The sequence below is a fragment of the Phodopus roborovskii genome, unplaced genomic scaffold (assembly GCF_943737965.1).
Source record: "Phodopus roborovskii unplaced genomic scaffold, PHOROB, whole genome shotgun sequence".
NCBI classification, from domain to species: domain Eukaryota; kingdom Metazoa; phylum Chordata; class Mammalia; order Rodentia; family Cricetidae; genus Phodopus; species Phodopus roborovskii.
Genome location: NW_026126511.1, coordinates 9,788,046 through 9,860,134, shown reverse-complemented (window position 1 = coordinate 9,860,134; position 72,089 = coordinate 9,788,046).

Here is a 72,089-nt window from a genome sequence, read left to right as displayed (position 1 = left end):
TGTTTTCACAGTTTCATATATTTGAGTTAGATATCAAACACCACAAATGAGATATTAATCAACATATATTCTCAAAATTCAATTTCTATTGTGTGGAAATTAGTCCATAAGCCATTTGAAAGACTAGAACATAAAACTAGGATAAATTCAAAAACTAGGGGAATACCAAGATGCATACCAGCTTATGTAATATGCAATATTTGGTGTTTTTGTGGTTGAGAACAACTCAAAGCAGTAACAAAAGTCACCTGGCTACAGATGATAAAGTTAGGGCAGAACACATGAAGTCCTTTCTTCCAAAAATAGAAGGACATAAGTAAAGTTAGGTATGAGGAAATTACAAAAGATAATCTCTATTATGTTCCCAGTTATATTTGTTGTTAGATATTGCAACAATCTGTATTTGGAACTGTCTGCATAACACGAACAGAGGAATAAAGTCAACCTTTGTAGAGTTCAGAATGGACAGAGATGAACAGATAAGAGAGCATAAATATATTGGAAGTGAAAGTATGGCTTTCTCAAAAGTCATGCAAACAGAAAACAAAAGCCATTGTGAGCTTTGGGGAAACAGATGATATGGTTTATTGTTTACAGTCCTATGCTCATTACTTAACCTTTATGATTTCCTCCATTATGCTTTATTCAATTACTTATATAAATACTACAGACAAGCTGAAGTATTTTGTGTTATCTCTGCAGTGCATATAGATATAAAATTTTGATGTATCAGAACTTTATGTGTGCTTTATAAGAATATGAGTACAAAGTCTGAGTTATAGGCACTGGTTAGAACAGATAACTTCGAGTATACATGGGATCCTATCATAAAAGTGAATCAACAACTGTATCGGTATTGCATGCTGATGAACTTGCAGAAAATCATGAAGACAAAAGCGAAGAAAACAAACTCCATTTCTGCCTACAGAACAGAGCCTCTGGATACCACTGCAAATGTAATCTGGGAAGAAAGAGATACAATTAATTAGATGGGGTTACATGTAGTAAAGAGCTCCTGACAGATAATGTTGGAGGAATTGGGGGAATGCTGAAGTGGATTGGTTGTGAACAAGTGGCAACGTAGTACCTGTCCTTTTCAACCCAACACACATATTCATACATCCTGCACTATAGGGCTGCATTTCAAAGCCACACTCTATGAGATATGTAGCTTCTCCACAGTGAACTGAATTTTCTTTATGTTGTTTTGATGTCACTGGCTTGGAACAAGGGACCAAGTCCAAGGGGTAAATTATATTCATAAATTATTCATCTAGAATTTGTTTTTTAATGATGAAATTCAATTACTTGAACAGGGCAAAACTAAATTAACAAATATTCTATGGTAGCCCAGGTACTAAATTAAAGTGTAAGATGCTTTGAATTTGGACTTACGTGTCAGACTTTAGAAGAGGAGAGCACTGACTGCTATATTAATTTGTAGGGTGAGATGAGTTATACTGGATTCAATTGATATCTCAAGAGACTTAAAGTCACAGAGTCAGCTTCTTCACGTTCAGAATTCTTAATATGCCCACTCTTTACCAAACACTCATCTGTGTGTTGCCAAATGCCCTTTACAATTTTAAGCCAACACATAATACAAAGGAGAAAACAACTTAAATAATCTGCTTATTCTGAAATATCCTAAACAGCCCCTGCTTATTTTACATGTTTACTTTTTTTTTTACAATATATGAATATGTTTTATCAAAATGTACTTTAATGGGATGTCATTTGTTATTCTTCAAAGAATGCATAATTATTAAGAATGACAGATGGGTACAAGGATGGTTCACTTGAGGATTTTGAACTCTTGGCAGTGTAATGGAGTTGCATAATATTGTTCACGGTCATGAGATTTTCCAGTATTCAACAGTACCTATGTACCTATAACAGTACACCCAACTATAGTGAAGTGAAATATACCAAAAAATCCACTGACTAACCATTTCATGTATGAAACTCTCATATCTGTTTAGGCTACAATCTCAAGCAGGATATAACCACTTTGTATTTCAAATTGCACTCAGTTATCTTCTCTGAATATCTCCATTTTAGTCAGATAGTTTCTATATCTATATTCTACTCTTTGATTTCACACTAACGCATGAAGCGTATAAAGTGCTTTGCTAATCATATAAATTATGAGTCATTTGCTGCCATTTCTTGGCCCTACTGCCAGTTGAATAATGCATGGCTACCTTTTCTATACATCATTCTATTATTGAGCATAACACAGAAGGAACCTTGTGATTATTAGCTATACATACAGCACATAAGACCTGGAGTCTATAAAAGAGATATTTGTGATTCAGTTTGGATGTGCATACATCACATACTATGATAAATAGAGGTGGCTACATAGATGGCAGAATGTGTTTTGATAGAAAGGAATGTATGGAAATGTCCCAGCACAGTTCCTGTTATTAAATGAGTAAACAGAGCAGATTGTAGGTCATGGAAGTTTTGATATGATAGATCCGTTATAGTTGATATTGATATGGAATAATTTCAATTACCCAACTCTATGAGCAAGAAACTGGTTAGACTTTTTTCCATTCAGATTTTATATTTTCTACTCATATTTGAAATGTATGATTTGAAACATAATACTTACCATTAGTGACACATTGTTTTCATGTTTTTGTTTTTCCATTTTATTTTACAATGGGTGCATTCTACCTCCATACATTTGCTCATAAGAAGTTGAAATTAATATACAATATACTTGCTAGCAGAAGTAACTCGATATTAAACATAAAGTGATTTTATTAATTTATTTATTTTGGTCATTTCCTTTTGAATATGTTCAGTCTTTCCTATATGAACACATGTATGGACACAACACACACACACACACACACACACACACACACACTCGTGTACTTCTAAGGCTAAGCATTCCATGGATAACCATCTAGGTGACTCAGTCCTGGAGAATATGAATTCAACCTCTCAGCAGTTGGTAATTGTCTGTTTCTCTTCTGATAGGAGTGAAATTTTGGTTGTTAAATTGAGATGCCAACTTTCATTGGAATTTTGCAGGTCTTGTTAAGGCAACTGTATTGTTAACATTTTACAGTTGTATCTTTCTTGTGATAGATAGAGGACTTTCTTGCAGGACGCTTTCTGGTCCTTGAATCTTTCCAACCCTTCTTCCATTTGTTTTCTGGCCTCAGGTCTAGGAGGTGTATTATACTTTTTTTTTTTTTTTTTTTTTAATCCACTGAGTCTTGCCACACCATGGTCAGTTCTCTGCATTTTTTACTAGATTTTGGTTTTCTGTAATGGTTTCTTCCTGTGACAAAAAAATTATACTGGTTTATTAAAGTGGAAGAAATAGCTTTCGTTTAAGATCTAGTACCTTACTAGACACATACAGAAGGCTATGTTTACAGTTAAACACACCTGGACAGTTGTTGTTTCCTGCCAAGACATGAGGGCCACAATTGTCCCTTTAGGGAGAACTGGCCATGCTGGTAATAACTGTGATTCATACTCATGGTTGTTAGGTAGGAGTATTGGTTGATTTTCTACCTTAGCAACTTGCACAGTGTCTTCTAGCACTATGACAGCTAATTCTCAGGGAGAAAGATTTTGGGTCTAGCATAAATCATCTGAATGCATGGTATCTTCAGCAATAGAGACTTATCTTCAACTTCTGGGAAGCAATCAAGGCAATAACAACATTCTGTCTCGCTTCAAGAGTAACTTGTATTTCACTGGCCAAGAGCGTAAGAGGAGGTTTCTCATATAAATTACTGAGTTTTTTATTAGATAGATTATTGCCAATGGAGAGGTTATTATCACCTCTAATGGTACAACATTCTTTCTAATGTAATTTTATCTAAATAGAAAATAGCAGTTCCATCTCTTTTCTCAAGCATTCTTAAAGATTTATATTCTTCATCCCCCCATTTTCCTGTATTGTCCTGTCTAATCTTGTCACCAACTTACATTCTCTTACAGATTTTCCCTTCATATTACCTGCATCCTGCTTCTTCTGTTTCAAGAACTGCCCCCCTCTAACACACATGATTTTTTTTTAATGTTCATTGTCTACCACATTCAAAATTTTTATTTAACTTAAACTATTTTATTCCTTCTTGGAAATTTTTCTATTGGTACACAATATATATTTACCATACCCTTCTGTTAACCTTCTTCTGGCTCACCACAGAATAGTCTATCATATGTCTTTCCTAACTGCATGTTTTCCTTTGAAGACATCTATTTACTCATTTTCAACTGACAGAGTTCACTTGTTGCAATGGGTAGTAGTTAATACAGAAACCCATGGCTAGTCATAGTACTGAGAAACAAGAGACTGAATCCTTAGCCATAGATGGATTATCTGTGGCAACCTTCTACATCTTAGTGGCTCAGATAGAATCACACACACACACACACACACACACACACACACACACACACACACAAAGGTAGAAATCATTCAAGAGTCAGAGGATGGGAGCGGGCAGTTGTGAAGTGCTGATTTTTGTTCAAGATACATTATCTCACAGTGCTTTTGAGTGACTGTAGAAAACCTGCTCCTGGTAAAGCTAGTCAAAATTCCAGCATGGTTAGCAGAGGGCCCTCCCCAGATCGGAGGATCTCTTGGCACTGGTTGGGTGTGAAGGAAGAGGAGTCATTTTTCTTCTTTGGCATTGTGACTGGTATGTATCCAATCTCCAGTGTATGGCCTCATCGCTATTCATGCATGTTCAACACTAACTGGACTCAAAGGGCTACTTATGATAATAATCACAGAAAGAAGGGACATCATGTCAAGAATGAGTAGTGATGATGATTTCAGTGGGAAACTGCAAAGAAGTAGTAAGGTAGAGGCAAGATTAAAATGCTTTGTATGTGTGTGTATAGAAATTTACAAAATTATAGTATTATTATTATTTTAAGTTTCTCTTCAGTTACAATCTCAAACAATTACTTTAATTGAGCATGAAAAGGGGAGGGAGCAGGAACTGGGGTTGGAATGCAAAATAAGAAAAAAGATTGTGTTAAAATAAAATAAATTAAAAAATTCACCAATAAAAAATTAAAAACCAACCAATGATGAGTTGAATACCACCCAGTCTTATAGTTGTAAAGAAAGCTTGAAAATTTAAAATAACATTCATTTATTTAGTTATTGTAGGCACACATGTGTATATACATGTAGATAAAGCCTTTACATGAAGACATTTACTCATTTCTTCTAATACATGTGTCTGATGTGTAGGTCATCAAGTTTGGTAGCAAATATGCTTATGGACTATATACAATACCCTATATAATTCTATTTTATGCCACAATTCTTTATTGATTCTTTGGAAATTTAATATCATGCACCCTAATCCTGGTTATTACCATTTTGGCCCCTCACCCCTATTGCAGTAAATAAGTATCAGGATAAACAAATAGGCCGAATAGATGTTTATTCAGGGAGAAATAACTTACAACCTAGACAGATGAACACCAGGAAATTCAACCCGATCCTCTCCTGTCCGAGTCACGCCAGAAAGAGAGCACCTTCCTGGCCCCCTCTGACCTCCTTCCACAGGTCACTTCTCCCCATGGCTCCACCCCCCAATGGGCGTGGTCAGTGCTACAGAAGGACTATCTCACTACACACCCCTCCAGTGTCCTCCCAAAGAACCATTCCAAAAATTAAAAACAAAACAAACTAAAATGTCACCTCATTGCTCTGTCTTTCCACCTCTCTAAAAGCTCTTCATTTGTCCTGATAACATTGGGGGCTGTGTCAAGCAGTATATCCTGGTGTCCAATCATACCTACCTGAAAATGTTCATTGCAAGAGTCATTGGCCTGGTTTAGGGCCTGTGGTACATCACCTTCATTGGACCCTCAATGTAACTTCTGTTGGATATCCGACCATTTCCCCTAGTCATGGAAATCCTCCAACTATAATTCCATAAGACCCAGTCCTATCACAGCTCTAGCAGGTCATAGATTGGGTAGATTTTAGGGTGGGCCAACCCAAATCTCAGAATGTGGGGCTGGGTAGTATCTGAGTTTGTCAGGCTGGGATGCTGAGATCACGCCCCTTAGGTGAGGAAGGTGAGGAGTCCAGCCAGCTCTCATATGCCTGTGGTGAGAGGTGAGTTTGGCAAGGAGAAGAATGAAGGGCAGAGCCAATCATTATGCTGCAATGTTTAGCAAAGGGCAGGGCCAGCTATCCCAAGGCTAAACAAAGGCAGGGCCTACTTAGCATAGCCATCCTTTTCAACAGGTGTGGTTTTCATGGTCTCATGAAACAAGGACAGAGAACATTAACACAAACCCCAACTTCATGAGGACCAAAGAGCCAGCTTTGGTCCTTGCCAGCAGACCATGTCCAGGTGTTCCATGGTACCATTGACAGCTAAGGCTACCTAAATCAGTGTGGCACAGGCTGCGTTATTGCCCTTGAATATCAACATTGTCTCAGGTGGCTGAGCAGACCCTGGACATCCTCAAAGCCCTAGGGTATAAAGAGAGTCACTGTTATCACCTCAGACCCTGGGGCCATGGCCCCAGGTTACAGTACAGGCCACTCAGACATAATGAACAAGGACACCCGTGCATTATAAATCCTGAGCATCCTTCAGACTTTTGGTGGCAACACGGGTCATAGATGACAGCACATATCCTGAGTTATAGTAGGACCATGGATCCAGACAAGGCACTTTGCAGCAGCCTGGTCCTGACATCATCCTGGCACCAGATGATAAGCAGGCTACCAGAAGCAGCCAGCTCCTCACGACCTTCACTTCTTCAGTTCTGCTTCTTTCCACAGCATATGGACCCTCCCATATATATACTCACCAGAATGGCACCTATCAGTCCCACACAGGGGAGTGCTGGTGTGGGGATATGATGTCTTCAGCTAGCTCAGACAGTGAGGATGCAGGCTAGCCACTGGGTATCTTTTATCAGGCTTGGTAAAGTCACCCTATATAATTCTGTTACTGTCTTGAGGTCATTACTTTAGTGTGATTCATATTTGTTAATAATTATTAACCACTTCATATTTTATTACTGAATCAGTACTTATTTGTACTCAATACCTACCTGTATGTACCACTTCTGGAAGCCAAATTGTTGTAAATAAATTTGAAAAAACTATTAAAAAGTTATGTCTGATCTTTTATTGTTATGTGACATACTGAATGTAAGTTCATGTCCAATTATTAGAATTATTTTTTGCTAACCTCAAACATAACTTATTTATAACATTTATGGTAGTTGCAAATAATTATTTTTATTGTTACTTCTGAATACAGTGAAGCTCATATAATTTTGTTGTTGTTGCAGTTGTTGTTTGTTTTTCAGCTTGGGTTTCTCAGTGTAGCCCTGGCTGTTCTGGAACTCACTCTGTTGTAGACCAGGATGGCGTTGGAGTCAGAGATCTCCCTGTGTCTGCCTCCCATGTGCTGGGATAAGGTGTGTGCCACCACCTCATTGCTCATATAATGTTTTAATTGAACAAAATGAGAAAGGAATTTGTGTAGGTATGTGGAAATATTTGAAAGTGAAGAAGTTTTGTTAAGAGATGTGTTTGCACAAATGTCTTGAGGGTGGAAATAAAAATGGGGAAGAATATAGAGAGATTTAGCTCCAAGAATTCCAGTAATCATGACAGCAGGGCAGCAAGTGAAGATAAAGGTAAAGAAATGAAGAGGCTGTTTTCCATGATGTCGCTGGTTAAAAAGCTAGTCCTATATATATATCCCCACATAGATGTTGTTGTAGATTAATCTGGGTAGTTGCTACTCTGAGACCTTTATAATATATGTGAATAAATTTTCTGACATTGATGCACATTGAAAAGACAAAAAATAAATGGTTAATCAACACTGAAAATAAATACACTAGTTTTTTAAATGTATTCAATATTTGTGTTATAAATAACTATGCTATTGAAGTTTTTTAAAAAAGGAAACAAATTTTATGGACATACTGAGATGTTCTCACTGGCAAAAGCTGAGGACATAGCTTTCATCCCTGCAGCTACAATGTAGGAGAGAAGACTGACTCCTGCAAGTTGATCTCTGATGGACACATGCCAAATTTCATGCCATGGGAATCTTGCTCCACCTATATGTAGGAGAAATTGAAGAAATATTTTAAAACGGAAAGAAAAACAGTGTAATTCAATATAAACAAGAGTTTTGGTGGAATAATCGCATTTTATAGATGTTTTCATGAGAGGTTGTTGAAAGTTAAAATCCCCTCTCATCTCATGGCATGTGAACTGGAATTAAATCTTATTAATGTTGGAAGTAAGTAGCTCTTCCTTATAATGTAGAAAGCCAGTTCATCCTTTAATCAATATAATCAACACTGACTTCATTAAAATATGATTTATTAAATAATCTGCCTTAGAAACAAAATGAACAATATATATCTGCATTAATCTGTCGCTTAATCATGGTCTTTTGTGCAGAAAATAAAGTCTATAATCAAATGAGCAAACTAGAGATGAATGGTTTGTAACTGCAAACGGGTTTGTAGTGTAGCATCAATAATTAGTTGATGGTATAAGTAAGGTTATATGACTTCAACCACTTGTTTCTTCGACAGAATTTATTTGCGTTTAAGGATAACATTTTAGAAGGTATGGATGAAGTTTTCCATGAAGACATCAGGTCTCCTCTCTACATTCAATGGCAATAGGGTCCTGCTGACAATTTTCAGAGAGCTACCCTTTGTCCAAGCATTAGCCTGGGCTGTTTAGGTATCCTGAAAGGAAACCCTTGGCCAACAACTCTAAATGTAACCCAGTTCCTCCACAGCAAGGTTTGCCTGACTATAGAACATGCCAATTCAGACTCTTTAGTCTCAGTTATCAGCCCTCACTAGGGCCACTCTCATAGATTCCTGGAATATTCCTTTGCACTAGGTTTCCACAGAGCCCCTCAAGTTCCTCTGAATTTCAGTTGTCTCTCCATGCACTCTCTCCCGCCATCCCTTCCCCACCACTGGATCCCTCCTGCTCCCAACCAGATCCATCACAGCTAGGTCCACGTCATCCCCTAGAGCCCTCCTCTTTGCCAAATGAATCCCTCTGGTCTGTGGACTGCAGCTTGGTTATCACTTACTTAACAGATAATATCCACTTGCAAATAAATGCATACCATATTTGTCCTTCTGGGTATGGGTTATCTCACTCAGGATGATTTTTTTTTCTAGTTGCATACATTTGTATATAGATTTCATGATGTCATTTTTTTTAACAGCTGAATAATGTTCAATTGCATAAATGTATCCTATTTTCTTTGTCCATTATTCAGTCTAGGGATATCTCTTTGAGGAGAGAATGTACTCTGCAGGCCATGGAAAGAGGAACATGGGTATCAACCCAGTGACACAATCTTCCACTTACAATCAGTCTTACCTGGTAGATGCTCTAAGGCAATGGTGGCATAGAACTTATGGCAGTAGCCATACAGTGTTTGTTTTAACTTGAGGCCCACACCAGCAAAGGGAGCCTATGCCCTTCATTCCCTGGATGGCAAAACCAGTGTCTCCGTGTGAGTTAATGAATTGTTTATTTAATTAAATATTTTTATTTAATACTACAGCCTACATGGGTCTGTACCATGTTCTTTGCATGTTCATTAGGGATGCTAACTTGGCATTTTGTGGGATTTCTTTCTTTGAGAGTGAGCTGTCTCTGACTCTTTTGTCTGCTCTTGAGACTCCTTTTACTGGGTGACCTTTTACTGGGTCACCTTGTTCAGCCTTGCTATGAGGGCTTTTCCTTTGCAATTTTGTACCGTGTTATATCCTGTTTGGCTCTTGCTCTTCCAGGCCTGCTCTTTTCTGAGGGGAAATGTATCTGGAGTGTATCTAGATAAGAGTGGAGTTGGGGAATAAAGGGGAGGAGTGAAGGCAGGGGAAACTATGGATCGAATACATTTTATGAAAAAAGAATCTATTTTCAATTAAAAATCCAAAACTACAACAAAAAATAAATTGTGTATATTACATTAAATAGTTTCATAAATATTTGTAATTTACCATTATCTTTGAAAATCCCAAATAATATTGGGTATGGAAGTCAATATATATTTTAATTATCATTAATAAATTTTTAACACAATTTATTCAGCTTAGTAAAGGATGCAATCAGTTTCAGTATTAATTGTAATTTTTTTAAGTAATCATGAATGGAAAATAATAATTTTTTATAATTATAAAATTCTTAATAAACTTTTATTTGAACAAGTGTTTCACTCATTTAGCTATACTGAGTTTGCTTTCTTGTCTTGTGTTTCTGATTTCTATCTTGAAAAAAAAAGTTACAAATTCAAATTGAACTAGTTTGGCAATGTTCATGGAGACAAAGAAAAAGAATGCAAAAAAAATCCTGCTTGCAGAGAAAGCTAGAAAGCCTATTGGCAAACCATGATATAGACTCATGAGACAGTTTAGAGAAACATGTTCTGTTGATTGGCAGATGCTGACAACTGATGAAATAGCTGAGGTACAGTTTATCCATCAGAGTTCTTGAAGACAAGAAAAGAATGATAAAGAATTACAAGTATCATTTAACTGATTATCTGAAATTATCTGAAATTCTGATTGTAGTTATTCCTCCTTCTCAAAAGTCTAGAAGACATACTTTGCTTAGTTACAGTAAATCCAGGACCACTTCCCATCTAGATTCCTGTGCAAATTACTTCTTTCTTGTTTACTTCAGACTCTTCATGTCTACGAGGGAGTTTAAGTTGAAATTAATTGATTGGCGAAAGTAAATCATTCATGTAAGGCTTGGTCATAGTAAGCACTGTGGACACACATTAATGTGTCGGCTTTTATTAGTGATATCTCAAGCATCCCAGAGATTCATTACCTATGCAAAAGCCTGATGATAAGTTAGAAGAAATTGATACATTTATGAGGCATTTTTACAAAAAGAGAAAATCACTAAAGAAAATTTATATTACTTTTGATTATATAAATACAAGGTGGGAAAATATTATTTTGATAAGAAAATGGGCAAATGAACTCTCCAGTGTAAAATTAAGAATAAAGTTTACTCTGGTTTTGTGTTGTAAACTCACATTGTTGCCATCCTGGATTAAACGACAGAAGCTTAAAGAATACATAATGAAGATAGGATATTATCATCTGTGCAGACCTTCTGTGTTAAAGAGCTGCATTTTTGACCTTCAGCACTGCAAGAGGTGTATAAATGTCTCCAGTGAGGTATACAGACATGCTAGCTTCTAAAGATTTACTACACTTAGAACAGGATGAAGGAGGCAATGACAATACATTTGAAATGAATAAATAAATAAACAACAGCTGTGAAAGTGGGGAATTTGATGCTATTGATGAAGAACACAGTAGGATGTTTTAATGTCTTCGCAATTAATTACAATAGGTTCCAATGTGGAGAAGTATTGAACTTTCACCTGCAACTCTCATACTCTTGAGGAGAGTGGATTTTATTTAAAGGAATTAAAAAAAAAATCCCAGATGATTTATTTTTATTATTAATTCTTATTTTACATATCAAACCCAATTTTCTCTCCCTCTCTCGCTCCTATACTCCCTGACCACCCTCCCATCCCATTCCATCCCCCACTCCACAGGGAGGGTGATGCCTTCCAGGAGGGATTAAAAAAATCTGTCCAGTCATTTGGAATAGGGTCTAGGCCCTCCCTCCTGCCTCTAGGTTAAGGGTGTATCCCTCCATGGGGAATGTGCTCCCAAAGTCCTTTTGTGCATGAGGAATAAATCCTGGTTTCATTGTCAGAAGGTCAGAGACTGCTCAGGCCTTCTATCTGAGACACATGTTCAGGGCGTCTGAGACAGTCCAATGCTGGTTTCCCAGCTATCAATCTGGGCATCCGTGAACTCCCCCTTGTTCACGTCAGCTGTCTCTGTGGGTTTCTGTAGCCTGGTCTTACCCACATTTTCTTATCACTCTTCCCTCTCTGCATCTGGATTCCAGGAGTTCTATTCAGTGTTTAGTGGTGGGCATCTGCTTCTGTTTCCAGTAGCTACTAGATGAGGGCTCTATGATGGCAGATAAGTTAGTCACCAATCTAATTATTAGGGAAGGGCATTTAAGGTAGCTTTTCCACTGTTGCTCATATTGTTAGTTGGGATCATACTTGTAGGTCTCTGGACATTAATCTAGAGTCAGTTTTCTGGGCTGGAGAGATGGCTCACCATTAAAGTATAGGCTCACATCCCCAGATGATTTTTAAACAGTTGGGGACATTTGTACGAAATAGACACATGTGCATACATGAATATATCAGGTACAAATTTTGTTACATAATATGGCTCAAAAATCATTATTAGATTGTATTTGGTAGACACTGGCCTGCATTTAATTTGATCATAAATCTATGCTTGCCTCAACCTATGGTATGATTCATGACCTCATTCACCTTGTTCTCAAAACTTAATCAAGAATTTAGTTTTAAGGGAAAACGATATTTTGAAACTTCCTTATCTGTGATATCAAAGGAAATGCCATTGCTGTAGGCAATAGTGAGTCTTGAAGTTCAAAAGATGTCATCTGTTTTCTGCTTCTTTCCTGTTCACTTTGATCCATTTTATATCTTCTTAAAACTTAATTCTCCAGCAGGGTTTCTTCATGTGCCCGCCTTAATATATTAAAAACCCAAGGATCACCTGTTTTTCACTGACAACTCAAAAGTCTTACATTTCTCTCTAGAATAAACTCTAATACTTCAAAAATAGTATATTTATATAACCATTAATCTGATTATCTGTATCAAAGTGAAATGGAACGGATTGAATTTGGGCTTTTTAAAAAATATTGTGTATGAGTAATTATACTACTAAGCATTAATTTGACAAGAACTATGGTACCATCTTATCTTCTTTAATCTTTGTGGTTAGATTCAAAGGAGCCAAGTTTAATTTGTCATCTTCATAGATGGATAAATTTACACTGTAGAAAACAATGTAAATAGAAGATTATGATTGTCTTAAGCATTAATTTGTAGATGGGCATCTAAGCTAATAATATTTCCTGAATATTGTGAACAGAGCACCTTTAAACTTAGATTGACAAACACATCTGTAGTTGGACAGAGTTGTTGAATGCTCAGGTGGGTTTTGGCTTAAGATACCTCTTTTTAAGAAATCTCCACAATAATTTCCAGGTTCTTTCTGTGAGAGATTTCCAGCTAATTATTATTTTAATTGTCATAATTATTAATGATGATGTGTCTGTTCTTGCAACTATTTACAAATAATAAGTATTATATTATAGGTTGATTACTAATAAATATCACAATGGTTAGAGTTTCCTGCTTGTCTTTAAAAGACAGCTGTTCACAAAGATCTCATGCAGCATGATTAGACAAAGTCCCTAATCTGTAAATGGGACTAATGCCAAGTTTGTGAACATGCACAAATGCAAAGTTCCTCTAGATTGATTTTTTTTTAAGAAGGAAACTGTAATATATACAGACATTTGTGAAATATTAAATCCACTAAAATTTATAGTCACTTATTATGTCTATTATTGTTTCTTTCATATGACAATATATAATACATTTCACTGATTTAATATCTGACATTACTTAAAGAAAGCAAATGAATAAATCTTTGGCTTCTAAATTTGCAGTGTTTGTCATTTTTGTTTCTATTTTTCCAATAATATTTACAATCTAAAACAAAGAAGAGAAAGGGAACACACTGTTTAGCCTTGTTTAAAAATCTATAACTATCAAAGGTCAAGGAAATGCTTGACATTTTTAGAGAAATGTTTCATTTATCATTCAAAACTAAGACCCTTTGTCTTTCTACACTGTAGTACCAAGTTTAGCTACAATGATCCAAGTGCTGTCCCGTGTAACCTAAGTATGATTCCTATAATCTTGGAAATGTCTAGAACTTCCTACCCTAAGACATTTATTAAAAAGTGTTTCCAACTGTAGAAACATTGTTTTCACATTTTCTTTTATACATCATATAGATGATCACAAAAAGCAAAAAATCTTTACAAAGTCAATCCGTAGTGGTCCATAGATCTTATGAACTTAAGCCCTAGGTATTTTATTTTCATGCTCATTCATTCTGATATGTCACAATTGGAGGAGATATTTTTGAAAGGTTATGATATTCAAGGCTTGTTCCTATGATTCATGTCCACTTAAAGTTTATTCCATTGAGTGTTTTAAATGGAGAATAAGGCAGGGAGGGAAATGCTCTACCCAGAATGTGAAATATGAGGCAATCTTTGAGGAAATTGACCTAGAGACAGTACAGTTTTACTTATGAGACATAGGAGAACCTCCAAAAATTATAATATCAGCTGTGAATTAATCACAAGAATCTTTAAAACTGAGGCAAAAAATAGCTACAAAAATTGTTAAATATTTTAAATCTCATTACACAGGCACTATTACAACTGTGGACAGAGATTCTTTGATTTATGTGACAAAGCAAAAGAAAAGTTTACATCACTAATTCCCCTTCCTAGCTTCTCTTTCCTTTCTACATACCAGTTACCTCAGTTTAGTATTTTTTGTTTTGTGAAAAATACCATTCACATTATTCATGAACTAATCTGCCACAGTTACTGAAGGAAAATGCTTCATTTTTTCCAGAGGTAGATGATGTTCAGATACGTGTATATTAAGGAAATGTCTTCAGTGTTCATACTCTTAAAATTTATGGTGAGGATAGGAAAATATTCTACCTTGTACACTGGTCACATACTTTATGTAGAATGGCCTTACCTCTAGTCTTCCTTTGTCAGGAGCGTTTATCAAGACATGGTATTAATCAAAAAGGGAAAGGTCAGAAGTAGGTCAGAAGCTGAATGCTTCTTTATATTATATTTTAAAATGGTACAAAAGAAACAAATGATGATAAGAAAATATGTCTGTTCATGTTTTTCTAAAACTTTTTATCTTTTTCTCAATAGGTATTCTAAAAAAACCAGGTTAACTCATGAAAAATAATCTTTTATTTAGTAAAGGAAAAGCATAACTCAAGTGTTTTTTCACTTTCTGCAGTAACATTGTTCTGTTCAGAAAATCTTCCCCAGTGACAACATATTCAATGCTACTTCTAATTTTCTCTTCTATCATGTTTACTGTATCTGGTTTCATGTTGAAGTTCTTGATCTATTTGGAGTTGAGTTCTGTGTATTGTGATAAGTATGGATCTATTTTCATTGTTCTACATGGAGCCATCCATTTTGATCAACATCATTTGCTGCAGATGTTTCCCTTTTCCCAGTGCTTATTTTGTGACCTCTTTCTCAAAATATCAGGTTTCTCTAGGTATTTATGGATTTATGACTGGGTTTTCAATTTGATTCCATTGATCAATGTTTCTGTTTGAACAGGGAATTCTCAATAGAAGAAACTCCAGTGGCTGAGAAACACTTAAAGAAATGTTCAACATCCTTAGCAATTAGGGAAATGCAAATCAGAGTTACTTTAAAATTCTATCTTACAACTGTCAAATGTCTAAGATTAATTACACAGTGATGGCTCAACCTGGTGGGGATGTAGAATAAGAGGAATGCTCATCTACGGCTGGTGGGAGTATAAACATGTACAGCCACATGAAAATCAAGAATCAGAGATTAGATAGCCTAGACACTTTGTGTATAACCCAATACTAATGGTCATGAAAAATAAAATGACCCCAAATAATATTCTGTTATTTTCATAGGTAAGTGCCTTATAGCCCATCATCAGAGAAACTTCCTCCTGTAGCAAATCTGAACAAATACAGAGACCCACAGCTAAACATTACCCAGAGATAAAGACCTTTTTACATATTTCTCTAAATGGGATACCTCTGTCAAATCCTTTACTTCAGAGCTCAGGGACTCTTGTGGAAGAGGTGTTAGAAAAAAAGTTTAAAAATCAGACAGAACGGAACACTCCAGAAAAACAAGGTCCTCTGGATCAACTGAGCAAGGCTCATATGAACTCACAGAGCCTGAAGAAGTAAAACAGGGCCTACATGACTCTGAAAAAGCCCCCCCCCCATATATATTTGTATGTATGTAGTGGGATATTCACTTTGTCTCTGTGGCACTGACCACGTCCATTGGGAGTGGAGCCAGCAGCAGAAGTGACTGGTAGAACTAGGTCTGAGGAGGAGGCAGGGAATGCTCTCTTGCTGGCGGATGAGGAGAGGAGAGCATCTGGTGGAACCTGCTGGTGTTCATCTGTCTAGGTTGTAAGTTATTTCTCCCTGAATAAACATCTATTCAGCCTATCTGTTTATCCTATTCCTTATTAAACTGCAATATATGTATGTATGTATATGTTATGCTGTATGATGAGCATATAGAACAGCTTTCATTTTACTATTTTTAGGGTACTCCAGAGCATGTGGTTGAATTGGACTCTCATAGTAGTGCTTTCTCCTAATGTTTCTTTAATTCTGTTGGGTTGCCTTGTCCAACTTGATGTGATGAATTTTGTTTTAACTTATTTTTATTTTATCAGGTTTGGTTGTTATCTTTTAGAAGCCTAGTCTTTTCATATTAAGAGGCAGAATGGGATGGATCCAGAAGGGAAGGGAGGTGGGGAGGAGCTGGGAAGAGTAGGAGTGGAAACAGTCATCAATATATTGTATGATGAAAGAATCTATTTTCAATAAAAGGGGAAATGAATAAATAAAAGCATGTCTTCTTTTTTGAAATAGAAAATCTGAAGTGTAATGTATGCTATTGCAATTAGTGGACTTGTAAATATTCCAGTGGAAAAAGTATAAAGAATTAACTTACAACTACCTGAATAATTCGGAGAGAAGCAGATCACATCATCTTTTATCAACTTCAAAGCTTATTTCAAATCCCAGTTTATTAATTGTATTTAACACGTCAACCCTAAAGATGCTGAAGCAGGAAAGTGAGTTTCACAACAATTTCGGCTATCCTATGAAATTGTTTCAAAAAACTAAAAAACAACAAATACAGTCTACCTTGAAATGTAATTGCCATGCAACCATAGATGCATTTGAGAACTGTGAGCACTGATCAGTCCTAATGTCCCCTCTCCCCTTTATGGCTGGGACAGAGGTCATCCTTTAAAAGGATATTTATGTCCTGCTTGCCACCTTCCTACAGCACTTGGCTTCTAGCCTTCCACTCCTCTGAGGTTTGCAATGTTAGCATCTCCAAAGGAAAGGATGACCTCAACATAGAGCAAAACCACCAACATACTTACCTTAAATGACGTGGTCTCCAGGGAGGAAAGCTGACAGATTTACTTGGTTTATTGCCAATTTGTCATATTTTTTCCAATAAAGATTCACTGGGAACCGAAAGTGCTCCTAAGAGTGAAGTGTGAGATGCTCCAGTTGGGTTCTGTTACAGCAGTCTGTTATGAACTGAAGCACAGAGCAGATCAGAAACGTCAGATTCCTTACCTGGAAGAGAACAGGATTTAGACCTAAATCTCAGAACGTCTCCCTTGTCATGAAGTGATCAGGTTCTTAGAACTCTTTGCTTAATTGCACTTCAGATTTTGCATTTGGCTGGTCAGTTCCTGAAATTCTAAGGCAATTTTAAATAAAGATAATAAATCAATGAGAATATTAAAGACCCAAAGAAGCTGAGTAACAAGAGTAGAGTTATTTGTTTTTCCTTTTAACAGTAATTTGTTAATCTTACTAAGGAGAATGAAATGTCCCTGAAAGTGACAAAAGTCTGTAGAGAAAGCAGATGCTTGGAAGAGAAAAGTTGGCTGGGTACCACTTTGCTTGTGCCAGGAACTGTGCACTGTGAAGTTTTAGTCACACAGCTTTGAAAACTTGAATGCATATTTCCTTCAGTGTTGATACCTGGATGCTCACAGCCTCACACCGAAGCTATTTTCTTTGCTTACCAATAATATTGAATATATACAGAAGAGTGTCTTTTGTGATGCCTTGATTTATCAGGTGTCACTACTCTGTTATCTCTTCAGTATTACCTATATTTGTTTATAGTAGATCATTTCATTCTTTATATTTTCTATCACTGCACCTGTTTTATTAGATAATTTGAATGGCACTAAAGTTTTTAGACTCCTGCCTTTATTGAATTATACTAAATTGAAGTTATCTAGGGAAAAGGTAGCTCTCCTCTGGCTCAAAATAAGTAAATATTTTCAGTTATGTATAACTATTCTCTACTCAGGCTCTGATATGTTCCTGAGGGAATCATCAAAGGGACAAGATTCCTTCCATCCTGATGGCATCATTTAGTATATTTTACAGTAACAGACGATAACAAGCTATGTGCTATCAGAAGATGCACAATATATGGAAAATCACATCACCAAATTACTCCAAAGTAAGCAACCAAGATTTTCCTTGTCTGTTATTGAAAATGAACAACCTTCCTGGTGGAACTTAGAGAATTGATAATGTGTTGATAGAATGACAACACATTTGAGTTGTGTCAGAATACTGCCATTTTCTCAGAATACTGGTTTGTTTAGACATACTCTGGTTTTGAAATATCTTCTATAATCCAATTTTAAAGGGATTTATAAAACAAAATGTGCCTTTTTTCAGCAACAAATATTTTGATTGAATTAATATTCAGAGAGGATTTTTTTCTGCACAGATGAGTCCAGTTAAATAACAGTATGAATTTTATAAAAAGTCAGACAATTACACCAATTCTAATAATGCATTTCAGCCCACTTAATAGTCAAAATTCACATATGCATTGTGATGATGATATAATGTTATAGCTAGAATCATATTAACTAGGAACAAATTTTGATAAGAGGATATTTGTAGCAAGGTTTGTGGTATCTGCCACACAGTCCTCCTTGTGGGCCGTTCTCTAATCCAATTAGAGAAAAACAAATTACCCTAGAACCAAATTTCTGCTATGGTCTAAGTAGGTACTTTTTTTCTTGACACATTGATCTCATGGATATCATGAGTCACAGTTGAGTAAGAGCATTGGTATATTTTTTTTTCTCTCAGTAGACTGCCTAACCCCTTTTTGATCTATGAAACTTGTCAGTACAGAAGTAATTTCTAGCTCAGTTTCAGATTATTTCTCTATGATGTCCAAGTTATGTGGTTCCTTCAGGGATACAGAATTGTTACCCAATTTTTGTGGGCAACCCAAATAATGATTAGTCTGTATTGTCTTGGGAACCTGTGGGACCTCCCTGGTCAACAAGTCTTCAATAGATGACCACCAAGTTTCGCATCAAGATTTGAGTTTCATACCATGGTTTCTCAGAGCTGTTTACTAGTTCAAATTTTTGCATATGTAAATATGTGAATTTTATTCTCAGAAGGTATTGTGATTATGTTCATATGCTATATGTCACTCAACCCACACCGTAGAAGCTTCTACTAACTATAAATAGTAATAACACATTGACCCCCACCTGGACAATGTGCACATAGACAAAGACCTTAGAGTATTTAACCTTAGTGGGATATCTTTATTGAACCCATCTTGTAAGTGCCCAGTCTATATAGGATTGAAGATGGAAAGATTGTAAGAGTGAGGTGGGAAGGATGAATACAAGGAAATGGCATCTTCCAGATATAACAGGTCTGGTACAAGCATTAGTTTACACAGAGTGTAACACGATGTCCATAACCAGTCTTCTCTTGCTACCATTCTGCTCTTGAACTTTGAAAAAAAAATGATCAAAGTTTGTGATGTTATTTTCTATTTTACATGTCACATAGCAGAGAAGTTGTTTCAATCTCAGTAGAAAAAAAAAAAATTTGAGCCAGGTGGTGGTGCCCTTTAATCCCAAGACTCGGGAGGCAGAGGCAGGCAGATCTGTGTGAGTTTGAAGCCAGAAGCCAGCCTGATCTATGAATCTAGTTCCAGGATAGCTAATATTACACAAAGAAACCCTGTCTCAAAAATCAACAACAAAAAAAGAAAAAAAAGGGAAGAAAGAAAAATATAAAATTAGATTCTGTACATTATTGCAATTCTTAAGATTTTTATTAATTACTATGACTGTTAGAGGAGGACTAATTTAACTTGTACTGTGAGGTGACGATGAATTTTGAGGGTGAGGGGCAGATTATTATATGTGATTCCAAAATGTACCCATAATATTTATTTTTAATTAATTTTCTCCAGCTAGTAGTGCTATATTTTAAGGTTGTGGGGATTTCTGTTTGTTGTTACCAGGCATGGAGATAGATAGCCAGGAAATAACATGTGAAGGCTGTGTCTTCATTGGTAGGAGCAGTTTTCCTTTCATTCCTACCACACTATGATGAATGGGGGAGGTTTGGAGAAGACTATGATGAGTAAGATGCAATGGATGTTTAAACTTTAATCTTAACCCCATTATATACGAAATATAACTTGAGAATGACACAGAAGTATGTAATTTACAACAGACTGAGTGAAAGAAAGGCATGTGTCAAATGTGTTACCAAAATTTTGGATTTTGTAGAGAAATTTAGGCATACATAGCAAAACATTATCGAATCTGGAAATGGTCTTGCCTACTCCTCATATTAGAATAGAGTCTAAGTACGGATTATGAAGTTGTCAATTCTATATTTTATTCCTAGAATTGTAATTATCTTAGCAGTATGAAAAAATGAAATTAGATTGTTTCATATATAGTTTCAAACTTTTTGGTGTATTATCTGTGTTATATCTTTAATGTCCTACTTACTAATATATTCAAAATCAGAAATACTGTCTTAAATTTTAATACTGTTTTATAAGGTTTTTGAGAAATTGTTAAATATTATAACCTAGTCATTGTACTTTCTGGTAAAATAACTACGGAAAGTTTTTCTGATGCAACTGTCTTTGAAAAGAAACAAAATGCAAAACTAGATTGCTTTATGGTTGACATTCATAGCAAGGAATCAGTGTACCCATTGATGGTAGGGGCTACCTGTACATTCTGTCTGACTCATTGATGTTCTGAATCCTAAGCAGACACTTTTAATTTTGTTTTAAAAGCCTGGGGACAATCTAAGATCACTGACGTCACATCATGGATTAGGATGGCTCAACAAGTTCCTACCTGTCAACAGTTATTGATGTTCTGTAAAAATCGAACTCTGAGATATGGAGACTGTATACAGAAATAGATATATTGAAATATGGACCAAATAAACTTTTATGGGAGAAAAGAAAGGCAGATGTTTTTATAGTTTGAAATATTTATAAATGCATCCAATGCAGTTTGATCTTATACATACATATACACATCCTCCATTCAATTCTTTCTAGGCTCTCAATGTTTTAAAAAGTAGCATCCTCTTCATTTATTCTTTAAAACAATTATCTCTATTATTCACCTCACCCTGAGTTTTGTTAGTGCTGAACATGTATGTACAAAAGTATATGGTCCACATACTGAATCATGATCAAATGACCTGTGGCTATATCAACAAAGCATAGTGACTTCACCTTCCGTAGCAGCCATCAATTACAATAACTCTTCATTCAGAGGCGAACCTGTGGTCAGCATTTTGCAAGACCATGTTAAAATTTTGACTGGTTTCATTTCAGGCAGATGTTTTACAGATGGCCAAAATGGGTATATATCTGGAATGTCATTTTAGAAGACAGAATTGCACAGCTCTTCTCCCCTTCTTGTGGCTCTTATAATATTTTTCTACCTTCCTTTCTGTAACATTGTATGAGCCTTGGATGGGGAGTAATCATATACACGACCTATCTGAGGTTGAGCTCTCATAAATTTTGAAGCAATGAACCCACCATCTAGGGGACTAGTATTCAAATCATCAAGATTCATGAATAATATCTCATCCAAACCCCCACAATATATTCATTTATATACCAGTAATAATTACAGAAAAAAGAAGTAATGAATTTGAGAAGGAATGGGTAGGAAAGAGTTACAGGGGGAGGTGGAAATGATGTAAATAGAAAGTACTTGTGCAAAATTATCAAAAATATTTCAAAATTCAATTGTATTGAATTTCTGGTATTGAAGTAAAAGAAAATAAGGGCCTAAGCATTGATAACATTGATTACATAGCCTGGAGTAAATATCAAAACCAGGAAACCAAAAAAAAGAAAAGAGAAAAAAAGAGAGAAAACTGGCTGGTAGTGATCAGTAGAGAAGGGAAAGGGTACAAGTGAATTGAAGTGGGGGATGGTAAAAATGGATTCTAACTGATAATGGGAAAAGGATAAATACAGAAGGAGGGAAAATAATAGCACGGATGTCGGCAAGTTTACAAGAAATAATACATTGAAATATCTACCTAAAAATAAACATAATACTTGCACACACACACACATATATATATGTGTGTGTGTGTGTGTGTGTGTGTTTGTGTGTTTGTGTGTGTTTCATCTGGGTTGATAATGTTCCTCCAAGAGTGATGATCATCCAAATAAAATGCCCACACCAGACATGAGAAGCCCTCTTTTGAGTTTTGGTCCTGGTTCTACACCAAATCCCTGAAACATCATAGGCATTCCTATTACCCTTCATTGTCATCCACACTACAGCAGGCTCCATGAAAGCTTCCAAAGGAGAAAAACAAACAACAGACCCAAGTAAATATAGTTATAAACCACAACAAAGACTGGCAAGATACAATAGCCCTACAGTGCAGTGGTGACACTAATATCTTAGCACTAGGCACCAGCTCTCCAATTGCTCTTTAAATACAGCTCAGAAAGAGGAAGTCATGTATGGTACTAGAAACCTAGTCATGGATTTTGGATGAGGAGCAGGAACTGCCACTTTATTAAATCAGAGAAAATTCTGTTTATGTTCTAAAATATTGTTAAAAAGCTCTCATCAGTGAAATTTCTCTTCACAAGAGGCAAGGGCTACAGAAAACTAAAACAAATCATAATTCATTGTTGTATAGTTTCAGTAATAAACCTACAACACAAATCCTGTACCCAAGCTTCTAGGGTTTTTTACAGAAGTGGAGCTGGAAAAGCTGTAGCAGCCAGAGAAGCAAGACGTTTGTTGTGAGATTGTGTCTACTAACAAAGTCAGAAGTTATAAAGCCTCAACTGCAAGATGGCCTAAATATTAACTGCAGAAGGATGGTACCAATAGATGTGACAATGTGCATAGGGGAAACATGCAAGCCCTCAGGCATACATCAACAACTAGAGGCAAATAAAGAATGCTGAGATTGGGAGAAAGGGTTTCCACCAGAGAAGATTAAATGGATTGGTTATTGAGAATCAAATGGTCAGTCCTGAAAAAATATACATGCAAGTAACAAAGTATAGAATGAGGTTTTTCATGTCTATAGCATCACACACATACACACACACACAAGCACACACACATATATATACATACACACACACGCACACACATAAGCACACACACATATACATACACACATATACATACACACACACACACACTAATAATACTAATAATAACAAAGTAAAGGAGCCTTGAATTTGAAAGATACCACAGGGGGGCATATGAGTGAGTGGGCATGGAGGAAAAAGTAGGAGAAAATGATTTAATTATGTTATAATCTCAACAAACAAAGTAAATGTAAAAATTAAGGTGATTTTTAATTCACAAAATTGGGATAAACTGTGATGTATATATTAGCCAAATCACGTATAGTATGTGTCACTAAGGTTACTTACAGTATATATTTATTAATGGTTTTTAATGCTGTTGTAATTTAAAGTTGTGTGATTTTTCAGAGCTGATAGGAACACGTATTCATTCACACCCACTAGGACAATAACAACAAACCAATGATGCAATTCCATTTGACTCTTGCTTAAATATTTGAGATTCTTAGGTTTCTTACAGGAGTATAGGTGATTGGTTGATCACAGTAACATGCACCACTAAAGGCAACAGCATCACAAACAAGGCCATAGTTTTGCTTGTTTGTTTTCGTTTTGCTTTGGTTTTTTTTTGCATGGGTGATAAGGCAAGAGCAGTGTTATCCCTAGTGCTTCCTGAGTGACTTGTCATTTCTGATGGGTAGTGACTGCTTTTCTATAGCAACTCTTCTTACTTGCAAAGTTGGAGAACCTAAAGGGCAAGCTGCTATACCTTGAAAGTTTTGGCATGAAACCTGTACATTTGTACTTATGAAATTCTTACTTGGCTCTTTCCTCTATGAGAGGGTGTCTTAATTTGAAGGAAATCACTAAAATGCTGGATAAATTTAGAACTTTCTTTAACCCAAAAAATAATCAGTGATTATATTAATTAATCAAATTATATAAGTTTATATTATTTTTGGAAAAGCTATTTTATGAGAGTTTTGTTTATCAAGTTATTTTTAAGATAATATGAGCTACAATGCTATATGAATGTATGTATTTAAATAATTTGATGAGAAATTCATGACCTAGATATCTTAGCTCTTTTGTCAACTTCTGTAATGTCTCTTCCAGTTTGACATTTTTTTACAAATTTTGAAAAATAGCAAATGTTGGAGATACTTCCTGTTGTCACTGAAAAAGCAACCTCACTTAGAAATTGAAATTCAAAACTTCTGGAAAAATAAATAAATTTAACATTGCCATCTGCATTTGGCAACAGAACTGAGGCAGATTCTCATTATGTAAAATATTTCAATCATAGCATTTACTATTTAAGATATGGATAAAAGATTTTATTTGTATGGGTTCTTGACATTGTTAACATTTATTTCAATAATAAATTATTTTTCCTACCAAACTCTATTTTGCTTGTATTTTATTATTTTACATTAACTATTTAGTAACTATTACATTTCAACATGTATACTTATATACTAATATAAACATGTCTCAGTAGTTTTAATGTTGTTGTTACTCATAATATGGTCTTCACTCTGTTCTAAAATATTACTTGTCTTTAGTATTTTAAATGACTTATCTACAAATTACTCTTTTATATTTTTTCCTCTGTCTTTGAGATGTTCTATATCAAATGAAAAGTTTTCTGTATCACTCAAAATCGTTTGCCCCAATAAAATTTAATCTAAAATGGTGCTCAAATGCATCAAATATATTTCAGCACATCCTCTTTACTCACAACTCTGTATCTCTGTATTTCCTCTTTCTTTCCACATATCATCACATAGTGTTGTTTCTAGTTGTTGTTGGATTGATCTCAAAAAAAAAAAAAAAAAAAAGAAAAGAAAAGAAAAATAAGAAGAATGTTTCCCACGTACATATTCTCACAAAATACCTTTCTTATTTGAATGTTAGACAGCCTATTAAAATTTGAAAATCGAGCCAGGCATTGGTGGGGCATGCCTTTATTTCCAGCTAGGGAATCAGGGGCAGCAGGATCTTTGTGTGTTCAAGGTCAGCCTGATCTACAGAGCTAGTTCCAGGACAGGCTCCAAAGCAATACAGAGAAACCCTGCCTTGAAAAACAAAACAAACAAACAAAAATGTGAAAATAGTTACTAAAAGTGGTGACACAGGCATGAAACATGGTGCTCATCAAGTTGGTACGTGATCAAAAGAAGTTTGAGGCCATCCTACATGTGTAGCAAGATACTGTATCAATAAATTTATGTGTCTTTGATTCTGAAACACAGTACAAAATTCCAAAAGTAACATAGGATGTTCCTTCTCCTATATTTTTTAATCATTGGGTCAGTAATTAAGCAGTGTAAATAGGATGTGAAAAATCTTACTATTACTGTCAATTACAAAAATATTAAATTATCCCATATGTCTCATTATTGTTATATTTATCTATGAATGCTGTAATTTAGCCTGGCATTTTGTATACTCCACATAGTCCATTTTCAAAGATCCACACACTTAGAAGGGTAGTTTGTAAAAAAGAGATTCTCCATTTGCTTCACATTGAATATCATAAACTTCAGAGTCACACAATGAATTAACAAAAAGAAATCAGACTTCAGGGGGACTCTCTGGATTAGTCACAGTTATCCCATCTGTACTGTGAGTTCTAATATTGTTAAAAGTGGTCCTTGATTTATTACATCTAGACTCTTATTACCTGAGAAAACAATAAAATTGGTTACAAGTTTAAAACATAAAAAGTATCAGAAACTTAAAGGATGTATTTATTCTTTGAATCTTCCTAATTACAAGTTTATTAATGTTTGTAAGTTAATGTTCATATTTTTAAAACTTGTAAATTAATGTTTATATTTTAAAATATATTCTCTATTGAATGATGAATATTAATTAAATCAATTATGATTGTGAATCTCCCTCACGGTACAATCCGTGACCTCATATTAGTTTTAAATTTTCTTTAATGTCATAATTGGACATTTTATTCTCTGGTAATTCTCCTTTTTATCTAAGATAAATATGTGTGTGTGTGTGTGTGTGTTTTGATTAATCTCTTATACTTTGATTTTAAAAAGTCTTTCACTCACTCACGCTTTGAATGTAGGATCCCCAGTCGGTGGTATTTTGAGAGCTATCAGAATCTATAAGAACTGGGACTAACCAGAAGACTTCGGATCCTAGGGCAAGAATTTGGATGATGTTTCTCCTCGATCCTGGTGCACTGGCTGCAATGCTTCGTTTCTGGTAACATGAAGAGCTTGTACCACATCTTACACTGCCATGAATACATAGCTGTTTCACTTCTTCTGTGTCATGATGTGCTGACGTGCTCTGAAACTGAAAGCCATGAAAAGGTTTCCTCATATGTATAGGTAACAGGAAGAGGAGTGTCTGGGAATAACTCCAAGAAGTTATTGTCAGCTGATTTTGACTAAGATGTCAAGAATACAACTGAATAAGTATTACTGACAAAATTAAATATAAAGAAGAATGAAACTAGATCCTAATGGAGTTCATCTGGGGGAGAGGGGAGGTGTGGGGTGAGCTGTGAGGAGAGAAGAGAGGGGAAATTGTAGTCAGGATTGTTACCTGTGAGAAAAATACATTTTAATAAAAATTTTAATAAATACCCAACTAACAAAGTGCAAAACCAAATCAAACCAAACAAAACAATCCACCACAACAAAAAGAAATATGAACAAAGGTCAAAACTTAAAAGCTAGATCCAATATTGTAAAGTTCTGTGACGTAACCAGCATGGAACTTCTTTACAAATTTGGCCTCCGCAAAGCTTTTAATGTATAGTATAAATATGTGGATAAAGGGAAGTTTTGTAAAAATGATTGCATACAAAAAGTATGCAAGGCTTTTTATGGCAATTGATCTAGTATGGAAAAAGACAATGTTAGGAAAGGAAAAAGTATTATCCAGTGTATCTGCACTTCTGGTGAGGAATTGATTATCTATAATACCTGAGTGATACACTCCATAGCAAAGATGAAATAACATACTTACAATAGATTGATGTTTCAAGTACACACTTTTAAAAAGAAGGTGAACATGTGTCCAAAAGAAAGAACACTTACATAGTCACCATCACAAAGCAGAAACATACAACCCGGAAACACAATGTGATATCACTCTCTTAGGATAAAAAGGGTTCTTTGAAAAGCTGGAAGTGTCACAGTTAATGAATGTGGGTCTGGTGCACTATGGTGGGCACATGAGCTACAGAAACCACTAAAGATTTTGTGGGTAGTCCTCAAAATTAAAAATAAACTCAAATTTGAATACAGGAATCTTAACAATCCTATTATATAAAAGAAAACTGAAGGATCATGAAACAAACAAACAAAAACCACCCCCACACACTAACATTTTGTTTCATCATTATTCAGAAAAGGTATTATTTGTACGAGCACAAAATCTTTATTATTGGAGAAACAAATTGCTATTGTTTCTGAGCCATAACAGGCACAAAGTTCTATCATTCCTGACAACATAAAGAAACCAGAGGATTTCAGGGTGAGTGAAATTAGCCAGGGATAGAAACTCTATGCATAGTATCTAAAAATGTTTATCTCATAAATAGATAGTAAATTCTGGTTTCTAAGTCTGAGACCAATTGAGGAAGAGTAGATTTAGAGGAGAGTGTCTCTGAGCACTCTATTACAGTAAGGTTGAAAGAGTAATTATTTGCATTTCATATATATACTGTTAGTGTGCTGATCACAAAATAAAACATTTAAATGCTATATATTTTACTTTACCATTATCTTTACCTTTGTCTAGGTCATACATACATGAACAAAATCTTACCACTATATTTACATGTATGGATATATACATGTGTACACAAATATTTTACTTTAATCAAACAATAAACTTAATGTAAACATCCAACATTTTTATAACAAAATAATGAAGTTTTGGCATAATACTTTGAGTTACTTACTGTTATCAACTTACTCCGGAAAGCTGCATGGCATCTCAGGCCTCCATGTTTTGTCCTCTACTCTTATGGTCTTTCCTCTACTCTTATATAACTTGGCTAACACGATGCAAGGTCATTTTGCAACCATGATGATTCAATATGGCCCCAAATGTCACTTCTTGCTCAGTGTCAGAACCAAAAGTTAGCTATCTTTTAGGTGATCTAATATGAGTAAAGAGAAATTGGGTGCTTACTTTAGAGTTTTTGCCCTAGTAACATCATTCCCCTTAAAGTTTATCCCATTATTTATTTCAAACCTGCACTACTTCATACAAATACAGGTCTTTTGGTGGATTATTTTCTGTTCTATTTTAAGCATTACACAAGGACTGAAATCAGGGATATAGTTATTGTCATTAGTTGCACTGTTTGTGTTCTACACAGGAAATAAAATGAATCCATGAGTGAATGTAAACTATTTTCTTCTTTGTCTTAATCATTAATGCAAATTAATGCTGAATGCACACACACACAGGTATGTATGAATACATATATATGTATATATACATATATATGTATGTATGTATGAACATTCTAATCTAAAATGTATTGAATATGTCTTTAATTAGGCTGATTTTCATGCTACCATAATAACATCCCTTAGAAAATTCTTTACATTAAAATCTATTGATTCAGAAATGGTTTTAAATGCTGATTCACTATAACTTCCTGACCAGTCTCCCTTTGTAGGTTACTTGTTATATATTTTATATTTTCAGAGCCCTGGCAAGAATCTAAGCCAACTTTCTTAACCTCCTCTGGCTAATGTGAAACTACAGAATTTATGTTATTCTCATATCTTTTTGAATAATGTACTGAGCCATGTACTCTGTTTAAGTGACTACTTTAGCAACTTCTTTTATTGGAACTATTGTTTGCGATATTTATCCTTCCAAGGGCCTAAGGAATTTTAGGAGTGGCTTCTCTGTCTTTTGACTCTTCTACAAAATCTACATTTGAACAAAAATGAGAAATTTCTCATTAACCAACTGAATCAGAAATGATCTCAACTGAATGGGGCTTTCTATGCAATTGAAGTTTCTGGTTTCATTTTGAAAAGGAGAATGGAGACCAAAGAAGTCAAACTCTCTGTTAAAGCATAAATGGAGCCTACTCAGAAATGTTTTAAAATGCCACATAACTTTTCCATGAATCAAGAAGAATGAGATGATGTTAGGCTAGAAAATGTTTAGTGTTATTCATGGGGCCTGGAATATTAATGGGAGAGTTCAGTACTAAGTACATTTCAAAGTAAAAGAAAGTGTTTATCATTAAGCTCTTACTGCAAGTACTGTTTATAGGTGAATATTGCTTTCGTTATGCTGACGGAATAAATAAAACACGTGAAGAATTCGTTTTTGCAAGTCAGATTTACAATGAAGACATTTAAATGAATAATTCTAAGCCAAAAATAACAAAAGATACTGTTTTAATGCTTATGTAGATAAAAATGAATAATCAAAATAACCAATCCAGTAATAATTTTAAACTCCTAAGTTCCAATGAATAAAATATAAAATAAGCCACTAGAGACAAAACACTATTGCTGTGTTTACAGCACGCAGTTTGCTTGAGTGAATTGTGTAAAATACCAAAACATATTGAAGCACACAAAATATTAAATGACTGTGACAGAACTGGTAATTATATTTTAATAATTAGGACAGTTCGTTATTCACTTGATAGAGAATATAAACAACAGTTCAACTATTAAGTAGCTAGGGTAACTATAATGAACTACTAGTTTCAGCAGCCTGGAAGAAAGTGCTTTGTTGCAAGAGAAGTTTTTCAGCAATATGAAAATGTGTTAAATGCTGCCAAGTCTTGACTTCAAGTCTCGGTAACTAGATTTTATGTTATCCCATATCATAATTTGACAAAGTGATAATAGACTTTAGTGAGAAGAGAACCAAATTATATCAGCTCTGAATATAAAATCTCATTTGAAGACTCAACTACACTCATGTTTAGCTAGAGTATTATATTTTAATGAGAACCAGGCACTCCGATGAAATCAGCAAGTCTAGACACTATTTCAATATTGTGTGACCAGATGAGAACTTTAAATCTTATTCTCATCCTCTCAAAATTAATATTCAACATGCAGGAGGTAATAGATGTCTGTTAACCTCCCATTCTTGCTCTGAAGGAAAAATACAATATCACTACCTCTTCTTTGCATATTCTTACATAGACTCATGTTGAAGCTGGTATATTTCTAATAATTGAATTAACCATCCCATCAAAAATATTCAGTTGCTGTTCGAAGGCAGCTAAAAATTCCTGACTATTTTAATTTTAATGCAATGTTAAATTTCTAGTTTTATCTCATACACAAAAAGTTATTCTACTAAATAATAATCTACATCAAATACTATGTAATATAAAAATCTATGTGGTTATTTTATATATGCAAATGGAAATGTCTGAAATGATTTTTCTCTTATGTTTATTTTTGATAGAGCCCTCACCAGACACCTTATTAAGTTTACTTCTTTGAGCTTGATTCTATATGTTGCTTTGATAATGGACATTTCAGAACAAGTCATATATTATCTTTGAGGTTAATGAAATCCATCATTAATTCTCATTCTTGATTTTAGGTAATTCTCAGTTTTTAATCTAATGGGAGAAAAAGAATATTTAGACTATCAGTGTCATGACAATTTCATTTTTCATTACTTAATGCCTACAATGACAATGCATTAGAAGAGACTACCAGACATGGAAAGTTAATTCAAGACAGTATAAAATGGACAATTATGCCTCATCTGTAACGCCATTCCCGCCTTTCAGAATATATTTTGGGAGTTCTTCCTGAGACTTTACTATTTGTTCTGTTGGTACTCTGTGATTTAAAACTTGAAAATATCTCCAGTAATTTATTCAACATATTTAATTTGTTCTAAAATTGTTTCTTTTACTTTTTTGAGATTTAATGTAATTAAATCATTCTCTCTTTGCATTACTCTTGTCAATAACTATGTATCCCCCTTACCTTGCTCTTTTTTAAATTCATTGTCTCCTTTTAGAATAATTTCTGTTATATACTTATGTGTATTTTATATAAAAATGTTCCTAATTATAAAGTTATAACCTGCACAGTACATATAATGTTACTTGTATGTGTATGTACATTTTTAGAGCTGACCATTTGGTATTGGATAAGCATTTGGTAAATTCTTTCCTAAAAAGGACTATTTCTTCAGCTTCCAATGTGAAAAAAATGTTAGATTAAATAATGAGTAGGATAATTTAAAATTAATCTGGGTATATGTAAATATAAGATTATAAGAGCGCAAATGTAAGTGCTAAACTATTCACTAACCATTCAATGGCCTCTGAACTGAAGACTACAGCAAGAAAGAAATAAGATTCTTCTTAACACACATCTTCTAAAATTTTAGTATTTGTAGTATATACCAAAGTAAAATGCCCCTACACAAAATTCCAGTACCTTTATATAACTTTGCGACCGAACTCTTAGGTGCTAGTTAAAAAGAACTTTCACAATTACAAATAAATGTGTTAGATCACACATATCCTTGCTTACTTTACTGGCATAACTACTTTCTGTTCCTTATGGATTATTTATACATGTTGAGTGACATAGGTTTGAAAATAGTAAGGAATTATTCTGGTTGATATTCTGACAACTTATTCTATAACTATGATCATGCTGAATATTCTGTTTTGGACTTTGTGTCAAACTTATAAAGAATATGAATTTGAAATGATCATTACCTTTCCACCCCAATGACCGAGTTGATGGTAAATACATAAAAGTCTCCCATCTCATGGTAAGGGTGAAATTCTTCAATTCTAGTTCCAAGGATAATTCTCCTGGGTGAACTTCCCAGCTAGAAGTAACCCTGAAAAGTCATAACCCATCATATTTTTAAACTTTTTTTGAGGTTGACCATGAAATTATATGATCATTGTCTTTGGATATGTTTCAGTTTCTGCAATTTTTAATAATTGCAGCCATTCAAAACAATCACTTGAATAGAACTGCACCAGAAGACAAAGACAGCCCATTATTGTGGGCTCTAACAATTTTTCAGGTAGATATTTAATAAGCTATCTTTCCCTTTCCATTATTCTCTCACTGTCATTTGGTAAATCTCTTTTGTGATCAGTAGCAAGAGCTTATGCCTATCATGCAAGCCTCCCTAACAACTGATATTCAATTTCCTTTCATGCTAGCTAATATTACAGCTTTTAGTGTTCTCTGATTTTAGAGAACAATGATTACTATTTTCAGGAGAAGCAAAAAAGTAACACTTTAAAATTCTAGAAATATTGAAACAGTTGCCTGTGTCTTTTATTCTGTCTCAGAAAAAAAAAACAAAAAAACAAAGAATAAAACACACACACACACACACACAAACTTTACTGAGGTAAGCCCTACTTAAAACTTGTTTGTCATTTTACCCGAAGAGCTTAATACCAGTGAGGTTAAGTGATAGATGGGGGAGACCTTTACATATTTATAACACACTGATTGGAACTAATTATGGAAGCACATAAATGTGGGAATCATTTTCAAGAGAGCTGGGATCAAATTTATAAAAAAAATTTACATTTAGTTAAATGTACAAGGAATCTTACTCCACTTTTAACTTTATTTTCAACCAAATGCTAAGAAGTAGTTTGAATTTCAAATTCATCTTTGATGTTTAGCTGATATAAGAAATTGGGAAAGTAAATTAATTTTTCTACCCAGTAAGCCTCACAGAAAAATTAATGTTTACCTCAGAGCTTTGACATTTACACAATAAGAAGTTTCCATGCCTTCTATTTTACAAGAGACTAATACACACTAGATTTCTTTTTAACAAATGTGCTAGCTTCTTTGCTTTTTTAGTTACTCTCAATGTTTGCACTTTCTTATCCATTTGAAATTACATTTCTTCTAGTGTAATGTGAGTAGAACTAATTTGCTTTGTTATAGATAGGCATATGCCGAAACTTTCAAAAGGTCTTTGGTGATGTTGTTTATCTGCATGTTCCTTTACTCTAGAGATACCATTTCCTATACCACTATTGTTTTGAGCTACAGGCAGGGGGATGGAGATGGATTGTCATAACCTCAGGTGAAGTGTGGGGAGGGGAAAGCTGTCAGTCAAGTAGCTCAGAGCCTGCTCTTAGTTTCAGTTGTGTAGATACAAACAACCTTTAGGCCAAGGTGCTTGTTTAGGAGACAAGAGTAAACTATGAAAGACTATGTTCTTGTAGCATTGCTGGCCTTTAATAAGGATGTACTCTGAACTTCTTTGTTGATGTATCATCCCAAGGACATAGAACATGTGTTTGAATGCCTCATTCCTAATTGTCCAGTTTCTTCCACCAGCTATTTTCATCATTGCCAAAGCAGTGAAGTGGTTTCGAATTTGCACCACCTTATCCTGAAGTTTTTATGCACTCTGGAGATTGAACTAGGTCTTCGGGCTAATGAAGAGATCACAATTGACCAGCTGAGCCATGTTCTTGGCCCATTTGTCTCATTTTAAGAAAATTGATCCTGAAGGTCAGACACACCCAATGTGTAAATTAAGTGAGAAATTACAGGTAAAACCAGAAACAAAGAAACAACTCTTGTGACTTTAAAGTGCTTTTTTTGAGTTGTGCAGTAGAGTATTGTAAACTAACTTTTTCTTAATCCATGATTAAATGTTGAAAATTTAAATCTTGGATCCAAAATTTTGTGACATTGATTTTGTCAGCAGTCTAATGGTATTATTGACATTAAATTATGAGTTAGAAATTTCCACAGAGTGCTGAACATCAAAAGCAATTTCACATATTTACATGATCACCTATATTTCACTTCCTAAATAACTTCATCAGGCTCCCCTAATTTTATATCTGTCCCAGTATTTAATATTCCTTTTCTCCTAATATCTTGGGCATGGATATATAAAACTTTCCTCACCCTTCACATTCTAGTTGTGCAATGTATTTTAACACTACATTTACTCTCTCTTCATGCAAAATAGACCATAGGTAGTTCATACTGGATTGAAGTTCCTCATGCAATATGTTACTTCATCCTCCTTGGCCTTCTGCATCATCCTGAGTTCACAACCACCTGGAAAATATCCATTCTCCTTGCTCTCATATGAGTGTATTCTGACTCTTGATGTCTATAACCTTCTCAATATTTAATTAGGTTTACAATACAAGTCATAAATTCTTTTTCTTGGTTGGATTTAAATTCAATTAGGCAGCTGTTGATTGTCTTCAAGCTACAGGTGTTCCTTTATAGTGGGAAGGGTATCTTGCCTTCCTGATCACTATTTGGTTAAGCAGTGTTACACCTGAGACTATTCAATGTTTTTCTCCTTTTGGAAGCTTGCATAATAACTTTGGTAACTGTAAGAGCTAGTCCTTATGGAGAAAAATACTTAATCCATTCCAGCTCCTTTCCTCTAAGATAATTTTTATCAATAAATTTTATTTAAATCATGAACAATCTTATTTGACATGTTAATCCCAGTTTCCTCTCCTTCCCATACACCCAAGGCCATCCCCCATCCATTCCCAAGGGAAGGTGAGTCCTTCCATGAAAGATCATCAAAATCTGTCAAGTCGTTAGGGATAGGGCCGAGGCCCTCCACTGTGTCTCTAGGCTAAGGGAGTATCCCTGCATGGGGAATGGGCTCCCAAAGTGTACTCATGCACTATGGATACATCCTGGTTCCACTGTCAGAGGCCCTAAAGTCTACCCAGTCCTCCTAGCTGACATGCAAGTTCGGGGGACCTGATGTTGTCTTATGTAGGTCTTTTAGCTATCAGTCTGGGGCCCATGAGCTCCCCCTTTTCAGGTCAGCTGTTTCTGTGGGTTTCTCAAGCCTGGTCTTGACCCTATGTTCCTCACTCCTTCCTCTATTTCTACTATTGCTTAGATTCCTAGTTGGGGTCATCTTTGTGGATCTCTGTACAGGTCCCTAGTGCCAAATTTCTCCTTAAACCTATACTGGCTCCCTCTATTGATGTGTCCCTTCTCTTGCTCTCCTTTATTCATCTCCCCATTCAATCTTCCTGATCCCTCATCTTCTCCTCCTCCTCTTCTTCCCCTTTTTTCCTGTGTTCCCAATTTTTTCAGGGGCTCTTGTCTCTTTCCCCTTCACTGGGGGGCCTGTTTTTCTCTTCTACAGTCTTCCTCGTAGTGCTCCTCATTTCCTAGCTTCTCTGGAAGTGTTCACTTAACTTAACAAGTTCTCCTTCCTAAACTCCTTCTATGTTTTATACTGACTTGTTTTGTGATAGTTTTTCAAGGAATATTGTCAACCTCTTGGAACCTAAGTAAGAACCTTTTGAACCAACTGTTTAAGTTGAAACCATGCAGTATGGAATTCCTTCTCCGATTGATTTTGACAACATTAGAAAATGAAAATGAATAATATATGTATGCCTCATTCTCAGTTATGAAGAAAATAGTCATTTTGTGATTGTTTTGTTTTTGATTTACCATGCCACAGAACCAAGTCATCAAGTCTCTTCATTTAAAAAAGAGAAGATGAACGATAGAATTGACAAAGGTGTTAAAGAGCCAGTTCATCTAAAGTTTAATTTATTTGCTAAATTATTTGCTAAACTCATGCTTAACTAACTTCTCCTTGATCTACCTATGTGCGTCATTCAGTTGATTAAGAGTGAAACACTGTTTTCTATCACTATATGACATAATTTTGTATATCATTCACACACATGAAACTTCTCCAAATCTGAAAACATATCCTGCTTCACAAGAAGAAGGATGAGGAGGAGGAGGAGAAGAAGAAGAAAAAGAAAAAGAAGAAAGAATTTAGAATCCCCATGGGAATTAACAAATTGAACTTCTCCTTTTCACTGACAAAGACAATTCTGACAAAGACAATTAACTTAACCAAAAGAACATAAAAGTAACAAGATTATATTAAATTATAGATTATTAAAAATCTTCTTAGGTTCCTCTTTTACTTGGTACTTCATCTCATTATCTGTAGCTACTAATGTCAATTTTTTTTTACTTTTATTATTTATTTATTTTTATTTTTATTGTACACATTGATCCCAGTTTCCTTTCCCTCCTTCCCTGCTTCCCTCTTTCCCTCTCTACTCCTTCTCATCCCCCCAACCATTCTCCCCTCCTATCTCTCCCCACTCCACATGTAGGGTGATGCCCTTCAGGAGGAGTCATCGAAATCTGTCAAGTCATTTGGAGTAGGGACTAGGACTTCTCTCCTGTCTCTATGTTAAGGGAGTATCCCTCCATGGGGGAGGTGTCCTCATGGTCCTTTTGTGCACCAGGAATACATCCTGGTTTCACTGTCAGAGGTCCCTTAGATTGCTCAGTCCTAACAGAGACCCATATTCAAGGGAGCCTGATTCTTTCCCATGCTGGATTCCCAGCTATCATTCTGGGGGCCTATTGGCTGATGCTTGTTCAGGTGAGCTGTCTCTATGTGTTTCTGCAACCTGGTCTTGTACTCTCCATCTGCATCTGGACTCTAGTTCAACTCAGTAATTAGGTATGGGTGTTTGCTTCTGTTTCCATCAGCTACTAGATAAGGGCTCTATGATGGTGCACAAGTTAGTCATTGATCTCATTATCAGGGAAGGGCATTTATAGTAGCCTATCTACTGTTGCTCAAATTGTTAGTTGGGGTCAGTCTTGTAGGTCTCTGGACAATCTCTAGGTTCAGTTTTCTCTTCAAACCTATGATGGCTCCCTCTTTTATGCTCTCTCTCTCTCTCTCTCATTCTTTCTTTGGTTTATTCTTCCCCTGACTCAATCTTCCTAGTCCCATGTGATTTCTTCTACTTCCCTTTTCTTTCTCCTAGTTCCCTCTTCACTCACTGCCCCCCCCCCACTCCCCATGTGTTCTGGAGATCTTGTTCCTTTCCCCTTCTGTTAGGGACCTTATATGAATCTCTTAGAGTCTTCCTTGTATCCTAGTTTCTCTGGCTGTGTGAATTAAAGGCTGCTGATCCTTCTCTCTATAATATAACTTTATCATACTAACTTTCCTCTGGAGAAACTATGGATTTAATGGATATCTTTACATACAATTTTTTATCATATTAATAACATAATGGTATGTCAGTCATGTACTATTCATATTAACTATCAATTAATTATACTCATTCAATACACCACTATTAGGAAATAATAATTTAAATACCCCATTGATGATTGTCTATTACTATAACATATAAGAATTAATTAATGCATAGTATTACATTGTTGTCTTTTAAAAATAGTTCAGTAATAAATCTATCTCATGTACTAAACTTGAGTTCAGAATTTCTTTGTGTGAGGTTCATAATAAAATGTATTGGTCTACTTTCAGAAGCAGTATTTTGAAGAAAATAATAGATAAAATTATAGGCTCAATAAACACCTATATGTCTTTTCACAGTTCAAGCTTCATGTTGTGAGTAACAAGGTGTGTATCCATAATAAACATGACCCTAACAAGAAAGTAGGTTCACAACAATGAAACATTTGCCTCCTAGAAAATTCATGCCACCAGATGAAACCTCTGAAACGTGGCTGGAGTTGATGTAAAGAAGCTGTTGTTGAAGTTCTGCACCTCAAGTTTGAGAGTTGTGTGTCTGTTGTTTTCTGATCTAGACATAGTCTTCACTTCTAATTTTGTATCCTGGCTTTACTCTCTGGCTGTGTAACTGGATGAAGCAAAATATTGATGTTGCTCTACACATATAAACCCAGGAATTCATGCTGCAGTTTGACCGTAAACAAATTCCTTATGGAACCTGCCCTATGTTTCATTGAATTTATATTTGTCATAGATATTGATGCACTATCATGAATTAGGAATAGGTAATATGACAAACAGTTGGTAGTCATTCCTAAAGATTTACAGTTAATGTAACGCTGTACTTCACTTTGAAAACCATTTTTGGACATTGAAGACTAAAAGCTATTTACCAAAGATTACATAAACAACTATATTAGTTATTCCCCCTCCACTCCAAAATAAAATTAAACCATAATTGAGCTGCCTAATTCTAATCTCTTAGTGGTTTTAGGAAATGCTCAGGAGTGATTTCAAGGACTATGGAGTTGTTTAGTTTTGGTGTATCTAAATCCTCTATTCAGTAAAACACTGAGAAAAAAGGAGCCAGAGAAAGTACAGTTTACTCCATGCCAGCAGGCAGAAGTGCCTTCTTTCATTTCTGGCATAACCTAAGCTTTCTGGAAAATAGGCCGTAGGTTCCCGGCTAGAGATTGCTCTCATTAATATCAATATTATTAGTATAAGTTGCACTGTTTACCATTTTATCTTTAAGACACTGTGCTACTGTGCTACTTTGGTTAAATTTTAAACATTACCAAAAAGTGGTTTTATCAAAAAATGAAAAATGTTCAATATGGTCTTAACGCAAATTGAATTACTATTCTGGTTCTAGGTGAACTGAAATAATTATTGATATCTATCCCACTTTTGTCTGTATCTCACTCTTATTCTTGAAAATTAAATGCAGAAATGAAAGTCTCACACGCAAGGGTTTATTTTTCATCTTAAAATAAATGACATGAACTACTTCTCCTTTCCGAATTATCTTTCCCAAGTGTTGCTGATGGCTTCTTTTGGAAATGTTTCGCATTAGTAAGCACCATCCAGATGAAAAGCCCATTTGGACTTGACATTAATTTTACACTCAGTGCACAATACTCGACCTTGTCATTAGGTCAACACTAAATGCCATGAATCAAAAGGAGTTTTTCTTTTGCATTGCCTTTTGTTTTCCCTCGTTCGTATCTGAGGTACGGTTGCCCTCTACTGTCACCGTTGCCCCCTTCTTACTTCCTTTGTGCTTATTACGTCTTACCTATGCTACGCGTTATATTTTTGCAGCTAAAGATTCTTCTAGAAAAAATACACTTATATTTTCTCTTTCCCTTGTTCCTTAATGAAGTGAAAAAAAAAAAGTTCTCACAGGCTGCTAGAAAAGTGTCCTGGGAGGGGGGGTGGTGGCAAGCAGAGGAGTGTGAGACTCCTCTTTCTTCTGTGATTACAGAAGTGAGTGTCCCCTGCTGTCTGTCTATTTCACATCACAACTGTGTGATGAATTCTTTTTGCCTTCTTGTTGCTGAAAATCCACACTTAGTCAACATTTGTATTTTCCTTATCTTATGAATATTACTTTTTTTTTTTTCAAAAGGAGTAATCAGCCCTCGAGGAAACTTTTCTTTGAAACAGAAGGAGACCACTACAGAAAACCATAACCAACGAAAAAACAGGGTCACTGAGCTCAGTACGAGCTGACCCAATCCCAGGGTACACCGGTAGAATGCACCTGTGGACTCTCTCCCCTGTGGACTAGGACCCAGCGAGGAAGACAGGACATAAAGACAATAAAGGACTGAGCATTAGGGAAGCTGCTGCTCCTAATAATGTCAGAAGCTATACCTCAAAAGTCTTACCAATTTGACTGCCCAAAAAAGAGCAGAAAAAAGTGGATATTAGTGGACGTGACACACGCAAAACCCCCAAGGCCTCCACCCTACAGAAAGAACGAGAGGTGACTAAAGAGATGCTGAGAGCAGAAGAAATAGTCTCCCTGGAGGAGGAGCACACCAATCGGTTATCGAATACCAAATGTCAGTCCTTGAAAGATACATACTGAAACATTATATGGACTGAGCAGATTATATTTAGTAATATAAGGCCATACATATGAAATAGATTAACGGACTGGGGTATATGGGAAAACTGGGAGGGAGAAAAGATAAAGGAGAAATTCTATAAGTATATTACAATCTCAAAAGTAGCAAAACTTAAAAACAAATTAAAAAGTTGCTGGCCTATTAAAAATAAGTGCTTTAAAAAGAATAACTACACCTTTGTATATTATAGATAAGTCATTTGAAGAGTATCATATAAAAATAGTGTGAAATTTGATGAGTATGAATAACATTGTTTTCTAAATATTAATGCAATCACATTTTATATCATCATGGAAAGCTATATTTAAACCAAATTATTAAAAGTCAAGTTTTCAAAGAGCAGAATAAAGCATCGTAATTAATACTCCAGTTACTTTGTCTCTTTTCGTTCAGGGAAACTCAGGTATTTTTTTTCTATTTTTTTTATTTAAATTAGAAATAAGCTTGTTTTACATGTCAATCCCAGTTCCCTCTCCCTCCCCTCTTCCACTGGCCCCCACCATTCCCCATCCCATCCCCTTTCTGCTCCCCAGGGAGGGTGAGGCCTTTCATGGGGGATCTTCAAAGTCTGTCATATCATTTGGAGCAGGGCCTAGGCCCTCCCCCATGTGTCTAGGCTAAGAGAGAATCCCTCCATGTGGAATGGACTCCCAAACTCTATTCATATCCTAGGGATAAATACTGATTCACTACCAGATGCCCCATAGATTGAGCAGACCTCCTAACTGACACCAGTGTTCAGCAGTTCTGGGTCAGTCCTATGCTGATTTCCAAGCCATAGGACAGGGACCCATATTCAGGTCAGCTGTTTCTGTGTTTCTCCAGCGTGGTCTCGACCCATTTGCTCATCACTCCTCCCTTTCTGCAACTGAGTTTGGCTCAGTATCACAGACACTGATATCAACAATTAATAAATGAGACCTTCTGAAACTGAGAAGCTCAAGTAAAGGGTAAGGGAAAGGACACAGTCAATAAGACAAAACTGCAGCCCACAGAATGAAAAAAGATCTTCACCAATCCCACATCTGACAGAGGGCTGATCTCCAAAATATACAAAGAACTCAAGAAGCTAGTCACCAAAACACCAACAATCCAATTAAAAAGTGGGGCATAAAACAAGATAGAGAATTCTCAATAGAGGAATCTAAAATGGCTGAAAGACATTTAAGAAAGTGTTCAACATCCTTAGCCATCAGGGAAACGCAAAGCAAAATATCTCTGACATACCACTTTATCCCTGATAGAACAACTAAAATAAAAAACACCAATAACAGTTTATGCTCGAGAGGATGTGGAAAAAGCAGTATATTCTTCCACTGCTGGTGAGAGTGTACACTCGTGTACAGCCACTTTGGAAATCAGTGTGGCAGTTCCTGAGGAAAATGGGAATCAGTTTACTATAAGGTCCAGCAATTCTACTCTTAGACATATACACAAAAGATGCACATTTATGCAGTAAAGACATCTGTTCAACTATCATAGCACCTTTATTTGTAAGAGCTAGAACTTGAAAACAACCTAGATGTCCCTCAAAAGAAGACTGAATGAAGACAATGTGGTACATTTACACAATGGAATACTACTCAGTGGGACAAAAAATGGAATCTTGAAACTCACAGGCAAATGGATGGAACTAGAAAAACCCATCCTGAGTGAGGTAACCCGGTCACAAAAAAGAGGAACACTGTGTGTAGTCACTCTTGTATACATTTTAGACATAGAGCAAAGGATCACCAGCCTACAAACCACACCTCCAGAAAATGTAGGAAATAAGGAGGACCCTAAGAGTGACATTCATGGTCCCTCATAGAAGGGAAAGGGACAAGATCTCCTGAGCAAATTGGGAGCAGACAGGGGTGAGGGAAGAAGAAGTTAGGAAAAAAAAAAAAAAACAGGAGAAGAGGAGGGGAGAGGAGAATATGAGGGAGCAGGAAAATTGAGTCAGGTGAAGAACAGAAAACAAACAAACAAAACAACATGAAAAAAGATACCAAAATAGAGGGGACCATTATAGGTTTTAAGAGAAATCTGGCACGAGGGAAATGTTCAGAGATCTACAAGAATGACCCCAACTAACAATCTAAGCAATAATGGAGAGGCTACCTTAAATGCTCTTCCCTGATAATGAGATTGATATCTACCTTATATGGCATCCTAGAATCCTCATCCAATAGGTGATGGAAGCAGAAGCAGACACCCACAGCTGATTACAGAGCTGAACTTCTGGAATCCAGTTGCTGGAAGGGAGAACTGATGAGCAAAGGTCAAGACCAGGCTTGAGCAACCCCCCAGAAACAGCTTACCTGAACAAGGACACCCAGACTGATAGCTGGGAAACAAGCAGAAGACCGACCAAGACCTCATGATTGTTGGTCTCAGTTAGGATTCCTGGGAATCTATGTTACCTCTGACAATGGATCCAATATTTATTGCTAGTGAGGAGTGGACTTCAGGAGCATATTCCCCATGAAAGGGTACTCTGTTAGCCTAGAGACATGGGGTGATAGCCTAGACCCTACCCAAAATGATTTCGTAGACTTTGATGATCCCTAATGGAAGGCCGCATACTCTCTGTGGAATGGATGGGGGATGAGATTGGGGTGGGACTGTGGGGAGCATGGAAGGATGGGAAGTAGTGGAAACTGTGATAAATATGTAAAGAAAAAATACATTTAAAATTTCAGAAATGAAAGAAACAACATGTTAACACGTCTTTATCTAATACAGTTTCCTAAAAAAATAAAAGTGATTGTTGACTGATGGGAAATGCCATTCTGTAAATATGTTTCTCTTAATTGTTAATGAATAAAGAATAAAGCCCTGTTGGCTAATAGGAAAGCAAGATAGGTAGGACTAGGAGACAAGGGAGATTCTTTGAGAAGTAGAAGAGTCAACCAGTAGGACCAAGAGAGTAGAGAATCAAACCTTGATAAGACTACATGGAAATACTTGTATTAACAGAAATGTGTTAATAGTTAAGACAGCACTAGCCAATAAGAAACACTAGTAACAGGCCAACCGTTTTATATATAATACAGCCTCTGTGTTTGTTATTTTGGGCTGATGCACTTGTGGGATCAGCCTGGAAGGATAACTACTCATAACAGTTGGTCATGGTGGCTTATGCTTGTACCCTACTTTAGGGATGTGTGGAACTCACTACCTAGCCAGACTAGATGCTTAAGTCCAGACTTACTAAAAGACTGTATCAAAATTTTAAACAAAATGTGGATGAGTGTATGGCACTCAAGGCATCTAAGAGTATGAACTACCCCCCACACACACCCAATTAAAGCATACATGTACATGTACACACATGTATAAATGACAATTAAATCATGTCAGGAAAATTATATATTATACTATATTTGTTTCAATATAATCATTAACACCTTTTAAAATTTTGTATGTAGTATTAGGTATCATAATATAGACATTAAATTGTTATTAAAGTATCTTATTAAAATAAACTTTCAAGTAACTATAAAATATTTAACTTTAGCTTAGAATGACATAGCTGTAGCTTTAACATATTACTACATGTCATATTTTGAAATCTAAGAAGTTAGAGAGAATTAGAAAATGTTCAACCATATGTTTAACATACCTGGCAATACAAAGGCAAAAAAACTTTGTTATTTGTTATGATAGTATATGGTCAATAAGGAATTTGAAAATAAGTTGAGGGCAAAGTATTTGTAATTCTAAATTTACATTTCTTTCTTGAATTTCAATAAATGATATATGAAATATGTTCTCCCTTCAGCTATAGGGTCTTAGCATCAAGTTCTCATGGGGGACAGAGACAGGAGGGAGGGCCTAGGCCCTATCCAAAATGACTTGGCAGCTTTTGATGATCCCTCCTGGAAGTCCTCACCTTCTCTGTGGAGTTGGTGGGGAATGGGAGGTTGGGCAGGAGCAGAAACTGGGATCAATATGTAAAATAAAGAAAAAAATAAAAGTATATCTTTCTCTTTAATACCACTCTTTAAGGATTTCAAGCTCCATAGTAGTTCCACATCCACCTAGAGTTTATTTTAAAATTTGCCTCTCACAAATAAGGAGAACTAGCTTGGTTTTCCTACCAAAATCTGGTACACTGGGAAATGAACTTGATCCTATGTACATTTTACCAAGCTCTCAAATCTTATAGCACACTACCTACTCCCTCCCTCCAACTGTTTTCAAACAAGAACTGCAGTCAATTTCACAATCACCCCAATTTTAGCTGTTACTTCTGACCTCAATAATATCTAATAGTTATGTAATGTGATGCTGATTTATGAGTTCCTTATATGTCCTTATATGATTATTAGCATTGAATACCATAAATATAAAAATTATGTTTCAAATAAAAAATAGTGCAAATAGCCTTAGAAGTCAGAGTTAGTGATGTGTGTATATATAATGTATCAACAACATATATATATATATATATATGTATATATATATATATATCCACAACAAATAATTTCAATATCCTAAGGAAATTAGTTTTTTGCCTTGTAATTCAGTATTTTGTTTGTACACATAGTTTCTCTCTGTATGTCATGTTAAATCTGAGGCTTGGCGAACAGCACCATAAGCCTATAGTGTCTATAGCAATTGAAATGATTAACTGATTCTGTCCTCTGGCATAGAAGGGCCGGTTCTACTCATATCAACCATGCAGTTTTAAGAGGTTATCTTTCTAGAAAACAAGAGGAATGGGAATTCTGGCCCCTTATATTTCTAAATATCTGTGGCAGTGTGATAGATGTGAATGGAGTTTCTATGTTCCATTGTGTTCAAATTAAAATTTAAGAAACAGGGTATGGAGTTATGGCTCAGCATCTTAGACCACTTGTTCTTGAAGAGGACCTAGTTTATTCCCAGAACCCACATTCTAGCTCATTAGTTAAGGAACCATATTTGCATCTAGTTAATTGTTATATGAGTCAGTTTCTCTTGTAATTTCTCAAATCAACCTGAAATCCCTAGCAAAGTAGAAGCAATGTCTTAGGATGTTTCCCTCAGATACTTAAATTTTCTTAGGAAATAATAGATGAGGCATTGACTAGTGTTTGGAGAATGGGATTCCTGTGGCACATTATTGATTTTAATCAAGCTGCTTGTGAAATCTGCACCTCACAGATTTTCTAAGAGTGTCTGTATCCATTATTGAATCAAACATAGCAACATACATTTGCGGATTTCTGGTAAATAAATGACATCATATATGACTAAGAGGCTCAGATTATGTGAGAAAATTAGGATTCTAAAATGACTTGCTTGTATGTAAAACAAGGAAAATTAAGCTATATGACATGTTAGGCCAAGTGCCCTCCTGAAAAATAAATTAGTTATTCTACATTATCTAGAATCAAGTTTTGGAATTGAACATATCAATTTTTCAGTACTGAAGGAAGCACACATCAGAAGGCACATGGGGAGGATAGGTATGGATACAATAATGAAACTTGATATAAAGAGCTAAGGAAATTTATATTATTTATGCTTTTACATTTTTAAAACACACCATTTATAACTTTCTTATGCATGAAATGTTTGAAGTGTATTTCCTAACCTATAAGTAGCCTTGAATTACATTGACCACTGTGATTCTTATCACACTTCAGTTGTCAGTTTCCTAAAAATTGCATAGAATTCACTTAGAAACATCATGGAATTCTTTCAGCTTCTGCATCTCACAGAGTGATCACCAATATGCATTCTTGAATGCAATCACAACTGGTTGATATGATTTTTATGAAAATTCCTGCATATTTTCAGCTGGTGAGCCTTACCAACTGTGGTCATTAATGTTCATTATTCAGAGAAGTAATGCTAGTTCTACTATCAGAAGGCATATTTCAGTGACCTAGCTTCCCACTTGATACATAGTTGACATAGATTAGAGACCCATATTTCAGGTGTAAATTCTAGAATTCTCCAGGCCATTAGTCTTTTCCTTCTTTATACTGAAATCCATGGGATAGTATCTTCACCTTATTATGTTGATAGCAGACCTTCTTCTTTTATGATTTCCTCTTGTATGTCTAAATTCAGAGGCCACTAGCTTATTCCCCAAAAAGATTGTAACCTTGTTTTCTATAGTTAATTTTTAACACTTACATACATGAAAACAATAGTGCATTTTTCTGCTCTCTGATTATATTAAGACCATTTACATCTTAAGCAGGGTTGCAACATGTAGACAGAATTTACAGTGAGTTATCTTTTCCTCTCGACTATACCTACTTCCCCAAGGCTTTCCTCTATAACTTCAAGGGCAAGCATGCCATGCCCTTGCTACTTACCCATGGAGGTCTCTTAGTATATAATTTTCTCTTTTGTTTTTAGCTCTCGCTTTAGTTATTTCTGCCTAAATTTAGTTATTATGTAATCTATAATATATCCTTAATTTTATGCCATTTTCATTTTTTTGTGAACATTTGGACCTCAATTCTGACAGTTTTCCGTAACTGGATTTTGATTGATAGCTCACAGACATGTCTGTGTACTGTTTCTGCATATGATATTATCACACTTGCTATTATTCTAGGAGGCATCACATTACTTATTCATTTGATCTATCTTCAGATCAACATTTGCCATCTTAATCTGAGCACCAATAAATGTACTGCAAGCTCAGTTTGACTAATTGTATTCTGTTGGATAACATAAGTCAACTAACAAACCCCTATTTTCATTTAGGTTTTATCAAATTATATCATGATCTATTCAATTGAAATTTAAGTAGGCAATACAAATTTTTGCAAAACTGTACAATTTTATCTTCTTTTATACTACTGTTGCTTTAAGACTAGTCTTGTCAAAAGCTCATGAAAAAGCAAAATGTTAATTTTTTATGATTATATGAATAGGGAAAATACTTTTACACACAATTAACAATTGCACTTTTAGTATTTTTGGCTGTCACTTTGAAAAGTACATACATCTTTGATCATGGGGATTCTAAGCAGAAAATAACAAATTTGCGACACATCATCACCAACACAACAGATCCAGTGTGGTATCCAAGAAAACATGTAGTGAGTGCTAAAGAAACAGCGAGAGAGATTAAAAAAGAGAAAATTAAATTAATGATGTTCTCCACTCCCTTCTCGCCTATTTATTTTTAAATCTATTGCCAGGAAGACCATTGAAAACTAATGTAGTCTACCACTGCTGCAGAAGCCATTAACTGAAGAAGAAAGTCATTGCCTAATGGAATAAGCAGGGTGCAAAAAGCTGTCAGGCTAGGGTGCCAGTGAAGCAGTTTAAAAAGCATTTTAATTATAAAATAAAGTTATAACATATGCATATGAAAAAATTCCAAACTAAGTGTTAAAAACCTACATTCAGACACAGTTTGCTCTTAGTAGCAAACTTTTAAGTAAAAAATGGGCATGCCATTCAACTATTACAGAGTGGTAAAAAGAACTTAATAACCCCAGCTGAGAAACATGAAATGTGTATATCTCAGTAAGTGCATATATTAACATTTTCTCTAAAACAGCCATCAGCATTCCCATGTTAGCATTATATATTAATTTCCTGTTCACTGTTTTGTTCTACATTGGGTTTACCATTAGGTTAATAGAAAATATTTATTTTAGCATAGTCTCTTCAATGAGAAAGTCATAAAGACTTGCTTTTGAACCATCAATTTCCAAAAAATAAACAATATCCACCATTTCTGAAGTATTTTCCCATAATTGTTTTCTCTAAATTTTTCCGTAAATAGTGAAAAATTTGAAATTATGTCAAGACATATATTTACTTAGGGAAAATATAAATTAATCCTCAATACCTTGTGATTCTTAACTTCAAAATCATCAGAATGTATATATTATTAAATCTACCTTTTAAATTCTAAGTTTGAATAAAATGAGATTAAAAGGCATCTTTTTATTTGGCATTCCTCTGTGCAAACAACACTCACAAAGAAGCCAAGTTTTGCTCTGTTGTTTTCTTCCTTAACCATTCTGTAACATGATATCTATGCCTCCAAAAATTAAATTCCTTGCAAAATTAAATTTCCCATAATTTCCCCTCACATAAGGAACATTGCATACACATTTGTGTCCTTTTGTGCTGTCTAGATATTTTAAATAATTTTGTTTGCTTGTTTACCTTTGCTTTGGTACAGAGTCTCTCCCCCTAGCAAGAGTTAAGCACAGGCTGGCCACAATCTTACAGAGACATGTTTGCCTGTGCTTCCTGAGTGCTGGGATTAAAGGTGTACACTAAAATGCCCAGCTAAAGTATATATTTATTTGTAAAATATTCTATCAATTTACCCCTACTTTTCTTCCTTCACCTGTCCTAGCAAACCTCCATCATATCACTCCCATGTTGATAGCCAATTTTTCTCTAATGTTATACATAAGCATGAAGTCTATGCACAAATATATATATATGTGTGTGTGTATTCATACATATATATGCATACATACATGCATATATATGTATATATACATATATGTGTGTTTGTGTGTGTGTGTGTGTGTGTGTGTGTGTGTGTATGCATACATGATCATCCCTAGGATTACAAGTACATATGACCATACAATTCTTTTTATAAAATAATTTTATTTTATTAAATTATAGTGCTGTTATATACTTTCTCCATTTTACCTATTCCTTTATTCCCATCATTATCTCCCACACTTTGAATTAATAGCCTCTTTTTTTCTTTACTAGTTGTTTTGATTGACTGAGATATGATTTGTGACCATTAGCAATTATATTTTGTTGCTACTAATTATTGTAAAAGTTAATTTAGGTGAGAGAGACATGTTTCCTAAGAAAAGTAGTGTGTTTAATTAAAAAAATAAAGGGAGTATTGCTATTAACCTTATTCAAGTTGTATTAGCAATTTTAATATCTAAACATGTAATATTAATTTGCAGGTGTCTTTCTAGACCATGAAATTTTGATGTATTAAGTACTTAAAGCTATAGAGTTATCTTTCAAATCTCTTGCAAATAATATATGCAGAAGGTAGATTAGCCCGCCCCATGTTAAATGTGGGCTGCATAATTCTAATTTTCTTAAGTTAGAAACTATACAAAATAGATTTATAGTTTGCATATTTAAAAACCAAATATAAACATTTAAATATCAACAAATACACTTGACAATTGTATGTTTTAAATTCACTGGTCTTACCAATAAACACTAGGAAAATAACATTCTATATATATTGTCCTTACTACATTTTAAACATGAATGTGGTCGATTTGTTTTTTTATTTTCTTATTTATGAAGGATTACACTCGTAGGAACTGAGGACTCATGACCTAGAACAATGTTATCACTGATTAAGTCTCTGGGATGCTAAAATTACAAACAGGCAATATTGTTGTTCATTCATATTCTGAATGCTTGTGGCAGGAATAAGAAGAAATCCCAAACCAGAAATATAACTTACTGTTACATAATAATTTCTAGAAGATGACTTTTTTTTTCTATAAAGCAATGATGCAACAAAATCTTAGTGTAACTTCATCACAAACAAATTGCATTATCTCAAGAATAAAGTGTTTGGAAATTACTTGTGACAGGAATTAGTATTTTAAAAGTTTCTGATAAAAATGCACAGACATTAAGCTTTATTTGTGTGTTCTTGCAATAATTTAGATTTTATTATAAGTTTTTTCAGAATGGACTGCTAGTGGTTCATATAGCAAGGATTAGTTTTTTACTAAAATATACGTACTTCTTAATCATCATCATAAAATGCAAAGGTAAAGGTCAAGTAGATACTACAACTTGACTTCAAGTAGTTGTAACATATTCAGTAATGAAGAAGTAATTAGTCATTATCTACAAAACCACCACATAGATCACATTTTAACTGTACACACACATTTCTAGTTATTTACAAATAAATACTATTTATATTTATATACACTCATAATACATATAATATATATATATATATAAAACAATGTATATGTGTAACATACATACACACGTATATTCCACATTTGTATGTTTTAAATGAAGACCTCTTCTCTATAGGGCTTATCAAAGCATCTCATGAAATAATTCTTCTGACAGTTCCTAGAGTGTGATGGAGGAAAGATTCCAAACTTGAGGCATAAGTAAAACAAACAAATAAACAAATGAAAACACTGTCCATCTCTCCTAAGCACAAATTTTATGGTGTCATGCATTGAGCAAAGTAAAACCTAGTTATTATCAGGAAGGAATGTGCTCATTTTCTTATACTCAGTTTATAAATAATTTATTTTGAATTGACTGAGGTACTCCCAGGCTGTCATACTTTAACTCATGTGCATCAACTGAAATAAAATCTTCAATCTCTGAGCAATTTATGCAACTTTTAATTCAAGTATCAATGTGGTTATCATACTATATACATATAAAACTTCATTTCTATATTAGCAGAGATTATCACTTTGTTAGTGATAAAGGCCTGCTTAAGAACCTATACACATTAAGCTCAATTCCAACTTTTTAAATGAGTTCTCTTGTTTTACATTTGGTTTCCTGTTATTTACACATCTTCAATAAGGTGAGGAAGGAAAGGCAGTATTTCACAATTCATGAGTCATCAAGTGAAAGAAACATGCTAAATATTTTATCCAATCAGTTCATCTTATGACCCAATTCACTGTGTCTCATCGTTGTAGGTTTCAAATAAACATCTTGCAGTTTTTTCTATTACAATATCTACTCATCTCTTATATGTAGAATATTAAGTTCCAAGAAAGCAGGATATTTATTTTGCAAACTTAGTAAGTATAATAATGATATGTATTAGATATTGTACAATTCTAAATTGACAAAACATGTACAGATTACTTCCACATAGGACTTGAATTTAAGTTTTATGAAGGGTCTTAAATATAGAACTATTCTCATTCCTCTACATAGAGACGTAGAGTTTGAGCAGCACCAACTTTTAAAGACATTTTATTTTTTTGTCATTGCATAATTTGGGTTTCATTATCAAAAATCAGGTTGTTTGGTTTTATTCTGGGTCTTCAATTCAACGTTATTGATCAGAGTGTCTGATTTTCTTTCAATGACATGTGGTTTTTATCACTATAGATCTGTAGTGCAACATGATATCAAGGATTGTGATATCCCCCAAGCCATCCAAGAATTTGAAGAAATTGATAGAGATCCTTAAAGAAGGAATTAATAAGTCCCCTTGTAGAAATACAGGATGACACAAACAAATAATTGGATATAATGAAAAAGTCCATTAAATATGTCCAGGAAAACACAGACAAACAATTGGAGAAAATGAATACAGCTCTTAAAATAAACCAATAATATAAAAACAGACAGTTGGACATAATGAGAAAAACTCTTTAATATCTGACAATAGAAATAGAATCAGTAAAGAAAACACAAACCGTGGGAATTATGAAAATGGAAAATATAGGTGAATAATTAGGAAATACAGAGGTAAGCTTAATCAACAGAATTTAAATGATGAAATAGAAAATAAGGCATTTAAAATGGTTGAGAACAAACAAATACATGGGTCAAAGAATCTGTTTAATATAAAAAAAATAATATCCTGACACAAATATACAGGAAAGCTGGCACACCATGGAAAGACCAAACACTTATGAATAATAGGAATAGAGGTAACAGATCCCAGCTCAAAGATGAGAAAAAATATTTTTAATAAGATCATAGAAGAAATTTTCCTCAACTAAAGGAGATGTTCACAAATTTGCAAGATTCATGGAAAACAGCAAATAGATTGGATGAGAGTTGATAGTGCCCTTTTCTCATAATAATCAAAACACTAAACATACAGAACAAAGAAAGAATATTAAAAGCTACATGGAAAAAAGGCCAACTAATAAATAAAAGCAGACCTACTATAATTAAACTCAGCATATTAATAGAGACTCTAAATATCAGAAGGCCTTAGCAGATACACTGGAGACCACAGATTCCAGCCATGACTACTATATCCAACAAAACTTTCAATAACCATAGGTGGAAAAAATAAGAAATTCAATGATAATCCAATTTATACAATATCTATATTCAAATTAGAATGTGCAAGAAGAAAAACTCCAATCTAAGGAGGTTAAGTATACTCATTAAAAAGCAGGAAATTAAAAAAAAAATCCCAGCACTATAACAAAAAGTAGGAACACACATACACACACACACACACACACACACACACACACACACACACACATGCGAGAGCCACCATCAACACCACCACTAACAAAATAACAGGAATCAACAATTATTGGCTATAGAACTCTCTTAATAGCAACTGCCTCAATTCCCTAATAAGAAAACACAGACTAATAGAATGGATGTAAAAAGAAGATCAAACCTTCTACTTCATCCAAGAAACTCAATTTTACACCAAGGAAACAGGAAGAAGTTCATCAGAATGTCTTTTACCCATCTTATCATCTTATAGTTCTTCTTGAAATTTGCAAAGGTAAGAGACCTAAGATATTTTCATAACATATCCACACATCGAAAGGCTCTTGCACTGAAATATGACAAACAATATCAATCTGTTGCTTGTTTAAATATTTTTGTGTAATGCAAACAAAACTATAAAAATCATCACATTGAATTTCTTGAACTTCCATTATTCTAATAATGTTATAAAGTGAGACAGTGTCAAACGGTGGGAGGTAGGTAATATTATGTAATATGTACACCAGTACTTAAGAACTGACCCACAATGGACCAATATAAGTGCTGTCTTTGGAATACTCAGAATTGTCTAAGTTAAAGATGTTAGTTTTACAGAGAAAGAAACTGGTGAGATAAAAACTAACTGCTATTTTCGAAGAAGATTTATAGATTTCAAAGCTGATACCCTAGGGGTATGTGGCATGTAACATTTTAATCTGTTATATTCCAGTGGTATCAATGTAAAGCTAAGCACCTTCAAAGTCATTGCTTAAACATATTCTCCTAAATCTCTTAACAAATCTAATGCATAGTTAGAGGGAAGGAGGGAGGGAAGTAGGGAGGGACAGAGTGAGAGGGAACTGGTATCAACATGTAAAATAATAAATTAAATAAAAAAGAACATAAATTGTTTAATACTGAAACAAATTAATTAAATATGATGGTTTCCTGGAAAAATATTGTGACTAAGTTCAATACTCATTTTAAATTTATTGTTATGGAATTTTTTATATAGACAGTATTTGCTATTAGAATAAGTTTACAAAGGACAGTGAATCCAAATAAGGGGTGTCTACATCCCTTATTTACTATGATGTGCAAAAAAAAAAAGATTTAAACTCCACCCTCACTGCATCATGTCTTCAGCCTGAGCTTTGGAAAATAGTCATATGACTATGTGGACTCTTCAGAGACTTAGCCAGCCTTACCTGATTTAACCAGAAACTACTGCAAAGTGTGATACATTATAATCCTTCAGCATCAGCCATTCATGTTTACTAGGGAAAAGATTTTCTATCTTTGTTTCCACTGAAAATGAAAAGCTGGATTTCTTCCAGAATAACATGGTAAGAGGTGCTGAAGCATTGTCCCTGGGACAAGACAGCCTTGCAGAGCCTTACAGCCAGGATTTCTGTGTCTCTTAGGATCCGCATGAGAGCAGCCCGTACCAGCAGCAAGCAGTTTGGAAAGAACAATGCCTGAATTCCCAAAAATTGTTTACAAATGTTTATTTTCATTTAAATGGGGCTGGTTATAAATGGTTAATGACCATAACCAATCTCTTTTTAAAGGTAAAAAGGGGATTATAGTATAGAAATGAATGCTTTGTTTTGGAATGGATTTTCATTTATTGACACAATTTAAGATCAATTTTGTGATAATAATATTTCTCCTCTTGTTTAGCTATTGTGTTTATACAGCTCATTTAAAAAATATAATGTATAATTTAAGTATAGATTATAGTTACCTATTATAGTCAAACTTATAGCTATGTTATTTAGGAATTATAGATAAACAGAAATATATTTAAGATTGATTAATATTATTCAAACCTTTCAAAGACCTACAGAATATGGCATTTAAAATGGTTTAGGGTTTTTCTTGACAGTGAGACATAACTGTTTCTTGCAACACCACCTGCGTCAAAAACAAAGATGGGCATCAAAGAAATTCTTATGCAGTTTACTTCCAATATGACAAGACTAGACATTTGGGCAAGATACTCCTTTTGTCTGGACTGTTTGACTTTATGCTGTATAAACTGGACATGTAGGATCCACAGGAAAGTGACTGCTGAAACAAGATGGACATTGCTACAGGGTTTTTGCTTCGTGGAAGTGTCTGCTAGACATTCTGCAGGACACAGAGAAGTCATTGACAAACTGCCATTACATGTGGGGCAATATAAAGTTTCCTGCTTTGCGGAGGAATCTGCCATACACACTATTGCTTATAGAAGAACTCCAGGTGACTGACCAGGTAGCACATTGTCTCTGTTATTTCTAGAATTTTTATATTTATTATCCTTCTGTGGTCTTTGAGGGAGCTGAAGACAGATAGTATGGTTATAGTTTTTCTTAATTTGGACTAAAGATAAGTTGCTTAAAAGACTCTAGACTCACAAAGATAGCATAGATGATAAAATAATTTCTTTAATTCTTGATAATTATTGTTAACTAAAGTTGTTATCTGATAACTGTTTTGTTATATATTTTACTGTGTTATAGTTAAAACTCTTCTTTTTATTTAGACAGAAAAGAGGAGATGATGGGGAATGTCATTCTATAAATACGTTTCTCTTACTGGTTAATGAATAAAGCCCTGTTGGCCAATAGAAAAGCAAGATAGGTGGGACTAGGACACAAGGAGGATTCTGGGAGATGTAGTAGAGGTGAGTCAAGATGTAGAGGTTGAAGAGAGTAAGATGTTCAGATCCTATTTTTGGTTAGATAAGACCATGTTTAAACACATAGAGTAATAAAATTGGGTTAATATCTAAGACAGAGCTAGCCAATAAGAAATACTAGTATCAGACCAACAGCTTTATATTTAATATAGTGTCTCTGTGTAATTTGGGGCTGATGTAGCTGTGGCATCATTCTGGCAGAAAAACTACTCTTAACAAATGTTCAAATGGATGCTCTAGAGGGTGTGCGTTACACAGCTTGTGCAAGTAGCATTCAAAGGGACCTGTAATCCATCATTAATGGAGTCATAACAAGAAAACATGATTTTCAAATAAATATGTATAAGTGATTGCCAATTCCCCTCATGTTGGACATGAAGCTTTCTTTCACCAAATTCACACAAAATTAACATAACAAACAATCTTAGTGGACAAGGAAGTTTTATATGACTATAAAATAGTACTACTCCTTATTATAATCTAAGCATTTTGTGACAGAACTGCCATCATCTTTATGATGTTTGGAGACAAAGGATATTATTTAATGCTGAAAACTCATGAATGTTTAAGTACATACTTAGTAATGGCATTATACATATGCTAATCTATATATTTTAAATTCATAAAGATTACTTCTTACACATTAAATGTCAATTGATGACTGTTATGCATTGCTTTATGTCCTTTTTCATAATATACATCTTCATCTTTTTGCATGTGCAGCTTGATTAATGTTCATTGATATATTTATAATGGTGTGCCTTTCACAATAATTTTCAAAGGCTCTATGTATCCTCTATAGTATATTTTTTATTGTATAGAAGACGGCTTAGTATAATATGTATCTTCATTTCAATAAATAGTATGTAAATATGTTTCTATACAACATAGACGAAACTAAAATATGAGGTATGGAACACAGGAAGTTATCTTCTGAAACATCTTTTGAAAAATTGAGTTATTCAGTCACAGAATTTTATTAGGAAAATATGCCTCTGTTAAGAAACATCTCTAATACACAACATTGGAAATTAAAAGTTACATAGTTTAGCAGGCCTAATGAGCACTTTGTGTTAGAACTGTTTCAGGAGAAACACAACTTTTCACAGTTTCTGTTTTGTTACTGTGTATATTCCTACAAAGTGTTGTCATTCACTAAGACTATCTTTTTAATTCACTGCAGCAACATTCATATTGCAATTTCACAGAGATTAGTCATGTGCTCATCTACCTCATGGTGTTTTTCTGAAAGAGAAAGGAAGTTGTTTTCAGCATCTTCAAGAAAGTTCAAGGAAACATGTAAATAGTAATTTAGCTCCTAGGTATAACCAGCTGTGATTTCTCAGAAAAATACTGAGGTTTGGGGGATTTCTTGCTATCAATGTCATAATATAGTTAACAAAACATATCAAAAGATATCCCTTATAGATCAAAAATATATCATCACAGGAACTATACAAATAATGTTAAACTATAGTTGTAATATATATATATATATGTATATATATGTGTGTGTGTGTATATGTGTGTGTATAGTATTATAATATATTATATAATAAGTAGTATTGTAATATATAAATATACTTATAATTAAATGTATTCATTTTTGTTGCTGATATGACCACTAATATTATCTTTTGTTATACTATGTGTTTGTGTTTATGTTATTATTTTGTAGCTATAGGTTTCAGCTTATTTTGCAATGAGCTGAGCATAAATTAGTCTACCTGCAGGGTATTCAGATTATAAACATTTAATCTAACTGGAATCGAAACAAATGGATGTTTGAGGAGGTGAATATAGAGCCAATAGAAAAAAACAAAATATAAAGTAATAAAATATTTCTTATTACTTAAAATACAGTGTCTACCTGAACAGGAAAAATATCTGAGGGTTGTATTCAGATCAAATAATGAATTATGTTCTTAAATTATAGTGACTACTAGCTAGAAATATTAGGGACATTATTGTCTACCTGACAGAGATACATAGACAGAGATGAAGCTGTGTTTAAAAAGAACTATTATGTATTAAATTAATTAACAAGGTTTTCCATATTTTGTTTTATATTCAGTCAATATTTTAATGCACTTGAGTCATATAAACTTTATTTTATATAGAATACATTTATTTTTAAAAAAATCAATAAACACTATGTGGTGTTAATAAAATTTTAATAAAATAAAATATTTAACACTTTTCTTCTCTCTGATTAAAATCTCTACATTTTAAATTAAAATTTTTTAGATGCATATATTATACCCAATAATGTAAATTTAGGAGTTCAAGTAATGTACAGATATGTTTGTGGATATGTTCTAAAATTATTTAGAATTTTTGGAGTACTTATTTTAGGAACATTATTAATTAGGTCTTGAATAAATTTGAATTGTTATGATTAAAGAGGAAAGTAAGCAATGCATAAAGATTGGATGTAATGTAAATTATAAACATTCTATAACCATCCAAAATGTCAGAGTTGTGCACTCAGAATACACACACACACACACACACACACACACACATACACACACACACAGGCATTTAATGATCAAAAATAAATTATGAATAATATGTCAAGTTTTTCCCAACTGAAAATAATTATAAATTTTGAGTTCCTTTTTGAATAAGCATCTCAAATAATAGACAAAGGTATTGCTCAGTTAGTAAATGTCTTGCTATATATCCATAAGTAGTTAAGTTATATCCATAGCACCTATGTAAAAAGGTGGACACCTATAACCCTACTGTGGAGGGGTACAGGAAGTAGAGACATGGGATCCTTGGACTTTCTATGTAGCAGTCACACCTATTGGGGACCTCGTTTCAGTGGTAAAACTCTGTTTAAAAGATAACATGGGAAAAGAAAAATATCTAACATTGATTTCTGATCTCCAAACCAAATACATGAACATTTCTTAACCACTAACATTTATACACACACACACACACACACACACACACACACACACACACACACACACACTAAATAACACTGCTCTTTATTCATCTGTTCTTTTCCAATACATGATCTCAGCCTGCTTCTGCATAGGCATCCCCTCTCCCACACTTACATTTCAGTAAACAGGCAATCACTTCCAAAGAGTTGTTCTGCATCTCACAGTCATGCACGTTGCAGCAGTATTCCCACAGCCTCATCAATTCCCACTACTCTAATTCAGAGTGCATATGCAAAAGTAAGCTTCACTTTGTCTCTGATTCCTGTTTTTGGCCACAAAATGAATCTCAATTGTCCAAAGAGATGTCTATGTAGTTTGATCTTGTACAACCCATGTCCTTTTTATTGTGATTACAGACAAGCACATGTGGATATCTTAAAAATTATAAAGGTATATTTATTTCTTTTCTATTGTGACAAAAGCCCTCATACTACTTAGCCTTTGACATGCTGTCCTGGGCCAAGATCCCACTCTGATACAATGGGTACACACACATGATGAAGGTCACATCACCTTCTCTCCTTCCTAACTTAGATATATTCAAGTGTGTTTTCCTTATATACTGGCATCATCTTTAAAGCATCTGTAAGCAGGACAGAGAACAAAAAGATTCAAGTGTTTCCTGGAGATAATGAGAAAATGAAAATATGCTCAAAGTACCACAAACATCAATGTGTTGAGATTTTACAAACTGAAATATAAGTCCGAGATGGTAGAGTGCTTATCTAACATGAACAGGCTCTGAAGATATATATATATATATATATATATATATATATATATATATATATATATATATATATATATATATATTGAAGCCAGAGTAGGCTACATGAGATACTGAAAGAAATGAGTGTATGAGGGCTGTGTCTTTGTTTGGGTTCCGGTTGCTGTGAAGAGACACCATAACCATAAGAACCATAGTAGACTATAAAGAGCAAACTAATATGCTGGCATCACTGTGGAAATTGGAACTGTTGATGGAGGGATAATCCAAATTCCATTCTCTTGCAATAGTGTTTCCTTGTACCTTATGGCCCACCATGCTCAACTGTCATTCTTGGATAGAACATTTGAGGTTGAGTACCTCCATGTCTGGTGCCCTTCAAGGCAGATATGAAGCAAAGCAGAAACTGTCACTATGGGTCACTCAGATGAGGACTTAATAACTCAGTACTGCAGGGTTTGGTCAAACTCAGAAGTACAATTTGCTGTACTGAGATTTGTACACAGCCAAACAATTTAACAGTGATATTTTTCCCCATGTGTATTGGCAGAAGTGCCAAGGGGGCATTATGATATGCAACCATCCCTGAAATGCTCTTTTCTACTAAATGGCACAGCATATTCAGTATGCTCATGAATAAAAGTATCTGCTAGCTTCTCTTCATTTTTATTATAATACAAGATTCAGAATCAATTTATAACATTTGTTCCTTTTTTTCAAAAAGAATAAGATTAGAGAGTGAATATTCATACAAATGGAACTTATTTTTGCTAAAGAAAAAGACATTTATTAAACACTGGGTTTAATAAGAATATAAGTTAAAATTTTGCTTCCATAAAATGCTATAATATCATAATTCCAGGAAAATTAGCAGATAAATGGAAGGGTCAGTATTTAGAGTTAAAATATTGAAAAATATGATTTGTGGCTTATACAGCAGCATAACTTATTTATAGGAAAGAAAGGAGGATTACCTTATAAATATTTCAGGTTTTCATAAATTTTAGAAAACAACTGTGCATAATAAGTTTTGATAATATAAGCTAAATGTAAGAATCAATAGAATATGAGTAAGACATATTAAGGAATAGAGTAATATATCATGTACAAATGAGTAGGATACATTCATTATCAAGTTTAATGTAGAGCTTTGTATACAAAAATAATACTAAATCTTGTAAAATAAATAAAGTACGTTTTGTTTTCATTTAGATTTAAACAAAAAAATTGTCAAAATATTTCCATGTCCTAAATTGCAAATATTTGTCAAGTAACTAAATTTTGTGAGAATGGGGTGTATATGGGTAGAGAGAAGGAGTTAAATATATGTCTCCCTTTTATAGTAGTATGTGGATTTCTTTAAACATTGCAAACATGTGCCAATAAATCCCTTGAACTATAGCTTTTCATACTGCCTAACGTATTTTTCGTACTCTGCATGGTTTTTCATATTTATAAGCTTTTTGTTGTTGAGAGCAAAGGGATACATTTCTAAGGTGAAGAGCTGATTGGGAAATACATTCTGATACTCTGGAAAATGATCTTTTTGTTTGATGCTCTGTATAAGCAACAAACCCTCAAACTTGACCTCATCAGCATCATGATTGAGATAACGGATCTATTTAGAACCGATAAAACTCATTCATATTCTATTGTGGAACAGGTTTGTGTCTTCACTCATATTTGATTAAATTTCCATTAATCATTATTAAATATTCCTCTCTGAAAATGAAATGCTGTTTAGATAATTTAACATATAATTGAGTTCTAATTGAGTGGGAGCCATTTCAGTGAGGTGTTCAGTACGTTTCACATGTAAATAATACAGGTGCCAAATTTACACATTATGTTTTCTGCATCCCTTTTTCCCCATGTTCACTCTTTTCTATAATCTGAGTCAAAACTTATTAGTTCACCTTGGTTTGTACTCCTTCCATCATTTTAATTCAGTAATATGGAATGCTGGTTTCAGAGAAGTATCATAGACTCTAGAATATCCTTCCTAAATTACATATTTTTAGTTCTTTGTGAAAATACAAACAAGTCTAAGTTGTAAAAAAGAAGACAAAAGATATTACTTTGTTACAGAACTCTTTTATTCCCTCAAATGATAAAACTACTAGATTGCAAGCAGTACCTCCTAATAGAATACAAACCATCTTACCCTGGACAGTAACAGAAATGAATAATTTCCTCTTCTATTTTTCCTGTCGGCTCAAATTGGAAAGCCTCTAGCCAGATATTTTAACGTATAATTTCCTAGTTTTTTGTCTACTTATGAATGGTTTCTTATGTTCAACCAGTAATAGAAACAAATGGCAACCTGTATGTATCAATTAAAAACAGCCTTCATAATAAACACAAAGGTGTTATTCCATTGTTCATGAGAAGCAGGTTTTAAGTTCACTCAACTTTGATTTCAGGGATTGTTGGGGGGGCATGAGAGGGTGGGAGAGAGGGAAAGAGGGGGCGACAAGGGAGTAGGAACTGGATCAATATGTGAAATAAAATAGAAAATAAATTAAAAAAATAAATACTATTAAAGTTTCTCAAAGTATTAATTATGTAGTCGTGTCATTTATTGTTTTGATTAAGTCTCTATAACCCTGTTTTAATCATTTGTATAATTCCTACTTTTAAGGATATTTATTTCTTTCTATTACATATGACTTCTTTTCTAGAAATTATAATTATAAAAACAAATTATTTTAGACATTCATATTCAAACTCTGATTTTTCTCTATATCCATATGCTTTATTTTTTACCATATCTTTAATCTAGCTTTGGTGTTACAATAATTCATTAATAAATGATTACTTAACCTTCTGGTGAATTTATATAATTTTTATTCTTTTAATTTTTTTTCCTGAAGGATAACATTCCTTATACTACAATGAGCATACTTTATGTTTCTTCTATTCTCCATATGTATATTTTCTTAAAATTCTGTGCCTATCATAGATAAATCATAAAATCTAAAATATTACAATGTTTGTGATTCATGAATTAGTGTATGAAAAGGGTTTGTTCCTTCATTTATTGCTAATATTTTTTAACTCATTTGTTTGTTTTTTTTATATTCTTAGTCTAAAGGGTAGTGGGTAACCTCTTATAATGGTTTCAAGTTGCATTTTCATTGGTAATTTTTTATCTTGAAATGTTTCTATTTCTGGTTGATATTTTTACTTGTATATTGGGAAAAATGTTTTATGTACTACCTATTTTAATATGTTGTTTTCTTATTTTGAATTTTGTAACTTTTCTGTTCTAGCTCGGCTTTGTGTGGCTTCAGTTGGAAACAGCTGACTTGCCTGGTTACCTAAGAGGGTTATGTGTGGATTGAGAAAAGTCAGATAAAGATGTTAAGAACAAGACAGAGACATAGGATAGAATCAGACTGGCAATCCAGTGACTACTGAACACCCCAAGTTTATTCTTCAATATTCTTAAGTACCCCAACCATAAGGAGGACATGGCAGAAGACTTCTTTATCATTTATAAGGAGCAAACATACTTTCTTCCCTTTATCCTCCAAGCATTTGGTAACCAAACCTGATATCTGGACTTGAGGATCAAGAGTAAACATACCTAAGCCCAAGTCTGTTGTTATTCAGAAAAGATATCTCCTACCATTACCAAAACATCCTGCAGCAGCCTAGCCCTAGACCTTTAGGTCATTTTACTGTCTAAGGACAGTTTTGAACTATCTGAACTTGAGCCAAGATGAAGCAGAGCTATCTTTATGGGCCCTGATAATTTTACATAAATTTTACAATTTTCTCAATGCATTGGTTGCTATTTTTTCTTGATTTTCTCTTATCCATTAGTTGTAGGATAATTTTATTTTGATTTTACCTAATTCATTTATGTTTACTTTTATGTTTGGTGTTTTCCTGTATTACTAAAAAAATAAAAAATGTAATCTAAACAGGAAAAATAGCTTTTCCTAATGTGCCTTTCCAGAAACTGTTTTATTTATTTTCTGTTTTCATGTAGAGTTAATCCTGAAACACACCTGGTAAAACACTATTTCTGTCTATATGTTCCAATTACTGGGAGATCTCAAATGGGTTACAGTTTCATTATTAGCTCTTTAATTTATCTCAGGTATATGTGTACTTGTGTGTTTGTGTGTTTGTGTGTGTCTGTGTTAGAGAGGGGCAGAGATAAAGGCAGAGACTGAGAGCCACAGATTTGGAAGAGGAGAGAGAAAAAGAGAAAATAGAGGGATAGAAGAGAGCGAATAAGAGAAGACAGAGGAAGGAAAGTGGATTGAGAGAGGAAAGAGAAGGGGAGGGAAAACAGAGAAAGAGGAAAAGGGATCAGAATCAAGTTGTCTTCTTTGAACATGAAAAAATTGTATTCCTAGCATTCATGACTAAGGAGAAATAATTTTCTCACATCTATTTGTTGTTTCCCTTGATAAAATTTGTTGGCTATCAGTATATAGGCATCTTTCTTCTTTGTTTATTATGTCGTATTGACCCATGTGATTTTGGATATGAGTTTTCTCAGAAGCAATTTTTACTAAATATCTTTCTTTTAGGGTAGGAAAGATTAAGGGAACTTGCTGTTTTTATAGGAAACCCAGGTCTGGTTCTAGACACCCAAATAATAATAACAACCACCCATAATTCCAGATCTACGGGATCTGGCTTGTTTTTATGACCTAAGTGGGAGATCCTCACACACACACACTCACACAAACACAGTGGATGCATATACATATATGCAACAAAAAACTTCATACTTATATATAAAATAAAATAAATCTGAAAGAACATTTTCTTTCCATGTTGTTTCTTTGTTTAACCTATTTCTTTGTTGTCGATAGAATACTTACCTATAGTAGGAAGGAATGTAATGCCATTGAGATTTATAATGTAAGTCCTTACCACAGTGCTCCTAGACCTTATAGAGACCAGAAAAAAAGTTAGTTGCTCATACGTGTTACAAAATGGGCTGAATCTAGGCACCCATTTGTTCCTCTGACTCTGTAGAGGTAGAAGTGAGATACAATGAAACTGTTGCTTATTTTTCAATTGTTTTGCCTCATATATCCATAATGAGGAACAGAATGGGAGGATCATCACATTGTAGTCATCTTGGTACAACTGTGTCCTCTTCTGACTCAGCTGATGGTGTTAATTTTTCACATGGCACTGAACTAGAATGGGAAAACCATGGAAAACTGCGTTATTTCAGTATGGTTTGTTTTTCTAGTTCTCACTCTTTGGCTTGATAGAATAGTTTTTGTTGTGTTGTTTTTTTTTTGTTGTTGTTGTGTCATTTATTGCTGTGTTTTTTTTAGGCTTTATAGTATCTGAGGGACTATGTCTTTTCAGGACCCAAGGCAAGATAAATGAGGTCAAATGAAGATGTCTGCAGGAGCTGTTTTCATGGATCTCTTCAGTGAGAAATTATTGTTGAACCTGCCACCTTCTTTCCAATTCCTTATGTTCTTTTATATTTTTAGCTACTTCTATCATGAAGAATACTGATGTATATGTATATTATTTCTTGTTTACAACTTGAAATCTGTTATTTCTTTTTACAGCAGATTTGTTAAGATTAACTTTTAAAATGTTAAGCTCAAGTGAATACTTAAAAAAAAAACTTCTTTAACTTGAGTAATTTCAGTGAAATCTCTTTTAATCCATAGAAAAACTTTAATAATAGTTCATAAAATCACAACAAATCACCCAAGAGCCTACTGATTCTTAAGATGAAAGAAGGCTACTAATATTCTGTAAGGTGTACGTTTTTCCTCCCGCCGATGGTCTTGTCCGGCCACCACCCCAGCCCCAAATAACACACAGAGATTCTGTATTTGATATAATGCTGTTGGCTAGGTACTAGTTTCTTATCGGCTAGCTCTGTCTTCAGTATTAACCCATTTCTGTTAATATAAGTATTTCTACGTGGTTTCATCTTACCAAGGAATGGGCTGGCGTTGTGCTCTCCCAGGTCTCTCCATCTTGACTCCTCCTTACTACTTCCTCGAATCCTACTAGTTTCCTATCTTGCTTTCCTATTGGCCAACAGTGCTTTATTCATTAACCAGTATGACAAACATATTTACAGAATGACATCTATCATCACTATTGCTGTCAGAAGCTGATGACAACAAAACAGACATAGCTGTGCCAATTAAAATGAATATTCTCTTCCATGCCTAGGAAGAAAAGTAAGGTCTCTTAACTAAACTTATACATCAGTGTTATATGAAACTGATGATTTGTAAGAACACATCATTCCACAGAAGGATGTGTGTTTGTTTAGAAAATGTGAATAATGGCCTTCAGATGGCGAGTTTAGAATTTACTAATTTATTTTTGAGAACTGCAATGAAACAATCCTGAATCCACAGTTAGGAATCGTGAATGACAGATACTCACTCTAGCGCTCACTGTGGTTGAATGTATATAGTTGTACCCTTCACAAGCCCTTAATGTAATGTCACTTTCTCAGTATAGGAAATTAAAGCTAACAGATTTCTAAAAATTGAAGTTTGTATGTGTGTGAGAACACAGTGAGAGGGTCATTGGGTTATTTTCATGTCTGTTAGGCCACAGCGATTACACAAAAGTTAATTTGAACTCTGCTTTGCTACACAATCACTAATTGTCTAGCTAAACTATCATAATATGGATATGATAGAGTAATAACCTTCATTAGAAAGAAAACAGGTTACATGGATGCCAATATTACAGAAAATAAATAAAGATGAATCATTTCTTCATTTCCCCTATTACAAGGTGTTTTTCCAGTATTGAGGATTGCTTGCCTGCCTGCTTCTGTTCTGTTTTCCTTCTGTACTCCAGTCTGTTACCTCTTCTGTCCTGTCTCAGGAATGGTGATGCCCACACTCTTGCAGGAAAGGAGATCGTGAACATTTGTCTTCCTCTTAGCAGTCAGAAGACAGGTTGTTCTGTATGCTAAAGGCCTTTAATAATTTGGCTTTATGTTAGGAAATGGGAATTTTTTTATTCCTTTGTACCCTGTGCTATTTAAAACCTGCCATTATTTGGTTACACACTAAGATAACATAAATATATATGATACAATGTACATGCAGTATATAGTATATTTTACATAATAGTGTATTTGCAGTCTTGTCAACATAGATGGCAGCTTTCGAAGAATCTTCCTGTGGAGAATTACTCTTCAGTACATACAAAACAAGAACAGGAATATTGATGAAGTTTATCCTCAGTTTGCCATATATAGGTTGAAAATTTTAAGTTAGTCTTCTATGTATAACTATATCACTGGCAATAAAGATTAGAAATAAGACCTTGAAAAAGAACATATTGACCTATCTTTAAATAATAACTAAAATTGGTGTTCTGTGCATTTCCTGTTCAAGGTAGATCAAGGGTTCAAAAGCTACTGTGGTAATAAAATGGTGATACTAGACTCAACAGAGTAGGGGAACTGATCCAACATACCCCTCAAGGATGTTCAGGAACAATTCCATGAAGGATACATGAATATTTGACACCAAGGGACAGTATTCGATATATAGTTTCTTTTTTAGCATAAATAAGGAAGTTTAGCTACGGCATACAAGATATTCTTAACTTGGAAATCATTGGTTTACAGTAATTTTAAGCATGATGTATTCACTAACTTTAGCTAAATGTTAAAAACCTGAGCGAAATTGAAATCATACTTGTAGTTCTTTTATCATTTTTTAAACTTATGGTCTAAACTCAAGTAACAACAATTTCTTCTTTATTACTTATGTTTCTCTCTCTCTCTCTCTCTCTCTCTCTCTCTCTCTCTCGCTCTGTGTGTGTGTGTGTGTGTGTGTGTGTGTGTGTGTATTCATGGTTGTCTGAAGGAGTTTCATTTGCTATGGTATCCATGTGGTTGTCAAATGGCATGTATGAAGTTGTTTCTATTTTTTTTTCTTTTTTTTTAACCTTCTACATGATCTCTAGAGACCATATTCTGAAGAATTCAAATTAATCTGTTGGGTCATCCCACCAGTTTCTGTGTCTACATTTGAAAATATGTTGTTTTAGCAATTATTTTTTTTCTCTAACTAGAACCTTAAAAGGATCTTAGTGCTCAGAATGCAGGGATCCCAAAGTATCTGAGAGTGATAACTGAACACTTCATAACCTTGTGTTTGTCCAATTCACAGAATCATCACCCCCTTATGCTACAATATATCAGTACAACTCTAGCAATTTGCTTTACTTGATACTGAATATTACTGTCTTGCTTGAACTATAACCTTTTGAAATATAACTTGTTTGATAGAATCTGCTAAATACTGTGAGCTTTCTGATTAACTCAAATTACCCGTAAGTCCTGCAGCTGGGTCTGTTTCTTCATGCATGGCAGATCCCAAATACTGGACTGGGTTCAAAGTAGGAGTGTATTTCTAGCTGCCAAATCCTCCTTAATTAGTACAGGCTTGGTCATAGCTTGTGGTTTCAGAAGACAGTTCCAGATGCTATAATGCAATTAAAAAACTCTGAGGGATATTTAATGTATGAATGGATCTATTTTCTGCCTAATATCATGGCTAAAGCTTATAGATAAGCCAACCTGGATATAGCTAATTTTATTCATCATCTACTCCAGGATTAGGCTTGCTATGCAGGATATACAAGATTATCTGCTTGATCATATTTTGACATTACTCTGTGATTTGTTATTTTGTTTGTGTTCATGCTTGTTTACTTTGAGTGTTTTGTCTTTCAGTAATTAGTGGAATAAGATTTGAAAGCAGTATGAATAAAGAATAATTGTCATGATTATTTTTCAGGAAGAACTAAATTCATGAATTTACAGGTCAACTTTAAATAGAAGGTAAAATACTTTCATCCCAAGAACAAACATTTTCAATGTAGAATTTTATATTCTGTACTAAAAACTGGTTATTTATGTCAAGAAGTCATTGTAGAATGTCAGTAGGTGACAGGTTCTATTTGTTAGAAAATTAGTTTTACTATAAGTGAGCTATAAACACACACACACACACACACACACACACACACACACACACACAAACCATAGCCCCACATTTGACATTAGCTAGTTAAAACTAAAGATCAATAAATAGGCACAGTACTAACTTGGCATGGACCTGATAGTTTATAAAAAGATTTTTTTGTCCTAAATATCAGAAGAAGATTTCTAATTTAAATTTTAGTGGAAAGCTGTTAATTGAAATGTGTATATAAGATTTTGACTTCAAGCTCTATTATAGAGCTATAGTCCTGAAAACAGCTTGGTATTGGCATAAAAATAGACAGGTAGACCAATGCAATGCAATCGAAAATCCTGATATTAACCCACACACCTATGAACACCTCATTTTTGACAAAATAGCTAAAATTATATAATTGAAGAGGAAAGCATCTTCAACAAATGGTGCTAGCATAACTAGATGATAGTGTGTAGAAAACTGCAAGACCATGTATATCACCATACACAAAACTTAAGTCCAAATGGATCAAAGACCTCAACAAAATTCCAGCCACACTGAGTTACCTCACTCAGGAAGGCTTTTTCTATTTCTATCCATTTGCTTGTGCATTTCAAGACTCCAACTTATTTTCCTGAGTGAGGTAACACAGTCAAAAAGAGAGGAACATGGTATGTACTCAATCATACATATATTTTATACATAGATCAAAGGATCAGCAGCGACAATGCACTCAGCAGCAGAAGCTAGATACAAGAAAGACCCTAAGAGAGTCATACAAGTTCCCCCATAGAAGGGGAAAAGGGATGATTTCATGAACATATGTAGATCTGGGGGGGGTGTAGTGAGTGGATAGGGAGTTAGGAGAAAGAGAAGGGGAGAGGAGAACATGAGGGACCAGAAAGATTAAGTTCAGGTATAACAGACTAGAGCATGTAAAGAGATACCATAACAGAGGAAGCCATTATAGTTTTGAAGAGAGAACTGTCACTAGAGAAATGTCCAGAGATCTACAAGGATGACCCCAACTAACAATCTCAGCAATAGTGGAGAGGCTACCTTAAGTGCCTTTCCTGATAATGAGATTGATAACTAACTTATATGCTATCCTATGCCCTCATCTAGTAGCTGATGGAGACAGAAGCAGACACCCACAGCTAAACACTGAGCTGAATTCCTTGAGTCTAGTTGCATAGTGATGAGCAAAGGGGTCAAGACCAGATCTGCAGAGACAGCTGACTTAAACAGGGTGGGGGGGCATGGACCCTACTGATAGCTAGGAAACCAGCATTGGACCAATCCACATACCCTGAATGTGGGTCTCAGTGGGAGGGCCTGGAAAGCCTATGGGCCCACTGAATGTGGAACCAGGATGTTCCCTGATGTAGGAAAGGACTTTAGAGCATATTCCCCATGAGGGATGCTCTCTTAAACTAAAGACAGGAGGCAGAGCCTAGGCCCTACTCCAAAAGACTTAGCAGATTTTGATGATCCCACCTGGAAGGCATCACCCTCCGTGTGGAGTGGGTTGGGAATAGGATGGGTGTAGTCAGGGGGGCATGGGAGAATGGGAGGGAGAAGGAACTGGCATCGATAAGTAAAATAAAAATATATAAAGAAAAATAAACACTGAAAATATTACTATTAAAAAAGATCTCATTACTACATTTTGTATTGAAGAGTATAGTTAGATTATGAACATACAATATGGGTGTAATAATTTATGGTTAATAAGTCATGTAAATAGATTTATGAAAGTTAATTCTGTTTAGGAAATGTAGATTTCTCCTCTACCATTTTATTTGTGGTTTGACAGTGAATGATACTACTATGAAATAAACTTCTATTAGTTCCTCGCTTGGAAGAAACAATGCTTTATTTTGGCTCACATATTCATGGTGAAAGCTTGGTGAGAAACAGGTTCTAGTTCTAGTTTCAATATCCTGAGGCAGCTGCTCAATTCCTCTTTAATCAGGAAGGAGGGGGATGCCTTGTCTCTCTTATTTAGTCTGTCGTTTCAGCCCATGTACTGGCACTGCCCAAATCGAAGTTTGGTTTTCCTTCCATAGTAAATTTTCAGAAAAGATGTTCAAATGTATACACTGCAATATGTCTCTGGCGTGATTAGAAATCACATCAAGTAGACAATTGAGATGAGCCATTAAACCTTCAACTTCAATGTAATGTAATGCCCTATTAGAAGGGAATCAATGCTGATCTAATTAAGACTAACCAAGATGGAAGTAGCAAATGTTTTGTGGGTGTACTACTTTCAGCTTTCAGAATTTGAAAGTATCAATTGCTAAAGATACAAAACCCTTCATACACATTGCTTAGAGAAGTCAAGCTGCAACTGGCCTCTAACTCTACCTCCTGACAACTACCTTTCGTAGCACTGAGAAGTGCTATGCAATTTCCTAGGGAGAAAAGTAATCAATAACCCTACCCAGCTGTGGTGACCATGCATCCAGCAATGACTGGAATGTCAAGATATTCCCAAGTGTGCAATAGAGGCACTTATATCTTGACAGCTACTCAGTAGAAGAACATTCACACCATGTACTGTAATCCCAGGCAACCACCCATGGCAGGTGAAACCGTGAACCACATGGGAGCACATTCTACTATTGCTTCATAAACCAATTATTTGCGACTGCATAATATATAGTTGTTATTTAACCTACAGATCAGGATATTTCTCAATCATCATCAAAGAAGCTTCTTTGTAGCACAGATAAAGACCATCACAAAGAATCACAATTGGTCACAATGCAAAAACAGCCCACCATGGGCTGCTCAACCCTAGTTTGTAAATCTAAAACATAATACTTCAATTTACACTTAGCGAACAATGTGAAAGAGGGAATTTAAAACAGGTAAGATTCAGAAAGCCAGGAGAGGGAAAGCTGGTGCTTAAAGATTGAACAAAGAGAACCAGAATGTATCAGAATGACCCCATGGCTCAGCAATTCATTAATCCTCGAAGATGACTCCTGCTTTGTTCTAAGAGGTTTAGTACTGACTCAATGGAATCAGTAAGAATGCAGTGACACCTATTTAAACTGGCTATACAGGTGACACCACACACATAAGCAACTACTATGACTAATGACACTCACTATCAAAAGGCACAAAATCTTGGCAGAATGCAGCTTCTTCGGTGTCATTTACTATCTTATATAACGAACACTGAGCTTCCATTAACTCCAATTTAAATCAAACTGACAGGTAACTAGGAATTTGTTATGAGCACTAAATATTCTTGTTAAAATTTACAAGAAATAAATTTTCTATTATAGAGTAACAAGCATATAGTTGAAGGGTAATGAGGATTCTTATTTTACACTGAGCATTTACAATTCTAAGAATATATATAGAATTTTGAAATTTACCTTAGAAGTGTCCTCTTTCTCTCTGTGTCTTTGTCCTTATCTGTCTCTGTGTCTCTTTCTGTCTCTTTCTGTCTCTCTCTAACACACATATACACAAAAATGATTGATGAGCTATGAAGGTTTTCATTTGTCTTTTCTGCTCACTTATTTTGTTCTGATGCCCCACTATTGGAATTTAACAAATCTTGGTATTAGTAATTGCACGAATTGGTCGCCCATCTCCCACACATGGATTTCGAATATTTTGAGCTCAGGAAAAAAAAAATATTAGCGAGAGCTTCTGTCTCTTGAGTGCAAAAATCTGTCTCATTATTATTCTAATGTACAGTCCAGCGTGCATTTAACAACACTTTTTGTGTGTAACCTCAGTCTCTCAGATATGATTTTCATGTCAATGAATACATGTACTTCTACTAAGTGTTCAGAACTTCTGAGCTCCAGAATTGCCTAGTAAAAGGACTACATGCAATCTAGGTCATTATATTTAGCTCATTGTTATTTCAGAATACACTGAAGCATGTGCAGTCAGTTTCTCATTAATATCACCCATTGGCAAAGTCTGGAGTTGTGCCTAGAAATAGAAATCTATCATAATACCATTAAAAGAATAAAAGTACTGTGAAAAAATGCATGCTATTTGTTGTCATTTATTGAATCTTCACCTGAAATATCTTTTAATAACAAAATGATTGATAGTAAAAAATTTTTCATTTTAGACTAAAATGACAAACCTAGTTACATTTACGTCATCTAAATCAAGACAATGGAAGTATTCAGGAAACATTTACAAAAACACACTCAGAGCGACAGAAGACAGAGTTGTGTTAAATTTTGTTACTTCAAAACTGAATGAATTCATCAAACATTCAGTGGATTCCATTAGTCTGAGGAGAAACATCCCAGGAGGCAGCTAGCAAATTCTAGACAACACTCCTGCAAATTGTAAGGGTGAACAAATCATTATCATCATACAGAGAACTGTAATCAATAAATCTATGTGAATTAACCACTTCCATTCACTTAACATGCTAATTAACCCAGATGATTCTAAAGTACTTTTCTGTAAATACTAATCAAATTCTAATGCTGATATTTCCTCTTCGTTTTATACTTTGCCTTTCCCAACCCTCTGTTCTCCTGTGGTTTTTCTCAAATTATTTACTCCACTCTGTGTCTGAGACATCACCCACAGAGCTCCATGGCACTTAAAATATGTTAGGTTTCTATGATATCTAGATACTTCCAGATCTCAATTTCTTCAGCATCTATTCATTCTCAAGAATCCTGTGTTTTGAGTTCTCAGATATTAGATTGTAAATTTTTTAAAGTTAG